General features: G+C 47.2%; 5 non-coding genes and 1 pseudogene across 5 annotated transcripts; all 6 read right to left on the reverse strand.

Moving 5' to 3' along the window:
* Positions 1 to 8019: 8019 nt before the first annotated feature.
* Positions 8020 to 8231, reverse strand: LOC136574086 (U2 spliceosomal RNA; annotated as a pseudogene).
* Positions 8232 to 22777: 14546 nt separating this feature from the next.
* LOC136573912 (U2 spliceosomal RNA) lies at positions 22778 to 22963 on the reverse strand. Its single transcript, XR_010786120.1, has one exon. It is a non-coding gene; the product is annotated as a U2 spliceosomal RNA (small nuclear RNA).
* Positions 22964 to 32140: 9177 nt separating this feature from the next.
* LOC136574159 (U2 spliceosomal RNA) lies at positions 32141 to 32327 on the reverse strand. Its single transcript, XR_010786269.1, has one exon. It is a non-coding gene; the product is annotated as a U2 spliceosomal RNA (small nuclear RNA).
* A 7892-nt stretch (positions 32328 to 40219) lies between these two features.
* On the reverse strand, positions 40220 to 40407 carry LOC136574140 (U2 spliceosomal RNA). The gene has a single exon (XR_010786257.1). It is a non-coding gene; the product is annotated as a U2 spliceosomal RNA (small nuclear RNA).
* Positions 40408 to 52633: 12226 nt separating this feature from the next.
* On the reverse strand, positions 52634 to 52821 carry LOC136574106 (U2 spliceosomal RNA). The gene has a single exon (XR_010786235.1). It is a non-coding gene; the product is annotated as a U2 spliceosomal RNA (small nuclear RNA).
* An 18879-nt stretch (positions 52822 to 71700) lies between these two features.
* Positions 71701 to 71888, reverse strand: LOC136574164 (U2 spliceosomal RNA). The gene has a single exon (XR_010786272.1). It is a non-coding gene; the product is annotated as a U2 spliceosomal RNA (small nuclear RNA).
* Between the last annotated feature and the right edge of the window lie 201 nt (positions 71889 to 72089).

The raw sequence follows: 72089 nt of genomic DNA on the forward strand, positions 1-72089 counted from the left end.
CTACCCCTACCCCTCAGCATGCTGTATTACCAGTGATTTGATTTCACAGGCAGGAAATAAATTGGCGCAAGCCTGCAGGCCAAATATAATTTTTTAACTTTTTTTAAAAAGGAAAGGCCCACTGCCTCTAGTGAATGAATAATAAGTTTAATAACTGTGTTGCGGCCCTGCAAAAGTGTCACAGAACTTTACTGTTGCAGAGTTATTAACTGTGGCAGAGCAGGTATTTCCCAGGCAGGAAAGAAATTGGCGCAAGGCTGCACTCAACCGTAGCTGGTTGCGTCTGATTTTTTTACTTTCTCCACGCAGCACACACGTACCCAGAGCCCTGACGGCTGTCAGAGGCAGGACAAATATACTTTTTTCCCTTTTGTTTAAAAGGAAAGGCCCACTGTGCCTATTCAATGACTAATATAACTGTGTTGCGGCCCTGCAAAAGTGTCACAGAACTTTACTGTTGCAGAGTTATTAACTGTGGCAGAGCAGGTATTTCCGAGGCAGGAAAGAAATTGGCGCAAGCCTGCACTCAACCGTAGCTGGTTGCGTCTGATTTTTTTACGTTCTCCACGCAGCACACACGTACCCAGAGCCCTGACGGCTGTCAGAGGCAGGGCAAATATACACTACCGTTCAAAAGTTTGGGGTCACCCAAACAATTTTGTGTTTTCCATGAAAACTCACACTTATTCACCACCATGCGTTGTGGAATGAATAGAAAATAGAGTCAAGACATTGACAAGGTTAGAAATAATGATTTGTATTTGAAATAACATTGTTTTTACATCAAACTTTGCTTTCGTCAAAGAATCCTCCTTTTGCAGCAATTACAGCATTGCACACCTTTGACATTCTAGCTGTTAATTTGTTGAGGTAAGCTTGAGAAATTGCACCCCACGCTTCTAGAAGCATCTCCCACAAGTTGGATTGGTTGGATGGGCACTTCTGGCGTACCATACGGTCAAGCTGCTCCCACAACAGCTCAATGGGGTTCAGATCTGGTGACTGCGCTGGCCACTCCATTACCGATAGAATACCAGCTGCCTGCTTCTGCTGTAAATACTTCTTGCACAATTTGGAGGTGTGTTTAGGGTCATTGTCCTGTTGTAGGATGAAATTGGTTCCAATCAAGCGCTGTCCACTGGGTATGGCATGGCGTTGCAAAATGGAGTGATAGCCTTCCTTATTCAGAATCCCTTTTACCCTGTACAAATCTCCTACCTTACCAGCACCAAAGCAACCCCAGACCATCACATTACCTCCACCATGCTTAACAGATGGCGTCAGGCATTCTTCCAGCGTCTTTTCATTTGTTCTGCGTCTCACAAACGTTCTTCTTTGTGATCCAAACACCTCAAACTTGGATTCATCCGTCCACAACACTTTTTTCCAGTCTTCCTCTGTCCAATGTCTGTGTTCTTTTGCCCATCTTAATCTTTTTCTTTTATTGGCCAGTCTCAGATATGGCTTTTTCTTTGCCACTCTGCCCTGAAGCCCAAAATCCCGCAGCCACCTCTTCACTGTAGATGTTGACACTGGTGTTTTGCGGGTACTATTTAATGAAGATGCCAGTTGGGTACCTGTGAGGCGTCTGTTTCTCAAACTAGAGACTCTAATGTGCTTATCTTCTTGCTTAGTTGTGCAACGCGGCCTCCCACTTCTTTTTCTACTCTGGTTAGAGCCTGTTTGTGCTGTCCTCTGAAGGGAGTAGTACACACCGTTGTAGGAAATCTTCAATTTCTTAGCAATTTCTCGCATGGAATAGCCTTCATTTCTAAGAACAAGAATAGACTGTCGAGTTTCAGATGAAAGTTCTCTTTTTCTGGCCATTTTGAGCGTTTAATTGACCCCACAAATGTGATGCTCCAGAAACTCAATCTGCTCACAGGAAGGTCAGTTTTGTAGCTTCTGTAACGAGCTAGACTGGTTTCAGATGTGTGAACATGATTGCACAAGGGTTTTCTAATCATCAATTAGCCTTCTGAGCCAATGAGCAAACACATTGTACCATTAGAACACTGGAGTGATAGTTGCTGGAAATGGGCCTCTATTCACCTTTGTAGATATTGCACAAAAAAACAGACATTTGCAGCTAGAATAGTCATTTACCACATTAGCAATGTATAGAGTGCATTTGTTTAAAGTTAGGACTAGTTTAAAGTTATCTTCATTGAAAAGTACAGTGCTTTTACTTCAAAAATAAGGACATTTCAATGTGACCCCAAACTTTTGAACGGTAGTGTACTTTTTTCCCTTTTGTTTAAAAGGAAAGGCCCACTGTGCCTATTCAATGACTAATATAACTGTGTTGCGGCCCTGCAAAAGTGTCACAGAACTTTACTGTTGCAGAGTTATTAACTGTGGCAGAGCAGGTATTTCCGAGGCAGGAAAGAAATTGGCGCAAGCCTGCACTCAACCGTAGCTGGTTGCGTCTGATTTTTTTACGCTCTCCACGCAGCACACACGTACCCAGAGCCCTGACGGCTGTCAGAGGCAGGGCAAATATACTTTTTTCCCTTTTGTTTAAAAGGAAAGGCCCACTGTGCCTATTCAATGACTAATAACTGTGTTGTGGCCCTGCCTACACAATTCTGTGCCTGTAGTATCAATGCAGGGTGCAATGCTCTGCACCGCCGATTTTGAGAAAAAAAAAAAAAAGCAACACAGCTAACAGCAGCCTGCACAGTACTCCACACTGTTAAATGTGGCCCTAGAAAGGACCATTGAGGTTCTTGAAGGCTACACTCACTCCTAACACTCTCCCTGCCTAAGCACCACTTCTGTCCCTAATGCCGGGTGCAATGCTCTGCACTGCCGATTTTGAGAAAAAAAAAAAATTCTCCACTGCTAACAGCAGCCTGCACACACGTAGATGTGGCCCTAAGAAGGACCGTTGGGGTTCTTGAAGCCTACACTCACTACAAACACTCTCCCTACAGCAACTCCAATAGAACAGCACTTTCCCTCAGCTAACTCACACGGCATCTGAGGCGAGCCGCGGGAGGGGCCGACTTTTATACTCGGGTGACATCTGATCGCCCCAGCCACTCACTGCAGGGGGGTGGTATAGGGCTTGAACGTCACAGGGGGAAGTTGTAATGCCTTCCCTGTCTTTCAATTGGCCAGAAAAGCGCGCTAACGTCTCAGAGATGAAACTGAAAGTAACACGAACACCGCGTGGTGCTCGTTACGAGTAACGAGCATTTCGAACACGCTAAAACTCGAACGAGCATCAAGCTCGGACGAGTACGTTCGCTCATCTCTAGTCAAGAGCTTTTTTCGAGATGTCACAATTCATGTCACCAATAAGAATGGTAGGTATTCTTCCCTGCATGAATAACTTGATCTTACTGAATAAGGCGCTCCTCTGTTGCTTTTCAGCAGGTGCATATACATTTATAATGCGGAATTGCGTACCTCTATGTGATAGCACTGCGGAAATGCATCTTCCCGCCTCAATGACTTCGCTACTTTGTAGCGCCAAATCCCTGGAATTAATCAGTATGCCGACTCCATCGTTTTTATTTTATGTACTCCCAGACCATACTGCAGCACCATAAGGCCATTCTGACGGGCTAATATCAGTGTTTATTCCACACTCTTGAAGGCAAATTAAGTCAGCTTTTTTCTGACGCAGGAAACTAAAAATTGCTGCCCTTCTGGCCTTTGATTTAAACACGCGTACGTTTTGGGAGCATATAAACAGAGCCATAATAGGTGTAAATTAACGGCAAGTTTCTTAATTCATGCAGGCGTCATAATAAATATCATGCACTATATACTTTTAACACTTAAAGTGGCTTAACCACAAAATACACATAATGCATAAATGCATGGTAGTTCATTTTATAACTCCTCACCGCTCTCACCGGGGCACTCGAGGTCCTGCGCCAAAGCCTCGAACGGATTGCTGACCTCCATAAGAGTCTCCTTACTTTTTATGCATTTCCTTTTTTTGGCTGCGTTTTTCTCAGCAACCTCTGCAAACTCCTCCTCACTGGAATCGCTGAGTCCACCTCCCCCCTCCCTCTTACACAACACTGCTTCAGGAGATGAAAACTCCTCAATGTTCCCTGAGGGGTTAATGGGGCTGTCCACCTCCTCAATAATCTCCTCCAGCTGTCTAATTACTCCAGCAACCTGATCTTCAGGAGTAGTACTCCCAACAGCCGGCTTCTGACGCCCAATCTTTCTTTTGATGTTCTCCTCTACTTCTTGGGCCCTCACCTCTGCAGCTTTTGTTTATTTTTGACTCGGCAGACTTCTTTTTGTCAGTAGTCTGGGGGGTGGGTTTGCACTCGTCTCCGCCGCCGCCACCACAGGCTTAGACACCTTAGTAACGTCACTTACAGCAGCAGGTGTGACGCCACTAGTGGAAGCCGCATTACCAGCAGCTGCGACACCGCTGGCAGCAGCCTCATGACCAGTAGCTGCCACATTGGTTTTGGCTTTCCAGGCGCTCCTGGACGGTCTATTCAGGGGGCAGTCCCTGCACACATGATCATCGTCCCCGCATAGGTCACAGCGCTTTGGTTTGGGGCAACTGCCGGCATGATGCCCGGTCTCTTGGCAGTTCCTACAAACTAGTCCACTAGAACAATCTTCTTTGGTGTGCCCGAATTGATTACAATTCCTACAGAAGGTAGGTTGCCCCGGGTAATACAAGTATCCCCGTTTTCCTGCGATAGTAAAGTTCGCCGGTGGGTGCATTACTCCCCCAATTTTACTGGCGTCCATCCTTAATCTGACCCAAAATTTGTATTTGGAATTAAAGATGCCGAGAATGTTTGTCATTTTTTCTCCTCCTCTTACTTGGTCACAATATCGTCTAAGGAAACTGACAATCATGTCCTTGTCCGTATACGGATTATAGATGTGCAATATTAGTGGCTTTTCCTGAATGCCAAATAAGGGAATTACCTTTATGCCTTGTAGAAGCGGGATGTCCTTGTGGCTCCTCAACCACTCAAATACGATTAAGCAGACTCCTTCCCCGCAAAAGCTGACGTCATATTGTCCAATTCTGGGGAAATCTTGGACGCAAAAAATTTCCTCCTTGGGCACTCCGATCTCCACCATAATGATGTCCCGGACGACATAAACAACGGTGTTCTTCGTTCCACTTTTCGGGTCCACCATAAAACGAACAGTATTCTGGATACCAGCCATTTTTCAGTACGCCTGTCGATTACTCGGAATCACAGCAAGAATACTGCCAAGCAGTGAAGCGATCACCTAAGCCCTCCAACTAGATCACTACACGTGATCGTAGCCAAAAGGCCGAGAAGCGATAACCCGAAATGGGTTTCACCTGTAGCCCGGCCCGCCCAACTCCACTTCCAAGGCTTGAGGCAACACACTCAGCCGGCACTCTGGGCGCACCCACAATGCACCCAGGCAGCCGGGAGAATTGGAAAACTTTGCATAGCCCCGCCCCACGCCTTCTCAACCGCGCCCTCCCTCCTCAGTCCTTCCTCTTGCACCGTGCTCACGCATCCTAGGCTTGCAGAGCCTGCTGCTGCTGCTGCAGGACTCGTCAGCTCCCTACAAAGGATGGTTAAGCCGGCGATGACACTAGAAGCAAGCACTAGTTTGTCTCTGAAGGTGCGTCGGCCGGTCGGTTGGACGGATCTCTTCGGCCGGCCGCATTTCAAGTGGGGACGGATGGAAACTTTTAACCTAAAATAAGGGAAATTGGCTTCGGCCCCATAGGGCTGTATTGCCTTCCCCTGGGCCAGCATTAGTAGACCCTAGTAAGGAGAATATTAGAGCGGCATGGTCATCCGAAGAACTTAAAAACATACAGCAGGCCTTTTTTTCCCGCCATACATACATAACTACAGATGTTATATTTTTTTTTACATATATACATTATATATATATACACATTATATATATACACACATTATATATATATACACACACATTATATATATATATATACACACACACATTATATATATATATATATACACACACACATTATATATATATATATATATATATATATACACATTATATATATACACACACACACACATACACACACACAAACAATCTTAAATCTATCTTTAATCTATATCTACAAAATCTGTAATTCAGAAATAATCTATATCTATATTCTACATAATTAATAAAGATAGATAGACTCACATACATACATACATACTGTATGCAAATGAGCCAGGTGTTTGGAAGGCTGATGATGTCACTCCTTTGTGATGTCATGAGCCAGGTGTATGGCAGGCTGATGTCCCTCCATTGTGATGTCATCAATTTAGAAGCATTAATACCGGGCTTGGCAGCCATTTTAGTCAGTCTCTGCTGCAGCTGGGAGACGGGAGATGGTCTTTATTTCCACCAAGAAGCTGCAGAAATACCGGTAACGGCATCATTTGTACTTTATTCAATATAGGTTTTATTGGTTTCATGGAGGGGGGGAAACTTTTGCCTTATCTCAAAGCAATGTAAAAATAACTTTGAAACTTAATAAATCAATTTCAAGTTGAACTATATCATGTTTGTCTGTGATATTTTATAAGGTCCACAAACAGAGGAATGAGGGGAGGGTAAGGGGGGGAGTGGTAAGGGAGGGTAGGTATCTATGACACGGTAGAAAGAGAAAATAAAACAAAAAGGGGGGGGGGCGGGCTCCGGGATTGTTGTTTCTCTTTACGATTGTGGTTTAAACGTGTTACTCACATGTCCCTGTCTGTAACCACCTAGTAAATAGGGGTGAGCTCCGGGCATCTATCCATATCGCCCAGGTGTGATACAATTTATCATAGCCTGATGGCTCATCTCGAAGCCTCATTCTCTCCATACGCTCTATTTCGTGGATCATTATTATTTTTAGCGGAGTGCATTTTTTATGCAGCACACAAGGGGGAGACAGCGGCCTACCAAAATCTAGTTGGCTGCTGCTGTGGCTTTCTTTTTTTAAAAAAAAAGGTAGGTTCCGGTCTTCCATGGTGAGGAATAGGCAGGGAGGTTCCGTTTTTGCCAGCTGGGGAATGCTTATAGGCAAGGCCTTATCCCTGGTGGTGCATGTAACGTCAGACCACGTTTCAGACATGCAGCAGCAGCGGTGGCAGCAGCAGCATTCAGTCAGTCAGTGGCTGACAAACGAGCTCCATGCAAGTTTACATTAAACAGACACATTTCTTTCTTTACTGTATTGACTGCGGTCTGTAATCGAGCGGTTGAACTGTTTGTGTCCATGCATTGAATAAAGGAATACATGCTTGTAAAGTAGACGTCCGTTCGTTGGAGTTCTTTGCTCCCCGAGTGTTGCTCCATCTCTAAACGTTGGCCTGGATCTTCATGGACGAATACTGCCCATCCCACGTGGAGCGTGTGTCTCAGCCCGCGTGGAGTGCTGCAGTCCAATGAGGTATTCCGTGCTACATAGCAAGCCTCGGGCCTGTGTGATTGGGGTACCGCTGCTGTCTGTCCACTCTGAAGCGCGCATCCGGGGCCGGCCGCTTTTCGACTACCAGCGAGTGCAGGTCACACACACTGGCTGGTTGGAATGGCCTAGCATTATCCTGATCCGGAGGTGTAACTTGAAGCTGCGGGGCCCCATTCCAAATCTGGAACTGGGCCCCTAAACTATAAAGCTTCATTGATAGCATTGGTTTACAATGTGGGGAAGAGAGACTTTATGGGCCCCCTGCACATACACCCATGACCCGAATACGTGGAGCATACAGACGCAGGCTGCCAGGATACGCTGTGCCTGCCCGATGTTTTCAACTTGGCTATTAGCGCAGCGGTAGGTACGAACTATAGAGTGCGGCTGCCATATGAACTGGTGTGTGTGTGTGTTGTTATGCTTCCAGTTGTACCTGTGCTGTGCACACTCTGACAGACGCAGCTGCTCAGTGGATACAATGTTGCGAGCTCCACGGCAGCAGACGGGCTGAGTGTCAATCAAAGTGCTTGGGTGGTAGCAGCAGCAGCCGCCACAGCTGCGCTGCACCTCTTGCTCGTCGTTTCTGTTTTTGAATACTGAAATAAGAAAGGGGGTGCACCGGTCCTGGAGGTACTGCAATACCAGGTCAATGCGTGGAGTGGACAGAGCAAGCTCTTTTTCCAGCTCCCTGTTCTAAAGATCCATTTAATATATGGTCCCCAGATAGGGGACGTATCAGATATTAAACTGATAAGAACAGATTTTTTTTTAAGTTTACATCCCCATTTAGTGGGGTGACTTTATTGGCACAAAAAGAGTTTTACAATTCGATTAACATATTAAGAACATTTTAAAACCTAAAATGTTCTAAAAACCAAAAACTCTTTAAAAATACACAATTTATACATATAAAATGGGCACGTGGTGGCATCACAATATGGAACTCCACTCACTTAAAAGCCATTTTCTGGATAAAATCGGAAAGTTCTTTTTATCTATTATAAAATAATCATACATCTCACTAAAACAAATAGATAAAACATCCTGCACAGATAAAATCTCGTGTTTTAAACAATAAAATGTTTCGGGCCTTCCATAGAGCTGCCTTCACGCAGTTGATGGTCTTCCATGCCATTATCCTCTCGGTCCATGTGGGGCACTCCAGACATCCATACAGCGCGGTCTCCATCTTTAGTTCTTTGATCCGGGTGATTTTTATCAGAAGAGGGCTTATCTTAGTCCATATGAATTTAGAAAAATAACAGGTCCACATCAGATGTTGTACGCTTTCATCCTCTCGACATCCAGGTCTTGGGCAGGCGGCAGAGTTGGTCAGCCCTCTTCGATGCTGGAATGCCCGGCATGGAAGACACTCGTGAACGCAGCTCCAGGCAAGGTCCTTCTGAGAATTAAAAAGAGAGTTGTCGTTAACCATCCTCCAGATTTGCTTGGTTCTCTCTTCGTTAAAATTCCCTGCAGGCGCCATAAAACCACTTTCCTTAATATCTTTATACGTTTTTTTTTACTGTTTAAAAGATATTGTACCGTCTTATCGCTAAAATCATATAAAATCACTACCTTTGCTAAAATCTTGTAGTCTTCTGCTAGGTTAAAAGAGTAGGGGGAATTTAAAACTGGAAAACCACCCATGTCTCCGCATAAAATAACCTGTGTTAAAACGTATGAAGTAAGACCAGTAGTGATTCTTAAAAACAGCGTTAAGACACATGCTAAAAAACTTAGTTAAAAGAAAAGCTCTAAAATCAGGGAAATCCTTCCCCCCCCCCCCATAGGTTTGGGTTTTAAAACGATCTCTCTTCTAAGTTTTTCCATTTTGCAGTTCCATAAGAAAGTGAAGCATGCATTTATGATCTTCTTTAGCAGCCGGTCTGGAGGGGGAAACACCAGACTAAGATATAATAAAATGGGTAAGATAATCATTAGAGATGAGCGAACGTACTCGTCCGAGCTTGATATTCGTGCGAATATTAGGGTGTTCGGGATGCTCGTTACTCTTAACGAGCACCACGCGGTGTTCCGGTTACTTTCAGTTTCCTCTCTGAGACGTTAGCGCGCTTTTCTGGCCAATTGAAAGACAGGGAAGGCATTACAACTTCCCCCTGTGACGTTCAAGCCCTATACCACCCCCCTGCTGTGAGTGGCTGGGGCGATCAGATGTCACCCGAGTATAAAAGTCGGCCCCTCCCGCGGCTCGCCTCAGATGCCTTGTGAGTTAGCTGAGGGAAAGTGCTGCTGGTGCCGGAGCTGCTGTAGGGAGAGTGTTAGGAGTTAGTGTAGGCTTCAAGAACCCCAACGGTCCTTCTCAGGGCCACATCTATCCGTGTGCAGTACTGTGGAGGGTGCTGTTAGCAGTTTTGCACAAATTCTTTTTTTTTCAAAATCGGCAGTCTGCAGAGCATTGCGCCTTGCAGTAATACTACAGGGAGAGAATTGTGTAGGCAGGGCCAGAAGACATATATTATTGATTGAATATAGTCAGTGGGCCCTCCGTTTCCAAAAAAGGGAAAAATTGTATTTGTCCTGCAGTCTTGCGCCAATTTATTTCCTGCCTGGGAAAAGTAACCGCTGTGCTGCACTTCATATAACTGCATTTCTGTGCAACACATATCTTATCTGATTGAATATAGTCAGTGGGCCCTCCGTTTCCTAAAAAGGGAAACATTCTATTTGTCCTGCAGGCTTGCGCCAATTTATTTGCTGCCTGTGAAAATTCTCCGCTCTGCTGCACTTCATATAACTGCATTTCTGTGCAACACATCTTATCTGATTGAATATAGTCAGTGGGCCCTCCGTTTCCCAAAAAGGGAAACATTCTATTTGTCCTGCAGGCTTGCGCCAATTTATTTGCTGCCTGTGAAAAGTAACCGCTCTGCTGCACTTCATATAACTGCATTTCTGTGCAACACATATCTTATCTGATTGAATATAGTCAGTGGGCCCTCCGTTTCCCAAAAAGGGAAACATTCTATTTGTCCTGCAGGCTTGCGCCAATTTATTTGCTGCCTGTGAAAAGTCTCCGCTCTGCTGCACTTCATATAACTGCATTTCTGTGCAACACATATCTTATCTGATTGAATATAGTCAGTGGGCCCTCCGTTTCCCAAAAAGGGAAACATTCTATTTGTCCTGCAGGCTTGCGCCAATTTATTTGCTGCCTGTGAAAAGTCTCCGCTCTGCTGCACTTCATATAACTGCATTTCTGTGCAACACATATCTTATCTGATTGAATATAGTCAGTGGGCCCTCCGTTTCCCAAAAAGGGAAACATTCAATTTGTCCTGCAGGCTTGCGCCAATTTATTTGCTGCCTGTGAAAAGTCTCCGCTCTGCTGCACTTCATATAACTGCATTTCTGTGCAACACATATCTTATCTGATTGAATATAGTCAGTGGGCCCTCCGTATCCCAAAAAGGGAAACATTCTATTTGTCCTGCAGGCTTGCGCCAATTTATTTGCTGCCTGGGAAATCACTGGTAATACAGCATGCTGAGGGGTAGGGGTAAGCCTAGAGGACGTGGACGTGGCCGAGGACGCGTAGGCCCAAGTGAGGGTGTGGGCACAGGGCGAGCTCCTGATCAAGGCGTATCGCAGCCGACTGCTGCGCGATTAGGAGAGAGGCACGTTTCTGGCGTCCCCACATTCATTGCCCAATTAATGGGTCCACGCGGGAGACCTTTATTAGAAAATGAGCAGTGTGAGCAGGTCCTGTCGTGGATGGCAGAAAGTGCTTCGAGCAAGCTATCATCCACCCACAGTTCTGCGCCGTCCAGTGCTGCAAATCCAAATCCTCTGGCTGCTACTCCTCCTTCCTCCCAGCCTCCTCACTCCACTACAATGACACATGCTCAGGAGCGGGCAGACTCCCAGGAACTGTTCTCGGGCCCCTGCTCAGATTGGGCAGCAGTGGTTCCTCTCCAAGCAGAGGAGTTTATCGTCACTGATGCCCAACCATTCGAAAGTTCCCGGGGTCCGGGGGATGAGGCTGGGGACTTCCGGCAACTGTCTCAAGACCTTTCAGTGGGTGAGGAGGACGATGACGATGAGACACAGTTGTCTTGCAGTGAGGTAGTAGTAAGGGCAGTAAGTCCGAGGGAGGAGCGCACAGAGGATTCGGAGGAAGAGCAGCAGGACGATGAGGTGACTGACCCCACCTGGTGTGCAACGCCTACACAGGACAGGTCTTCAGAGGGGGAGGCACGGGCAGCAGCAGGGCAGGTTGCAGGAGGCAGTGCGGTGTCCAGGGGTAGAGGCAGGGCCAGACCAAATAATCCACCAACTGTTTCCCAAAGCACACCCTCGCGCCATGCCACCCTGCAGAGGCCGAGGTGCTCTAAGGTCTGGCAGTTTTTCACAGAGACGCCTGACGACCGACGAACAGTGGTGTGCAACCTTTGTCGCGCCAAGATCAGCCGGGGAGCCACCACCAACAGCCTCACCACCACCAGCATGCGCAGACATATGATGGCCAAGCACCCCACAAGGAGGGACGAAGGCCGTTCACCGCCTCCGGTTTGCACCGCTGCCTCTCCCCCTGTGCCCCAACCTGCCACTGAGATCCAACCCCGCTCTGAGGACACAGGCACTACCGTCTCCTGGCCTGCACCCACACCCTCACCTCCGCTGTCCTCGGCCCCATCCACCAATGTCTCGCACCGCACCGTCCAGCCGTCGCTAGCGCAAGTGTTTGAGCGCAAGCGCAAGTACGCCGCCACGCACCCGCACGCTCAAGCGTTAACCGTCCACATAGCCAAATTTATCAGCCTTGAGATGCTGCCGTATAGGGTTGTGGAAACGGAGTCCTTCAAAAGTATGATGGAGGCGGCGGCCCCACGCTACTCAGTTACCAGTCGCCACTACTTTTCCCGATGTGCCGTCCCAGCCCTGCACGACCACGTCTCCCGCAACATTGTACGCGCCCTCACCAACGCGGTTACTGCCAAGGTCCACTTAACAACGGACACGTGGACAAGCACAGGCGGCCAGGGCCACTACATCTCCCTGACTGCACATTGGGTGAATTTAGTGGAGGCTGGGACAGAGTCAGAGCCTGGGACCGCTCACGTCCTACCCACCCCCAGAATTGCGGGCCCCAGCTCGGTGCTGGTGTCTGCGGCGGTGTATGCTTCCTCCACTAAAGCACCCTCCTCCTCCTCCTCCGCAACCTCTGTCTCGCAATCAAGATGTGTCAGCAGCAGCAGCACGTCGCCAGCAGTCGGTGTCGCGCGGCGTGGCAGCACAGCGGTGGGCAAGCGTCAGCAGGCCGTGCTGAAACTACTCAGCTTAGGAGATAAGAGGCACACGGCCCACGAACTGCTGCAGGGTCTGACAGAGCAGACCGACCGCTGGCTTGCGCCGCTGAGCCTCCAACCGGGCATGGTCGTGTGTGACAACGGCCGTAACCTGGTGGCGGCTCTGCAGCTCGGCAGCCTCACGCACGTGCCATGCCTGGCCCACGTCTTTAATTTGGTGGTTCAGCGCTTTCTGAAAAGCTACCCACGCCTGTCAGACCTGCTCGTAAAGGTGCGCCGGCTCTGCGCACATTTCCGCAAGTCCCACACGGACGCTGCCACCCTGCGGACACTGCAACATCGGTTTAATCTGCCAGTGCACCGACTGCTGTGCGACGTGCCCACATGGTGGAACTCTACGCTCCACATGTTGGCCAGGCTCTATGAGCAGCGTAGAGCTATAGCCGAATACCAACTCCAACATGGGCGGCGCAGTGGGAGTCAGCCTCCTCAATTCTTTTCAGAAGAGTGGGCCTGGTTGGCAGACATCTGCCAGGTCCTTGGAAACTTTGAGCAGTCTACCCAGGTGGTGAGCGGCGATGCTGCAATCATTAGCGTAACCATTCCTCTGCTATGCATCTTGAGAAGTTCCCTGCAAACCATAAAGGCAGCCGCTTTGCGCTCGGAAACAGAGCCGGGGGAAGACAGTATGTCGCTGGATAGTCAGAGCACCCTCCTGTCTATATCTCAGCGCGTTCAGGAGTAGGAGGAGGAGCATGAGGAGGAGGGGGAAGAGACAGCTTGGCCCACTGCTGACGGTACCCATGCTGCTTGCCTGTCATCATTTCAGCGTGTATGGCCTGAGGAGGAGGAGGAGGAGGATCCTGAAAGTGATCTTCCTAGTGCGGACAGCCATGTGTTGCGTACAGGTACCCTGGCACACATGGCTGACTTCATGTTAGGATGCCTTTCTCGTGACCCTCGCGTTACACGCATTCTGGCCACTACGGATTACTGGGTGTACACACTGCTCGACCCACGCTATAAGGAGAACCTTCCCACTCTCATTCCCGAAGAGGAAAGGGGTTCGAGAGTGTTGCTATACCACAGGACCCTGGCGGACAAGCTGATGGTAAAATTCCCATCCGACAGCGCTAGTGGCAGAAGGCGCAGTTCCGAGGGCCAGGTAGCAAGGGAGGTGCGGAGATCGAGCAGCATGTACAGCCCAGGCAGTGCAACAGTCTTTAAGGGCCTGGACAGCTTTATGGCTCCCCAGCAAGACTGTGTCACCGCTCCCCAGTCAAGGCTGAGTCGGCGAGAGCACTGTAAAAGGATGGTGAGGGAGTACGTAGCCGATCGCACGACCGTCCTCCGTGACGCCTCTGCCACCTACAACTACTGGGTGTCGAAGCTGGACACGTGGCCTGAACTAGCGCTGTATGCCCTGAAGGTGCTTGCTTGTCCTGCGGCTAGCATCTTGTCGGAGAGGGTGTTTAGTGTGGCTGGGGGAATCATCACAGATAAGCGTACCCGCCTGTCAACCGACAGTGCCGACAGGCTAACACTCATCAAGATGAACAAAGCCTGGATTTCCCCAGACTTCTCTTCTCCACCAGCGGACAGCAGCGATACCTAATCAATACGTAGGCTGCACCCGCGGATGGAAGCATCGTTCTCTCTCACCATCCAAAACGGGGACATTTCTGCTTCATCAATCTGTGTATAATATTCCTCCTCCTCCTCCTCCTCCTCCTCCTCCTCCTGAAACCTCACGTAATCACGCTGAACGGGCAATTTTTCTTAGGGCCACAAGGCTCACTCATATAATTTTTCTAAAAATTTTTTATACGTTTCAATGCTCTTAAAAGCGTTGGAACTTTAACTTGAAACAATTTTTCGTTAAACTGGGCTGCCTCCAGGCCTAGTTACCACTTAAGCCACATTAACCAAAGCGATTAATGGGTTTCACCTGCCATCTTGGTTGGGCATGGCCAATTTTTACTGAGGTACATTAGTACAGTTGGTACACCAATTTTTTTGGGCCCTCACCTACAGTGTAATCATAGCAATTTGTATGTTCTTCGCCTGCACTCATGGTACAGAAAGGTGTGTGGGGTTGGCCTACACTTTAGCTACATAAATGTAACTTGGGCCTTGGCTATACTGCAGCTACTGAAATGGAACTAAGACTGCACTCCCACTATACTGCTGCTTCGGAATTGTTCCTGGGGCCTGTGTAGGCTGCTACTATTACTTAAATGGAACTTAGACTATGCTCCTCCTATACTGCTGCTTCAGAATTGTTACGGGGGCCTGCCTTGAGTGCTACTATTACTGAAATGGAACAAAGACTGCGCTCCCACTATATTGCTGCTTCGGAATTGTTACTGGGCCTGTCTTGAGTGCTACTATTACTGAAATGGAACTAATACTGTGCTCCCCCTATAATGCTGCTAGTGATATGTTAGTGGGGCCTGTCCTAATGCTACGGCTGAAATGTTACGAATTATGGGCTCTGCCTATACCGCTGCTAATGGTATGTCTCTGGGGTGTGGAAACAGAGGCTTTCCAAAGACATGATGGCGGCGAGGCCATTTCCCACCAACGCGGTTACTGTTAAGGTGCATATAACCACGGACACGTGGAGAGGACACGTAGTGCCTCAAAAACATCCCCCTCCTCCTCCAACAATGAGAACATTCTTGGCAAATGCCTTTGCATTGGTTCGTCTGGTGGCAGTCCAAGAATTTCACCTTTACCGACACAACAAGAGAGCCCCCCCACCATCCCCCCGCCACGGCCCACTTAATCCTGGCCACATTCCGAAAACCAACAAAATAAAACCGCGCTACTTGGTCCGCAGTCACCACCACATTACCACCAACGCGGTTACTGTTAAGGTGCATATAACCACGGACAGGTGGAGAGGACACGTAGTGCCTCAAAAACATCCCCCGCCACGGCCAACTTAATCCTGGCCACATTCCGAAAACCAACAAAATACAACCGCGCTACTAGGTCCGCAGTCACCACCACATTACCACCAACGCGGTTACTGTTAAGGTACATATTACCAGTCTGACTGGGGCATGCAGACACCTTGACAGAATGAATAGTGTGTGGCACATAGGTTCCCCATTGCTATGCCCACGTGTGCAGCTCCTGATGGCGGTGGCACAGGATTATATTTCTCATTGCTTCTGTACAGCATTGTGGGCTATCGCCCCACCACTTTTAAAGAGGGTCGCTGCCTAGCCGTGCCAACCCTCTGCAGTGTGTGCCTGCAGTTCCTCCTCATGGCAGACGCACTTATAAATAGACATGAGGGTGGTGTGGCATGAGGGCAGCTGAAGGCTGCGCAGGGACAGTTTGGTGTGCGCTGTGGACACTGCGTCGTGCAGGGGGGAGGGGGGTTGGGCAGCATGTAACCCAGGAGAAGTGGCAGCAGAGTGTCATGCAGGTAGTGATTGTGCTTTGTTGTAGGTAGTGTGGTGCTTAGCTAAGGTATGCCATGCTAATGAGGGCTTTTCAGAAGTAAAAGTTGTTGGGAGGGGGGGGGGCCCACTCTTGCCGGTATTGTGGCTTAATAGTGGGACCTGGGAACTTGAGATGCAGCCCAACATGTAGCCCCTCGCCTGCCCTATCCGTTGCTGTGTTGTTCCCATCACTTTCTTGAATTGCCCAGATTTTCACACATGGAAACCTTAGCGAGCATCGGCGAAATACAAAAATGCTCGGGTCGCCCATTGACTTTAATGGGGTTCGTTACTCGAAACGAACCCTCGAGCATTGCGAAAATTTCGTCCCGAGTAACGAGCACCCGAGCATTTTGGTGCTCGCTCATCTCTATTTATTTTTTGTGCCACCAAGTCCCAACTGGTAAAACCATTGTTGGACTCATTAAAGGAGACCTCTAAAATCTGCACGGAATCAGAAACAGGTACAGGAATGTCCGATAAAAGCATGTCTCCAATATTTAAAATGTTGCTTTTATTAAAATTCACTTTAAAACCAGAGGAGCAGCAAAAATACTGAATTTGTTTTAGAGTCTTTTGAATTGAGAGGGTATCCCTGCAGAGCACCGCGACATCATCCATGTACCCCACTACTTTAGCCTCGATACCCCCCCCACCCCCACCCGGAAGGGGGGTTCCTCTGATCTGCTTGTCCTTCCGTAATGCGCATAAAAGAGGCTCCAGTGCACATATAAAAAGTAGTGGGGACAAGGGACACCCCTGTTTCACCCCGGATTTTAAAAGGACATCCTGTGTCTTAAAACCGTTTACTAAAATCTTACTCGTGCAGTTTTCATAAAAGGCTCTTAGGGACAATAAAAAGCCTTCTGGTATACCCATCTTCTCTAAAACCTTAAAAAGATAAAAGTGCGACACTCTGTCAAAGGCCTTCTCAAAATCTATAGATAAAATGGCAATTTTACCATGCCTTGACTTGGTGTCGCTGATGCAGTCTTTTAAAAGGTTGAGATTGTCGTGAATCGCCCTCCCAGGGATGCCACAGACTTGATTTTGATGTATTATTTTGTGAATTATCTGTTTCAGTCTGTTAGCGCAGATTTTGGCCATGATTTTGTAGTCGGAGTTTAGAAGGGTGATGGGTCTCCAGTTTTTTATATCAGTCTTGTCTCCTTTCTTGTACAACAGAGACACCTCACCCTTCCTCCACGACCCTGGGAGGCTTTTGGAATTAAAAATTTCACTAAAAAGAATAAAAATCCTCTTTTAAAATCCCATAAAATGTAACATAAAACTCAATGGGTATACCGTCCGGACCAGGCACCTTGCCTGGTTTAAAACTACGGATGGTATCTAAAATCTCCTGCTCCGAGATATCACGCAATAAAAAACTCTGTGAGGCAGGATCTAAAACATCCGTGATCTCCTCTGAGTCCTTCATAAAACTTACATCCACACTCTTAGTGCTAAAAAGATCCGCATAAAAACCATGTACCTTTCCTAAAAGACCCTGTACATCTGTGACTCCGTCCAGTTCATTTAAAACATTTTTTATCTGTGATTTTCTTAAAAAAATACCTGGAGCAGGTCTCGTTTTCTTCGAGGTGTTTCACTCTAGAACGGTATATTATTTCTTTACCCTTCTGCTCCAGGCATTTGGCAATATCCTTTTTCACATCTAAAATCTCTTTTGTCACATCAATATCATGCTCTCTCATCTTGTACAGGGTCTGCAGACGGGTGTTTAGATTGGAATAAAAGGCCCGTTTCTCTTTGGCTTTAGAGATCCCAACCCTGATAAAATAGTCCTTAATCTTACTCTTCATCTTTTCCCACCACTGGCTGGTGGGAATGTTGGGATCTCTTACCCGTCTGCACTCTTTAAAAAAGGTAATAAAATCCGATAAAACCTGCGGATCTTGTAGAAGGGACACGTTCATCTTCCAGGCATTCTTACTGGTTCTCCTTCGTTCTTCAAGGTTTGCTTTAAAAAATAAAACCTTGTGGTCAGAGAATGTATTGGTAAAAACATCAGATCTAAAAGGTTGTACCTGGTGAGAGCAGAAGATAAAATCAATCCTGGAGCTGCAGGTGGTGTTGCTCCAGGTCACGCCGGCCTCTTCAGGTAAAAGTGGATTACATTTCTTAAAAACATCCGTAAGCAGGTGATCTGTTACGATGTTCTTCAGCATGTTGGCAGTTTTGTCATAGTTCCTGCTTACGGAGTTAGAGAACCGGCGTCCCCCCCTTAAAACACAATTAAAATCACCAGCTAAAACAAGGGGATAAGAACTGTTAATAAAAAGGGGTAAAATCTCCAACATTTCTGCTCTCACCTTCTTTTCTGGAGAACCATAAAAGTTTAGAAACTGCCATCTAATACCATTTAATAAAACTCTGACCAATAAAATTCTGCCTGGTAAAATTTCATAAAAATTTTCAATAAAAACGTTCCCTTTAAAAAGAATGGCGACCCCTGCTGATCTGGACTCGTTAGATCCAGACCAGACCGATGGACCGTGCACCCAATCTTTTTCATACTTCTTATATTGGGATTTGTGCGGGATGCCGCATTCCTGCAGGAAGAACACGGAAGCAGCAAAAATGGTAAGGTAGGTAAACAGGGCAGCCCGTCTCACTTTACTCTCGAGGCTTCTTACGTTGAAAGTGAGACAGGAAAGATCTGCCATCATTGAGTGGGTAGAAGGACGGTATCGTATATGCCCACGGTGCTCAACTTAAAAACCACACTCTCCGGCAATGCCAGAGACCCCGCTGGAGCTCTCATACCCCCCCCCCCGCATCCGAATCCACTGTGAACAGGGATGATGCTGGAGAGGAACTGCCATCACTCAGCTGGCCCCCCAGGACACCCGAGGCAGGAATGTCTGATAGGTCCCAGATGGACGACATAGGAAGTGTGCCCACCCCAGGGGTCGGCAAGTCGGCTTCATGGTGTTCGGTTTTCCCCTCTGCAGGGGTGGGTACTTCGCCCTTGGCCACCGCCTCGGAGGTTGCCCCCGCGTCCCCCGCCTGGCAGGCAGGGGCACTGGTGGCTGGCACCTTAGGGGGACCGTCCGGTTTCGCTGCGTCTGCAGGTACTTCCTTAGGTCCCCCCCGTGCCACCTCCGAGTACAAGGTGGCCTTCGAGCTTTTCCGCCTTTTCGTGGCTGCTGTGCTTCCCCCGGGGTCTTCTGCCTCGGGTACCTTCGCAGCCGGCGTCTCCTGCGGGCTGGGACCGGCTTCATTTGGACTCCCCTCTGTCCCAGGGACCTGGGGGTTGGAGTCCATCGGCCTATCCGCAGCCCTCCTCTTGCTACGCCGCTGCTCTTTTGCTGTACCTTCCTCATTTTGGGGGGGTCTGCTGGTGGTATCCATGTCCTCCGGTTCCTCTCCTTGGGGGGGTGCGGTTTGGTCTGCTGGCTTCCTTGGCTGCCCTCGCTGCTCCGTATTTCGTGCCCTATGACGACATTCAAAAAAAAGATGACCAACTCTGCCGCGTGTATCGCATTTTTTCGCCATAGGACACTGGTTGGTCTCGTGCTCTGAGCCACCACAATTCCTGCAGTTGACGCCGCAACTGTCTTTCTCATGGCCATATTTTCTACAGTTGCGGCAGTAGGCTGGCATTCCCGCAAAATAGAGGTCGCCACTCACGTTACCCAGTTTAAAACGAGCAGGCGGTAGTTTTAGACCCCCTGGGCACCCAGGGTCTTTAATACACATGACCTGAAATCTCCATTTAGATGTCCAAATACCAAGCTTATTCATAATCTTTCCCGTACACTTTACTGATTTGAAGTATCCACTTAGGAAGGCTTCTACTTCCTTCAGGTCAGCGTAGGGAGAATACATTTTAATCACCACAAGCTTGGTCACATCTAGGACGTGCTCAACCAGCTGGACACCCTCAAGCCGTGCATCTTGTTTTGTAGGAATCACATTAATCAAATCACTGAAAATAGCTTTCTGGGTAAAGGTAACGTTATAGGTCCTACGCTTGGGGTAGTCCTGTATCCCCAGTATCTCTCGTTTTTGTATGTTGAATACACCCATGAGCACGTCCTCCACCACATAACGCAGGCCACGTGTACCCGCCGCTTCATCGGTAAGAATAATTCTTATGGTATTTTGAATCCGGGCATAGGCCGGTATGGAGTCTGGGTCCGTACCCATGACTCCTTTTTTTTTTTTCTCTCTCTTTACAACACCGCTGTTGTAAGTTTCCTCAACTTGACCCAAGGGCCAAGCGGGCAAGGGGGATCGCGACTCGTTATCTCTAGGACTAGGCCCTCTCCCCAATAGCAGCAGGCGGGTTTAGCCCACCGAAGTGGGTGATCCCGCCAGGCCAAGGAGGGGGGTACCTGAGATACCCTCTGGCTAAGCTCTCCTGCACAAGTGCACTTGAACTTAGCCAAAAGGCCGAGAAGCGATAACCCGAAATGGGTTTCACCTGTAGCCCGGCCCGCCCAACTCCACTTCCAAGGCTTGAGGCAACACACTCAGCCGACACTCTGGGCGCACCCACAATGCACCCAGGCAGCCGGGAGAATTGGAAAACTTTGCATAGCCCCGCCCCACGCCTTCTCAACCGCGCCCTCCCTCCTCAGTCCTTCCTCTTGCACCGTGCTCACGCATCCTAGGCTTGCAGAGCCTGCTGCTGCTGCTGCAGGACTCGTCAGCTCCCTACAAAGGATGGTTAAGCCGGCGATGACACTAGAAGCAAGCACTAGTTTGTCTCTGAAGGTGCGTCGGCCGGTCGGTTGGAGGGATCTCTTCGGCCGGCCGCATTTCGAGTGGGGACGGATGGAAACTTTTAACCTAAAATAAGGGAAATTGGCTTCGGCCCCATAGGGCTGTATTGCCTTCCCCTGGGCCGTCATTAGTAGACCCTAGTAAGGAGAATATTAGAGCGGCATGGTCATCCGAAGAACTTAAAAACATACAGCAGGCCTTTTTTTCCCGCCATACATACATAACTACAGATTTTATATTTTTTTTACATATATATATATATATATATATATATATATATATATACACACACACACAAACAATCTTCAATCTATCTTTAATCTATATCTACAAAATCTGTAATTCAGAAATAAACCATATCTATATTCTACATAATTAATAAAGATAGATAGACTCACTCACATACATACATACTGTATGCAAATGAGCCAGGTGTTTGGAAGGCTGATGATGTCACTCCTTTGTGATGTCATGAGCCAGGTGTATGGCAGGCTGATGTCACTCCATTGTGATGTCATCAATTTAGAAGCATTAATACCGGGCTTGGCAGCCATTTTAGTCAGTCTCAGCTTCAGCTGGGAGACGGGAGATGGTCTTTATTTCCACCAAGAAACTGCAGAACTACCGGTAACTGCATCATTTTTATTTTATTCAATATAGGTTTTATTGGTTTCATGGAGGGGGGGAAACTTTTGCCTTATCTCAAAGCAATGTAAAAATAACTTTGACAATGAAACTTAATAAATCAATTTCGAGTTGAACTATATCATGTTTGTCTGTGATATTTTATAAGGTCTACAAACAGGGGAATGAGGGGAGGGTAAGGGGGGGGGGGGGCAAGGCCTTATCCCTGGTGGTGCATGTAACGTCAGACCACGTTTCAGACATGCAGCAGCAGCGGCGGTGGCAGCAGCACCAATCAGTCCGTCAGTGGCTGACAAACGAGCTCCATGCAAGTTTACATTAAACAGACACATTTCTTTCTTTACTGTATTGACTGCGGTCTGTAATCGAGCGGTTGAACTGTTTGTGTGTGCATGCATTGAATAAAGCAATACATCCTTGTAAAGTAGACGTCCGTTCGTTGGAGTTCTTTGCTCCCCGAGTGTTGCTCCATCTCTAAACGTTGGCCTGGATCTTCATGGACGAATACTGCCCATCCCACGTGGAGCGTGTATCTCAGCCCGCGTGGAGTGCTGCAGTCCAATGAGGTATTCCGTGCTGCATAGCAAGCCTCGGGCCTGTGTGATTGGGGGTCCGCTGCTGTCTGTCCACTCTGAAGCGCGCATCCAGGGCCGGCCGGGCGGCCGCTTTTCGACTACCAGCGACTGCAGGTCACTCACACAGGCTGGTTGGAATGGCCTAGCATTATCCTGATCCGGAGGTGTAACTTGAAGCTGCGGGGCCCCAGTACAAAGTCTGGAACTGGGCCCCCAAACTATAAAGCTTCATTGATAGCATTGGTTTACAATGTGGGGGAAGAGAGACTTTATGGGCCCCCTAGGGCTCCGGGCCCCAGGTGCGACCGCACCCCCTGCACATACACCCATGACCCGAATACGTGGAGCATACAGATGCAGGCTGCCAGGATACGCTTTGCCTGCCCGATGTTTCCAACTTGGCTATTAGCGCAGCGGTAGGTACGAACTATAGAGTGCCGCTGGCATATGAACTGCTGTGTGTGTGTGTTGTTTTGCTTCCAGTTGTACCTGTGCTGTGCACACTCTGGCAGACGCAGCTGCTCAGTGGATACAATGTTGCGAGCTCCACGGCAGCAGACGGGCTGAGTGTCAATCAAAGTGCTTGGGTGGTAGCAGCAGCCGCCACAGCTGCGCTGCACCTCTTGCACGTCAGTTTTGTTTTTCTGCTTTTGTTAACTGTTGTAGGAAAGGGGGTGCACCGGTCCTGGAGGTACTGCAATACCAGGTCAATGCGTGGAGTGGACAGAGCAAGCTCTTTTTCCAGCTCCCTGTTCTAAAAATCCATTTAATATATGGTCCCCAGATAGGGGACGTATCAGATATTAAACTGATAAGAACAGATTTTTTTTTTTTTTTTTTTAAACCAAAGGTTTTTATTTAATTTTTACACAATACATTCATCACATAAACACAACATAATTACATTACACTCATGATAAATCAACTAACTCAATCCATTTTTTAACTTTCCATAAACCCTCCGCATCCACCCCCCTCTTGCTTTTATCCCACGAATAAATAAAGTACAATTTCCCCAGCACCATTCTCACACTGTCCCTCACACTTAGTTCCTTCCGCTTAAACACATACACATTCCTTACATCCCACAACACTTCCTTCACACACGCCATAAACAGCCACCACTATCTCTGTCTCACACAATCACTCACACCAAACCCGAACATAACTAAACTATAATTAATAAACGTGGCTCCTGTGATCTCCTTACACAAGGGGCCTAACCTCCGCAGTACGTTCTGCGCGTAACTACAATTCCAGAAGATATGTATCACATTCTCACATCCACCGCACCTCTCTCTCGGACACCTTTCACTCCTCACCAAACCTCTCACACGCTGGAACTCTCTCACCGGTAACACTCCATGCAAACTCTGCATTACAATCTCCCTCTGCCTATTACTCATCCCATCCATCCGCACTTTCTTCCACACACTCTCCACATCCGCTCCCCTCACAGAACTGATATCACACACCACATCCTTACTCTCAATCATTCTCTGGACCATCCGCTTATTCCTCAGCACGCTCGCCTCACACTCACTCAACTCATACTTCGCTACAAAACTGACAACCCATTCATACCACTTTGGACTTTCAAACGACACAGGCTTACGTAAATCATACTCACACCACTTCATCCGCACACACAGTCTCCCAGCCAAGTATCTCATCATGCACACACCTTTCAAATCCTTCTGGAGTGATGTTAGTAAAAAAAACTATAATATTACAACCAAAATAAATTTCAAGGTTGGGGAACCCCGCTCCCCCCTTTCTCCAATTTCTCATGACTACTTCTCTCCTCAGCCGTTCCATCCGCGACCTCCAGAAAAAGGTGAAAAGGATCCTATTTAGACCCCTGAGGGTCATGTAATCTGGCGGAAAGACCATCGCTACATATAAGAAGATTGGTAAGACCACACTTTTTATTACCAGGGTCTTACCTATGTAGGTAAGGCTCCGCAGCCTCCAAAACTTTAAAAGACTCTCCACCTTCTGCCTCACATCCTTCCAACTCTCTCTCCCGTCCAGGCTGTCATTAAAATTGATCCCCAGGATTTTAATAGGGCCTCTCACTCTATTCAATCCCACATCCGCACTCAACACAGCCTCACCAAACACCTTACACTCACTCTTCTCCCAATTCACACGAAAAGCAGACGCACCACAAAACACGGACACCAACAGTTTCACCCTCCTCACAGCACACTCAGACTCACACACACATCATCCATATATGCACTCACCTTCCATTCTCGCCCATTACTACCGGGGATATGAATGCCCCGCACCACTTTATCTTTTCTAAGCATACAGAGTAGTGGCTCCATGGCACAAATAAACACAATCGGAGACAACGGACATCCCTGACGCACACCAGACATCACATTCACTCTCCTTCCAACCTTCCCATTCACCAACATTCTACTGAAGATATTTTCATACAAACTCCTCACTCTACACACAAACTCGGCCGGAAATCCCATACGTAACAATACACTAAACAGAAACCCATGCGACAACCTATCATACGCTTTCTCAAAGTCCACACTCACCACATACACACTCTTCTTCCTCTTCTTGCAATCCCACAACACATCCCTCATCAGACACAAGCTCTCATGCACACGTCTCCCAGGCACCGCACAATACTGATCTTCATTCACAACACACTCAATCACATCACGCATACGGTTGGCGATCAACTTAGCGTAGATTTTATAATCACAATTTAGTAACGTGATGGGACGCCAGTTCTTTAACCTCTTCAGGTCTCCTTTCTTTGGGATCAGCACAACCACACCCTCACGCATACTATCAGCCATCTCCGTATTCACCCACATATACTTACATACCTCACACACATCCCTCCCCACCACATTCCACAACATCCGATAAAATTCTGCAGGCAGCCCATCCGCGCCCGGTGTCTTGTTCAGAGCCAAGCTCTGTATCACATAAAAGACTTCTGTTGTAGACACCTCTCTCATAATAGACACTCGCTCCACATCCCCAAGCTTACTCTCAACCTCACTCAAAACCTCATGCTCCAAACATTCATCCCTCCATTTATCCACATACAGCTCCTCATAGAACCCCACAATCACCTCATGCACCCCCTCCCCCCTCACCTCACACTCATCCTCATTCACCACACACTCAAAAGTAGGTCTCTTAGCGAAGGCTTTTTTGAAAAAGAAACGTGTACACTTTTCATCCTGCTCCAGCTTTTCTACCTTCGCTCTATACACAATACTCTTGCCTTTCTGTATTAGATAGTTGTTAATCTCTCTTTTGATTTGTATTATGTCCTGCTGGACCTCCATGCCGCTTTCACGCAGCTTTGCGAGGAAGCATAACCGAGTATTAAGTCTTGCATACTCCTTTCTTCTTTCGCTTGCTTTTTTAAATCCTGCGGACTTGAAAAAGGATTTTGTTTTTTTCTTTACCCACTCCCACCAGGCCAAGATGTTATCAAACTCCGCCTTCCTCCTACTCCATCTTATACTCACATTCATACTGCACTCTCACATCCTCACACTCCAGATGGCTCACGTTCAGCTTCCATACACCCCTCCCACACACTGCACTCTCCCTAACAGCAATCTCACACAACACGTCCTCATGATCAGAAAATAAAAACTAATAGCAGAAAACTCATATGAAATAAAACAATAGTCCAGACAGGAGTGAACCCCTCCCCTGTCTGCGTGGTAGGTATTCAAACGAGGGGATATGCCACATGGTTGCTGCATATCCGTCAAATGAAAGTCAATAACCATTTCGTATAACAGTTTAGCGGACACGTCAAATGCTCTCTTTGACATATCACAATTCATGTCACCCACCAGAATAGTAGGTGACCTGCCCTGTAAAAAAAACATTATTTTTTCAAACAAAGCGCACCTTTGTTTCTCCACTGGTGCATATATGTTAATAACCCGGAGCGGTATATCTTTATATAACACTACTGCGGAGATACATCTCCCCGCTTCTATAACTTCACTACTATGTAGTGTTACCTCTTTGGAGTTCGTTAAAATACCGACCCCATCATTTTTGTTTTGCGTACTCCCAGACCATACCGCGTCACCGTAAGGCCATTCAGAAGAATTAATGTCAGCGTCTGTGCCGCACTCCTGCAAACAAAATATGTCGGCCTTTTCTTGCCGTAGTAAACTAAAAATCGCTGTTCTCCTGGCCTTCGATTTAAAAACACGTACGTTCTGGGAACATACCGAAATCATAATATAAATGGAAGCCTATAGCAACATTATCATGATACTATGCAACAGGACGTAAAATGAAACATTATGCATTATATACCTCTCCACTTAAGGTGGCTAAACCACATGATATTTCAGGAAAGATGCCATCTCCTGGTGGCTCACTCTCAGTCCACGCCACTTTCCGCAGAACACTCCAAGTCCTGTGCCAGGATCTCAAAAGGATTACTTACATCCATAGGAGTCTCTTCACTTTTTATACATTTTCTTCTCTTTGCAACATTTTTTTCTGCAACAGTCACAAAGTCCTCCTCGCTGGAGTCAATAATATCACTGCCCCCCTCCCTCTTACCTGGGGCTGTGTCTGGGGAGGAAAACTCTTCAATGTTCCCTGAGGGATTAATGGGACTGTCCACCTCCCCAATAATTTCCTCCATTTGTCTAATCACCCCACACACCTGCTCCTCGGGCGTGCCACTCCCAATCTGTGGCTTCTGGCTTCCAATCCTTCTCCTGATGCCATCCTCCACCTCTTTGGTTTCCACCTCTGCTGTCTTGGACTTTTTAAGCACATCAGACTTATCCTTCTCAGAAGTCTGAGAAGGTTTTCCAGAGTTCTCTGCTGCAGTCACCACAGGTTTGGTGGCGGTAGTAACCTCACTCGCAGCACCAGATGTACCACCACTGGTAGAGGCTGCACTATCCATAGGAGTCGCACGGTTAACAACAGTCTCACCCGCAGCAACAGATGTAATGCCGCTAGTAGAGGCCATATTGTCAGCAGACGCCACACGACTGACTATAGTCTCACGGCCGGTAGGAGCCGCACCAACCTTGGTTCTCCAGGCACCTCTGGATGGTAAGTTTAACGGGCAATCCTTACACATGTGGTCGGTCTCTCCACAGAGGTCACAACTTTTTGGTCTGGGGCAACTGCCAGTGTGGTGTCCCGACTCCTGGCAGTTCCTGCACACCAGGCCACTAGCACAGTCCTCTCTGGTGTGCCCAAAACGATTACAATTCCGGCAGAATGTGGGTTGCCCCGGATAGTACAGGTATCCCCTGTTCCCTGCAATTGTAAAGTTTGCAGGGGGGTGTGTCACGCCGCCCAGCTTAGTTGCGTCCATTCTGAGTCGAACACAAAATTTGTATTTAGAATTGAATATACCCAGAATATTTGTCATTCTTTCTCCGCCTTTTACGACGTCGCAATAGCGCTTGAGAAAATTTACGATCATGTCTCTGTCCGTATATGGGTTATAAACATGCAGTATGAGTGGTTTTTCTTGAATGCCGAAAAGAGGTATTACCTTGATTCCATCTAGTAGTGGGGTATCTTTATGGCTCCTCAACCACTCGTAGACTTTCAAGCAGACGCCTTCTCCGCAGAATGTGACATCATATTGACCGAGTCTTGGGAAGTCTTGGACGCAGAAGATCTCGTCTTTTGGTACACCGATCTCCACCATAATCAGATCCCGAACAACGTGCACAATGGTGTTCTTAGCTCCCATCTTCGTATCCACCATAAAACGAATTGTGTTTTATAAGCCAGTCATCTTCAATAAACCTGTCGATCTCTCGAATCACAGGAACGTATACTGCCAAGCAGTAGGGTGATCACTAAGCCCGTCGACCAGACCAGAGTCACTTGGTCTTAGCCAAAAGGCCGAGAAGCGATAACCCGAAACGGGTTTCACCTGTAGCCCGGCCCGCCCAACTCCACTTCCAAGGCTTGAGGCAACACGCTCAGCCGGCACTCTGGGCGCACCCACAATGCACCCAGGCAGCTGGGAGAGTTTTAAAACTTTGCATAGCCCCGCCCCACGCCTTCTCAACCGCGCCCAGCCTCACACCCTCAGTCCTTCCTCTTGCACCGTGCTCACGCATCCTAGGCTTGCAGAGCCTGCTGCTGCTGCAGGACTCGTCAGCTCCCTACAAAGGATGGTTAAGCCGGCGATGACACTAGAAGCAAGCACTAGTTTGTCTCTGAAGGTGCGTCGGCCGGTCGGTTGGAGGGATCTCTTCGGCCGGCCGCATTTCGAGTGGGGACGGATGGAAACTTTTTACCTAAAATGAGGGAAATTGGCTTCGGCCCCATAGGGCTTTATTGCCTTCCCCTGGGCCAGCATTAGTAGACCCTAGTAAGGAGAATAATAGAGCGGCATGGTCATCCGAAGAACTTAAAAACATACAGCAGGCCTTTTTTTTCCCGCCATACATACATAACTACAGATTTTATTTTTTTTTTATATATACATATATACATACACATACACACACACACACACACAATCTTAAATCTATCTTTAATCTATATCTACAAAATCTATAATTCAGAAATAATCCATATCTATATTCTACATAATTAATAAAGATAGATAGATAGATAGACTCACATACATACATACATACATACATATGTAGGGGGTCAAAACACAGACCGTTGAGCTAATGCTGTCTGCCTCCAAATTGGTTTCAGGGTTGAGTACTCAGATGACACAAATGGTCAGCCACATGCACGATGAGAATGCCATGAGTGAGTTTATTCAAAGAATTTACAGATGATGTAGGAAAGGTTTGCTGACGTATTGATTTGATTACTGCGCATGCCCCAGGCATGCATAACATCTGCAGATTTTAATTAGCATTACACATCTTTCAAAGGAGTCTCCTACACGAACAATGTATCAATGTCCCGTGACACCAGTAATAAAAACAAAACATTCCTTGACGCTTCTGCTAGAAGGGAGTGAACTCTCTCAAGGGAAAGAATGCATGAGAAAGAGGGGAAGCTGATAAGGATTCGAAGTCATTATTATAATTGGGTCTAACATTTTCTAGGTATGAGAGGTGAAATTAATACAGATACATGATTGAAGCAATACAAGCAAAAAGATACAAAATGGAGTCACTGTAAGAAGACGCAACTTATAAACACATAAGTATTCTGTGAAATACACTTATCAATTTAAAAGGCATAAACGTGAATTAACCCCTCACACATACTGTATGCAAATGAGCCAGGTGTTTGGAAGGTTGATGATGTCACTCCTTTGTGATGTCATGAGCCAGGTGTATGGCAGGCTGATGTCACTCCATTGTGATGTCATCAATTTAGAAGCATTAATACCAGGCTTGGCAGCCATTTTAGTCAGTCTCTGCTGCAGCTGGGAGACGGGAGATGGTCTTTATTTCCACCAAGAAGCTGCAGAACTACCGGTAACGGCATCATTTTTATTTTATTCAATATAGGTTTTCTTGGTTTCATGGAGGGGGGGAAACTTTTGCCTTATCTCAAAGCAATGTAAAAATAACTTTGACAATGAAACTTAATAAATCAATTTCGAGTTGAACTATATCATGTTTGTCTGTGATATTTTATAAGGTCTACAAACAGGGGAATGAGGGGAGGGTAAGGGGGGGGAGTGGTAAGAGAGGGTAGGTATCTATGACACGGGAGAAAGAGAAAATAAAACAAAAAGGGGGGGGGGGGCGGGCTCCAGGATTGTTGTTTCTCTTTACGATTGTGGTTTAACCCCTTGAGTGGCGGGTTTCCTACCACCCTGTCGTGCCCACCAGGGCAGGTTTTTTAAAATGGTCTAATCATTGAATTTCAACTAATTTTGCAGTTGCGTCTCAAGAGCCATAACTTTTTCATTTTTCCATTGACATGGCCATATAAGGGCTTGTTTTTTGCGGGACAAGTTGTGATTTTTTTTAAACAGGGGGGAGGAAAAAAAGAAATGGGGAAAAAAGAAAAAAAGGGGCCATGTCATTAAGGGGTTAAATAATGTATTAACTTCCTTCTCTGGGTCATTACGACGCATGGATACCACATGTGTGATTGTATTTTTGGATTTTTTTACAAAGTAAAGGGAGACAAGTGTTTTTATTTTTTTTTTTATAATTTTTGACCTTTTTTTTTTTTTTTTAAATTTTTTTTTTTGTCCCTTTAGGGGACTTCCACAGGGACCCATCAGGACCCCTGATCACATTCCAGGGGGCCGATGGTGACAGCCCTTTACATGCTGCAGTCACATAGACTGCAGCATGTAAAGGGTTAACACAGCAGAGATTGGAGGTTTTCTCTGATCTCTGCTGTAAGAGCTGGTACCTAGCTGTCCTTTCACAGCCAAGCACCAAGCTCTCCCTGCCACAGAGACCATCGGCTTGCTTCTGACAAGCCGATGGTCTCTATGGCAACCTGTAAACAAAGCAGGAGGTTGCCGACATATCGGCAATATCTTCTGCTGGTTTTTCAAAGCCCTTGCACTGCTCTGTGTGGGTCTGTGCAGGCAGAGCACACTGACACAGCTTGTGGCATTGTGCTCTGCAGCTCCCATAGTGATATATAGCCCGGAAATCGTCCGGGCTATGTCACTATGAGCAGTGGAGCTCGTCCCGGAAAATTTCCGGGCGTGCCACTCAAGGGGTTAAACGTGTTACTCACATGTCCCTGTCTGTAACCACTTGGTAAATAGGGGTGAGCTCCGGGCATCTATCCATATCGCCCAGGTGTGATACAATTTATCACAGCCTGACGGCTCATCTAGAAGCCTCATTCTCTCCATACGCTCTATTTCGTGGATCATTGTTATTTTTAGCGGAGTGCATTTTTTATGCAGCAAACAAGGGGGAGACAGCGGCCTACCAAAATCTAGTTGGCTGCTGCTGTGGCTTTCTTTTTTTAAAAGAAAAGGTAGGTTCCGTTCTTCCATGGTGAGGAATAGGCAGGGAGGTTCCGTTTTTGCCAGCTGGGGAATGCTTATAGGCAAGGCCTTATCCCTGGTGGTGCGTGTAACGTCAGACCACGTTTTAGACATGCAGCAGCAGCATTCAGTCAGTGGCTGACAAACGAGCTCCATGCAAGTTTACATTAAACAGACACATTTCTTTCTTTACTGTATTGACTGCGGTCTGTAATCGAGCGGTTGAACTGTTTCTGTGTCCATGCATTGAATAAAGCAATACATCCTTGTAAAGTAGACGTCCGTTCGTTGGAGTTCTTTGCTCCCCGAGTGTTGCTCCATCTCTAAGCGTTGGCCTGGATCTTCATGGACGAATACTGCCCATCCCACGTGGAGCGTGTATCTCAGCCCGCGTGGAGTGCTGCAGTCCAATGAGGTATTCCGTGCTGCATAGCAAGCCTCGGGCCTGTGTGATTGGGGGTCCGCTGCTGTCTGTCCCCTCTGAAGCGCGCATCCGGGGCCGGCCGGGCGGCCGCTTTTCGACTACCAGCGACTGCAGGGCACTCACACAGGCTGGTTGGAATGGCCTAGCATTATCCAGATCCGGAGGTGTAACTAGAAGCTGCGGGGCCCCAGTACAAAGTCTGGAACTGGGCCCCCAAACTATAAAGCTTCATTGATAACATTGGTTTACAATGTGGGGGAAGAGAGACTTTATGGGCCCCCTAGGGCTCCGGGCCCCAGGTGCGACCGCACCCCCTGCACATACACCCATGACCCGAATACGTGGAGCATACAGACGCAGGCTGCCAGGATACGCTGTGCCTGCCCGATGTTTCCAACTTGGCTATTAGCGCAGCAGTAGGTACGAACTATAGAGTGCCGCTGGCATATGAACTGGTGTGTGTGTGTGTGTGTGTGTGTGTTGTTTTGCTTCCAGTTGTACCTGTGCTGTGCACACTCTGGCAGACACAGCTGCTCAGTGGATACAATGTTGCGAGCTCCACGGCAGCAGACGGGCTGAGTGTCAATCAAAGTGCTTGGTTGTTAGCCGCCACAGCTGCGCTGCACCTCTTGCTCGTCGTTTCTGTTTTTGAATACTGAAATAAGAAAGGGGGTGCACCGGTCCTGGAGGTACTGCAATACCAGGTCAATGCGTGGAGTGGACAGAGCAAGCTCTTTTTCCAGCTCCCTGTTCTAAAAATCCATTTAATATATGGTCCCCAGATAGGGGACGTATCAGATATTAAACTGATAACAGATTTTTTAGTTAACATCCCCAACTAGTGGGGTGACTTTATTTTAACAAGAGTTTACATTCTATCAAAAAAACCATTAAGAACATTTTAAAACATAAAAATGTTCTAAAACGAAACTCTTATAAAAATACATGTTACGTAAACATAAAATGGGCACTTGGTGGCATCACAATATGGAACTCCACTCACTTAAAAGCCATTTTCTGGATAAAATAGGAAAGTTTTTCTTATCTATTAAAAAGTAGTCAAACATTTCGCTAAAACAAATAGATAAAACGTCCTGCACTGATAAAATCTCATGCTTAAACAATAAAATGTTTCGGGCCTTCCATAGAGCTGCCTTCACGCAGTTGATGATCTTCCATGCCATTATCTTCTCGGTCCGCGTGGGGCACTCCAGACATCCATATAGCACGGTCTCTATCTTTATTCCTTTGATCCGGGTGATTTTCTTTACCAGAGGGCTTATTTCAGTCCATATGATTTTTGTAAAAAAACAAGTCCACATAAGATGTTGTACGGTCTCCTCTTCTTGACATCCTGGTCTTGGGCAGGCGGCAGAGTTGGTCAGCCCTCTTCGATGCTGGAATGCTCGGCATGGAAGACACTCGTGAACGCAGCTCCAGGCAAGGTCCTTCTGTGCATTAAAAAGAGAAATATGATTAACAGCTCTCCATATTTCTTATGTTTTCTCTTCATTAAAATTGCTTGCATGCGCCATAAAACCACTTTCCTTAATATCTTTATAAGTTCTTTTACTATTTAAAAGGTATTGCACCGTCTTACCACTAAAATTATATAAAATCACTATCTTGGCTAAAATCGTGTACTCACTCGTCAGGTTAAAAGAGTAGGGGGAATTTAAAACCGTAGAGAACCACCCGTGTCTTCTCATAAAATAACCTGTGTTAAAACGAATAAAATACGACCAATAGTGATTCTTAAAAACAGCGCTAAGACACATGCTAAAATATTTCGTTAAAAGAAAAGCTCTAAAATCAGGGAAATCCTTCCCCCCCATAGGTTTGGGTTTTAAAACTATTTCTCTTCTGAGCTTTTCCATTTTGGAGTTCCATAAAAATGTGAAGCATGCCTTTGTGATTTTCTTTAGCAGCCGGTCTGGATGGGGAAACACCATACTTAAATACAATAAAATGGGTAAAATAATCATTTTCGTGATTAAAACCTTCCCCTCCAGCGTCAGCTGCCGCATGCTCCACATACACAGTTTTTTGTTTATTTTTTGTGCCACTAAGTCCCAACTGGTAAAACTGTTGTTGGACTCATTAAAGGAGACCCCTAAAATCTGCACGGAATCAGAAACCGGTACAGGAATGTCCGATAAAAGCATGTCTCCAATGTTTAAAATGTTGCTTTTATTAAAATTCACTTTAAAACCGGAGGAGCAGCAAAAATACTGAATTTGTTTCATGGTTTTTTGAATTGAGAGAGGGTGTCCCTGCAGAGCACCGCGACATCATCCATGTACCCCACTACTTTAGCCTCAATACCCCCCACCCCCACCCGGAAGGGGGGTTCCTCTGATCTGCTTATCAGCTCGTAATGCGCATAAAAGAGGCTCCAATGCACAGATAAAAAGTAGTGGGGACAAGGGACACCCCTGCTTCACCCCGGATTTTAAAAGGACATCCTGCGTCTTAAAACCGTTCACTAAAATCTTGCTCGTGCAGTCATCATAAAAGGCTCTTAGGGACAATAAAAAGCCTTCTGGTATACCCATCTTCTCTAAAACCTTAAAAAGATAAAAATGCGACACTCTGTCAAAGGCCTTCTCAAAGTCTATAGATAAAATGGCAATTTTGCCATGCCTTGACTTCGTGTCGCTAATGCAGTCCTTTAAAAGGTTTAAATTATCATGTATGGCCCTCCCAGGGACGCCACAGACTTGGTTTTGATGTATGATTTTATGTATGATTTCTTTAAGTCTGTTGGCGCATATTTTAGCCATGATCTTGTAATCGGGGTTTAGAAGGGTGATGGGTCTCCAGTTCTTTATGTCTGTCTTATCCCCTTTCTTGTATAGTAGAGACACCTCACCCTTCCGCCATGACCCTGGGAGGCTCTTGGAATTAAAAACTTCTGTAAAAAGAGAATAAAAATCCTCTTTTAAAATTCCATAAAACGTGACATAAAACTCGATGGGTATACCGTCCGGACCAGGCACCTTGCCTGGTTTAAAACTACGTATGGTGTCTAAAATCTCCTGCTCCGAAATATTACGTACTAAAAGGCTCTGGGAGGCAGGGTCTAAAACATCCGTGATCTCCTTTAATGAGTCTTCCATAAAATTTATATCCACACTTTTAGTGTTAAAAAGATCCGCATAAAAACCATGTACCTTTCCTAAAAGACCCTGTACGTCTGTGACTCCATCCAGTTCATTTAAAACACATTTTTTATCTGTGATTTTCTTAAAAAAATACCTAGAGCAGGTCTCATTTTCTTCAAGGTGCTTGACTCTAGAGCGAAATATAATTTCCTTACCTCTCTGCTCCAGGCATTTGGCAATCTCCTTTTTTACGTCTAAAATCTCTCTAGTCACATCAATATCATGCTCTCTCATCTTGTACAGGGTCTGCAGACGGGTGTTTAAATTAGAATAAAAAGCCCGTTTTTCTTTGGCTTTAGAGATCCCAACCCTGATAAAATAGTCCTTAATCTTAGTTTTCATCTTTTCCCACCACTGGCTGGTGGGAATGTTGGGATCTCTTACCCGTCTGCACTCTTTAAAAAAGGTAATAAAACCCGATAAAACCTGCGGATCTGGTAGAAGGGACACGTTCATCTTCCAGGCATTCTTACTGGTTCTCCTTCTTTCGCCAAGGTTCGCTTTAAAAAATAAAACCTTGTGGTCAGAGAAAGTGTTATTAAAAACATCAGATCTAAAAGGTTGTACCTGGTGAGAGCAGAAGATAAAATCAATCCTGGAGCTGCAGGTGGTGTTGCTCCAGGTCACGCCGGCCTCTTCGGGTAAAAGCGGGTTGCATGTTTTAAAAACATCCGTAAGCAGGTGATCTGTTATAATATTTTTTAACATGTTAGCCGTTTTATCGTAGTTCCTGCTTACGGAGTTAGAGAACCGGCGTTCCCCCCTTAAAACACCATTAAAATCTCCAGCTAAAATAAGGGGATAAGAATCGTTGATAAAAAGGGGTAAAATCTCCAACATTTCTGCTCTCACCTTTTTTTCCGGAGAACCATAAAAATTTAAAAACTGACATTTCATACCGTTGATAAAAGCTCTGACCAATAAAATTCTGCCTGGTAAAATTTCATAAAAATTTTCAATAAAAACGTTCCTTTTAAAAAGAATGGCGACCCCTGCTGATCTGGACTCGTTAGATCCAGACCAGACCGATGGACCGTGCACCCAATCTTTTTCATACTTCTTATATTGGGATTTGTGCAGGATGCCGCATTCCTGCAGGAAGAACACGGAAGCAGCAAAAATGGTTAAGTAGTTAAACAGGGCAGCCCATCTCACTTTGCTCTCGAGACTTCTTACATTAAAAGTGAGACATGAAAGGTCCGCCATCATTGAGTGTGTGCGTAGGTGTCTTGGAGTACGCTCACGATGTTCAACTTAAAAACCACACTCTCCGGCTACACCAGAGACCCCGCTGGAGCTCTCATACCCCCCCCCCCCCCGCATCCGAATCCACGGTGAATAATGATGATGCTGGAGAGGAACTCCCATCACTCAGCTGACCCCCCAGGACACCCGAGGCAGGTATGTTTGACAGGTCCCAGATGGACGCCATAGGAAGTGTGTCCACCCCAGGGGTCGGCAGATCGCCTTCATGTTGCTCGGTTTTCCCCTCTACAGGGGTGGGTACTTCGCTCCTGGCCACTTCCTCGGAGGTTGCCCCCGTGTCCCCCACCTGGCTGGAGGAGGCACTGGTGGCTGGCACCTTAGGGGGACCGCCCGGTTTCGCTGCGTCAGCAGGTACTTCCGGAGGTCCCCCCCGTACCACCTCCGAGTACAGGGTGGCCTTTGAGCTTTTCCGCCTTTTCATAGCTGCCGTGCTTCCCCCGGGGTCTTCTGCCTCAGGTACCCTCGCAGCCGGCGTCTCCTGCGGGCTGGGACGGGCTTCATTTGGACTCCCCCCTGACCCAGGGTCTTGGGGATGTGAGTCCATCGGCCGATCTGCAGCCCTCCTCTTGCTGCGCCGCTGCTCTTTGGCTTTACCTTCCTCGCTTTGGGGGGGGTCTGCTGGTGGTATCCATGTCCTCCGGTTCCTCTCCTTGGGGGGGTGCGGTTTGGTCTGCTGGCTTCCTTGGCTGCCCTCGCTGCTCCGTATTTCATGCCCTATGACGACATTCAAAAGAAAGATGACCAACTCTGCCGCATGTATCGCATTTTTTCGCCATAGGGCACTGGTTGGTCTCATGCTCTGAGCCACCACAATTCCTGCAGGTGACGCCGCAACTGTCTTTCTCATGGCCATATTTCCTACAGTTGCGGCAGTAGGCTGGCATTCCCGCGAAATAGAGGTCGCCACTCACGTTACCCAGTTTAAAACGAGCAGGCGGTAGTTTTAGACCTCCTGGGCACCCAGGGTCTTTTATACACGTGACCTGAAATCTCCATTTGGATGTCCAAATACCAAGCTCATTCATAATCTTTCCCATACACTTTACTGATTTGAAGTATCCACTTAGGAAGGCTTCTACTTCCTTCAGGTCAGCGTAGGGAGAATACATTTTAATCACCACAAGCTTGGTCACATCTAGGACGTGCTCAACCAGCTGGACACCCTCAAGCCGTGCATCTTGTTTTGTAGGAATCGCATTAATCAAATCACTGAAAATACCTTTCTGGGTAAAGGTAACGTCATAGGTCCTACGCTTGGGGTAGTCCTGTATCGCCAGTATCTCTCGTTTTTGAATGTTGAATACTCCCATGAGCACGTCCTCCACCACATAACGCAGGCCACGTGTACCCGCCGCTTCATCGGTAAAAATAACTCGTATGGTATTTAGTATCCGGGCGTATGCCGGTATTGAGTCTGGGTCCGCACCCATGACTCGTGTTATAACGCCTTACAACAACGCTGTTGTAATTTTTACTCCTCAACTTGACACAAGGCCAAGCGGGCAAGGGGGATCGCAACTCGTTATCTCTAGGACTAGGCCCTCTCCCCAATAGCAGCAGGCGGGTTTAGCCCACCGAAGTGGGCGATCCCGCAGGCCGAGGAGAGGGGTACCTGAGATACCCTCTGGCAAAGGTCTCCTGCACAAGTGCACTTGATCTTAGCCAAAAGGCCGAGAAGCGATAACCCGAAACGGGTTTCACCTGTAGCCCGGTCCGCCCAACTCCACTTCCAAGGCTTGAGGCAACACGCTTAGCCGGCACTCTGGGCGCACTCACAATGCACCCAGGCCGCTGGGAGAGTTTTAAAACTTTGCATAGCCCCGCCCCACGCCTTCTCAATCGCGCCCAGCCTCACACCCTCAGTCCTTCCTCCTGCACCGTGCTCACGCATCCTAGGCTTGCAGAGCCTGCTGCTGCTGCTGCAGGACTCGTCAGCTCCCTACAAAGGATGGTTAAGCTGGTGATGACACTAGAAGCAAGCACTAGTTTGTCTCTGAAGGTGCGTCGGCCGGTCGGTTGGAGGGATCTCTTCGGCCGGCCGCATTTCCAGTGGGGACGGATGGAAACTTTTTACCTAAAATAAGGGAAATTGGCTTCGGCCCCATAGGGCTTTATTGCCTTCCCCTGGGCCAGCATTAGTAGACCCTAGTAAGGAGAATATTAGAGCGGCATGGTCATCCGAAGAACTTAAAAACATACAGCAGGCCTTTTTTTCCCGCCATACATACATAACTACAGATTTTATATTTTTTTTACATATATACTATATTATATATATATATACACACACACATACACACAATCTTAAATCTATCTTTAATCTATATCTACAAAATCTGTAATTCAGAAATAATCCATATCTATATTCTACATAATTAATAAAGATAGACTCACATACATACATACTGTATGCAAATGAGCCAGGTGTTTGGAAGGCTGATGATCTCACTCCTTTGTGATGTCATGAGCCAGGTGTATGGCAGGCTGATGTCACTCCATTGTGATGTCATCAATTTAGAAGCATTAATACCGGGCTTGGCAGCCATTTTAGTCAGTCTCTGCTGCAGCTGGGAGACGGGAGATGGTCTTTATTTCCACCAAGAAGCTGCAGAACTACCGGTAACTGCATCATTTTTATTTTATTCAATATAGGTTTTATTGGTTTCATGGAGGGGGGGAAACTTTTGCCTTATCTCAAAGCAATGTAAAAATAACTTTGACAATGAAACTTAATAAATCAATTTCGAGTTGAACTATATCATGTTTGTCTGTGATATTTTATAAGGTCTACAAACAGGGGAATGAGGGGAGGGTAAGGGGGGGAAATGGTAAGGGAGGGTAGGTATCTATGACACGGGAGAAAGAGGAAATAAAACAAAAGGGGGGGCGGGCTCCGGGATTGTTGTTTCTCTTTACGATTGTGGTTTAAACGTGTTACTCACATGTCCCTGTCTGTAACCACTTGGTAAATAGGGGTGAGCTCCGGGCATCTATCCATATCGCCCAGGTATGATACAATTTATCATAGCCTGACGGCTCATCTAGAAGCCTCATTCTTTCCATACGCTCTATTTCGTGGATCATTGTTATTTTTAGCTGAGTGCATTTTTTATGCAGCACACAAGGGGGAGACAGCGGCCTACCAAAATCTAGTTGGCTGCTGCTGTGGCTTTCTTTTTTTTTTCTTTTTAAAAAAGGTAGGTTCCGTTCTTCCATGGTGAGGAATAGGCAGGGAGGTTCCGTTTTTGCCAGCTGGGGAATGCTTATAGGCAAGGCCTTATCCCTGGTGGTGCATGTAACGTCAGATCACGTTTCAGACATGCAGCAGCAGCGGCGGTGGCAGCAGCAGCATTCAGTCCGTCAGTGGCTGACAAACGAGCTCCATGCAAGTTTACATTAAACAGACACATTTCTCTCTTTACTGTATTGACTGCGGTCTGTAATCGAGCGGTTGAACTGTTTCTGTGTCCATGCATTGAATAAAGCAATACATCCTTGGAAAGTAGACGTCCGTTCGTTGGAGTTCTTTGCTCCCCGAGTGTTGCTCCATCTCTAAACGTTGGTCTGGATCTTCATAGATGAATACTGCCCATCCCACGTGGAGCGTGTATCTCAGCCCGCGTGGAGTGCTGCAGTCCAATGAGGTATTCCGTGCTGCATGGCAAGCCTCGGGCCTGTGTGATTGGGGGTCCGCTGCGGTCTGTCCACTCTGAAGCGCGCATCCGGGGCCGGCCGGGCGGCCGCTTTTCGACTACCAGCGATTGCAGGGCACTCACACAGACTGGTTGGAATGGCCTAGCATTATCCTGATCCGGAGGTGTAACTTGAAGCTGCGGGGCCCCAGTACAAAGTCTGGAACTGGGCCCCCAAACTATAAAGCTTCATTGATAGCATTGGTTTACAATGTGGGGAAGAGAGATTTTATGGGCCCCCTAGGGCTCCGGGCCCCAGGTGCGACCGCACCCCCTGCACATACACCCATGACCCGAATACGTGGAGCATACAGACGCAGGCTGCCAGGATACGCTGTGTCGGCCCAATGTTTCCAACTTGGCTATTAGCGCAGCGGTAGGTACGAACTATAGAGTGCCGCTGGCATATGAACTGCTGTGTGTATGTGTTGTTTTGCTTCCAGTTGTACCTGTGCTGTGCACACTCTGGCAGACGCAGCTGCTCAGTGGATACAATGTTGCGAGCAGACGGGCTGAGTGTCAATCAAAGTGCTTGGGTGGTAGCAGCAGCCGCCACCGCCACAGCTGCGCTGCACCTCTTGCTCGTCGGTTTTGTTTTTCTGCTTTTGGAAATGGTTGTAGGAAAGGGGGTGCACCGGTCCTGGAGGTACTGCAATACCAGGTCAATGCGTGGAGTGGACAGAGCAAGCTCTTTTTCCAGCTCCCTGTTCTAAAAATCCATTTAATATATGGTCCCCAGATAGGGGACGTATCAGATATTAAACTGATAAGAACAGATTTTTTTTTTTTTTTTTTTTTTTTAACCCTCAGATTGGGTTGAAACTTACTTTACTTTACTTTCAAGTAAACTGCCATTGCATATTTACTGCAACGTTTATCCCTTTCATCATCAGGCTTTATTACTGTTCTTAATTTTCACAATAACAAAAACAAAATTACAAAGAAAAGCATTCTATTTACAATCTAACAAGTTGAATCCACTTCTTCACCTTCCAAACGCCCTCCGCATCCACCCCCCTCCTCCTCTTATCCCATAGGTAGCATATGAATAACTTTCCCAGTACCATTCTTACACTGGCATTCACACTCAGCTCTTCTCTTTTGTACACATACACATTCCTCACATCCCACAGCACTTCTTTCACACATGACAAAAACAACCACAACAGTCTTTCTTTCACTCCATCACTCGCACCTAGACCGAACATCAGTACCTCAAAGGATAGAAACTGAATACCTGTTAACTCTTTACATAGCGGTCCTAATTTTTTCACCACTTTCTGGGCATAGGCACAATTCCAGAATAAGTGGACTATGCTCTCGCTGCCTCCACACTGGACTCTAGGACAGGTCTCTCTCGCTATTAGACCTCTGCTCCTCTGAAATTCTCTTACAGGTAGTACTCCATGCAAGCTCTGCCATACGATTTCTTTCTGTCTGCCAGTCACTCTATCCATTCTCACTTTCGCCCATACTCTCTGCACATTTCTTCCACCAACCAGATTTATCTCACTCACCCTTTCCCTACTCTCAATCATTCTCACAAGCAGACGTTTATTTCGGAGCATACTCACTTCCACTTCACTCAACTCATACTTCTCTACAAACTTTACAATCCACTCATACCACTTTGGAACCACGAATGCAACAGGCTTACTCAAGTCATTCTTACACCACTTCAACCTTACAAACAGTCACCCGGCCAAATATCTCATCATACACGACACCTTTCTCTCTCTCTCAATCACAGCCAACAGAAAAACTAATCCATTCACTCCAAAATAAACTTCCAGGTTCGGGAAACTCATACCACCATTCCTCCAATTCTTCACCACAGTCTCTCTTTTCAAGCGCTCGATCTTAGATCCCCAGAAAAAAACAAATAGAATCCTATTTAAACTCCTGAGCCTCATATAGTCAGGCGGTAAGATCATTGCCACATACAAAAAGATAGGCAGGATAATACTCTTTATTACTACTATTTTTCCCAGGAGACTAAGATCTCTCATTCTCCAGAAGATCAACCGTTTCTCCACTCTTTCCTTTGCTGCCTCCCAACTCTCTTTACCATCCACAGAATCATTAAACATGATCCCCAAAATTTTGATTGGTCCAGACACTACATTCAAACCTAAATCTCTCACTCCGCCTACCTCCCCAAACACCTTACATTCACTCTTTGACCAATTCACTCTAAAAGCAGACGCACCACAAAAAATAGACGCTAACAACTTGACTCTACGCACAGCACTCTCTGACTCGCACACCACACACACATCATCCATATACGCACACACTTTTAACTCTTTCCCACCACTTCCTGGAATATGGATCCCTCTCACAACTTTATCTTTTCTCAACAGGCACAACAATGGCTCAATTGCACAAATAAATGCGACTGCGGGCAGCCCTGCCGCACCCCAGAACATCCACTCACCTTTCTCCCCACACACCCATTCACCAACACTCTGCTATACATTCCTTTATACAAACTCTGAACTCTCCACACAAAATCACTTGGGAAACCCATTCGCAACAACACTCTAAACAAAAAACTATGAGACAATCTATCATACGCCTTTTCAAAGTCTATAGACACAACATACACACTCTTCTCTCTACTCTTACAATCCCACAACACATCTCTCAACAACACCAGACTCTCTTGCACTCTTCTACCAGGCACCGCACAGAATTGCTCTTCACTCACCACACATTCAACCACATCTCTCATTCTGTTGGCCACTATCTTCGCATAAATCTTGTAATCACAATTAAGTAATGTGATAGGCCTCCAATTTTTCAGACTTTTCAAACTTCCTTTTTTTGGTATCAACACAATCAGTCCCCCACGCATGCTCTCAGCCACTTCCACATTCTCCCACATATACTTACACACCGCACACACATCCACTCCCACCACCTTCCACAACAGACGATAGAATTCCACAGGCAACCCATCCTCACCAGGCGTCTTATTCACAGCCATTCCTTGTACCACTCTCTCCACCTCATCCATAGATATGTCTCTCATCACAGATGCTCTCTCTCCCTCTCCAAGCTTACTCTCTAGCACACTCAGCACCTCACTCTCCAAACTCTCATCCCTCTCTTTCACCGCATACAGATCCTCATAGAACGCAGCCACTTCCTCACTCACACCATCCCCACTCACCTCACATCCATCCTCTTTCATCACCACCTCTATTGTTGGTTTCTTTGCAAAGACTTTTTTAAAGAAAAACCTAGAGCATTTCTCTCCATACTCCATCTTCTCCAGTTTGGCCCTGTATATGATACTTCTGCCTTTTTCTGTCATGCACCTGTTAATTTCTCTCCTCACACTCACCAACTCATCCTGCACATCCACACCATTCTCTCTCATTCTCTCCAAAGAACTTAGACGTGTGTTTAGTTTTGTGTACTCCTCCCGCCTTCTTGCTGCCAGTTTATATCCCAAAGACTTGAAATATGCTTTAGTCTTCTTTTTTACCCAATCCCACCACTGCAGAATATTAGCAAACTTGCTTTTCCTCTCACACCACCTGTTATACAGACACTCATACTCCTTTCTCACATCCTCACTCTCCAGATGACTTATATTAAGTTTCCACAGCCCCCTCCCATGTACCCCTCTCACATTCACATCCACACCACACAGCAAACACTCATGATCCGAAAAAATAACTGGTTTTTGTTGGTAACTTAACGGCGTAATATTTTCTGAAACAAAACAATAATCCAGTCGGGAATGAAGGCCCCCTCTATCAGCATGGTAAGTAAATAATTTAGGATTAACTTTACATAAAATCTGCATATCTTGCAACCTAAAATCAGAAATAATCTCGGACAAAACCTTCCCAGACAAATCAAACGCCTTCTTGTCCAGGTCGCAGTTCATATCACCCACTACGATTACTGGCATTCTGCCCTGAATAAACAATTTAATTTTTTCAAATAAAAGTTTTCTCTCATTCTTACTGCTGGGAGCATAAATATTAACTAACAAAAACTTAGTATTCTTATATATCAAAACTGCCGACAGACACCTCCCCACCTCGATTACTGTGTAGCTGTCTAGCTGCACCTCCCCCGACTTAAGCAATATGCCTACCCCATCATTTCTGTTTGCCTTACTACCAGACCATATACATGCCCCATAAGGCCATTCTTCAGGTTTTATGTCACCAGTAATCCCGCATTCTTGCAGGCAGAACACATCCGCATTCTCCTGTCTGAGGAATTTCAGTATGGCCGTTCTCCTGACCTTACTGGTAAACACACGCACATTTTGTGAACAAATGGAAAAACCCATATTTACATCCCCTTATACATGCTGATTAAATACATCAGGGTGAGTACCCTATGCAAGATTCATTTATAAGTCTTCACCACTGTCAGTAGTAAGGACAAGGTCCTGCGCCACTTTTTCCAGCGGGTCGCCGTTTTCCATTGGTTTCTCCTTACTCCTCTCACACTTCCGTTTTTTAGCAGAGTCCCCCACCACTTTTGCGAACTCTTCATCGCTTGAGCCTTCAGGATCCCCACCACCACCCTCCCTCTTACACAGGGAAGTCTCTGGTGAGGAGAAACTTCTAATGTTCTCAGGGTCTGAGGGATGTACCGGGCTCTCCACCCCTTCAATTACTTCCTCCAGGTGTCTTATTATCTTGGACACCTGGGCCTCAGACACCTCAGCCGTCTCAGACATTTCAACAGTCTCTGGTGTTTTAGAAGCTACAGGCGTTTTACCAACCACTGGCCTTTTAGCTGCTCCAGATATTTTAGACAACTTAAGAACCACTGGAGCTTTAGCGGTTCCAGACACTCCAGCCTCCTCCAACGCTTTGGTAGGCACCTTAGCAGCCACTGCAGCCCAAGACATTTTTGCAGCCTCAGTTTTTGTGGCCTCAGACACTTTTACAGTCTCAGATACCTTTGGGGCCTCCACAGCTCCAGACACCTCAGCGACCCCTGCAGCCGCGGCATGTGCACCTTTGAGGTTTTCAACCCTCCTTTGTATGCCGGGGGATTTACCAGCTCTCTCTTGCTCTGGCGCCTCCTCCCACTCTCCTCCTGTTCTGGGCCTTATACTCGCAGTGCAATCCTTGAATATGTGATCACTGGAACCACACAGGTCGCACCGCTTTGGTTGCGGGCAATTACCAGCGTGGTGACCAGTAGCTTGGCAGTTTCTACATACTTGCCCTTTCACGCATTCAGTTTTAACATGTCCGAACTCAAAACAATTGCGGCAGAAAGTGGGTTGCCCCGGATAGGTTAAATAGCCTCTGTTCCCTGCAATTGTGAAGTTGGCCGGTGGGTGCTTCACACCTCCAATGCTGTCGGCACTCTGTCTGAACCGGACATAAAACTTATACTTGCAGTTGAAAATGCCTAAGATATTTGTCTGCTTGTCTCCTCCTCTCACCTGGTCGCAATATCTCCTTAAGAAGCTCTTAATTAGTTCCACCTCAGTAAAAGGGTTGTAGACATGCACCAGGACTGGCTTTTCATGTATGCCAAACAAAGGAGAGATTTCAACTCCATCCAACAAGTCAATGTCCTTATGCTTTCTGAGCCATTCATATACATTAAAGCAGATGTATTCCTCCGTAAAAGTCACATCGTACATACCCTGCCGTGGGAAGTCCTGCACGCTGTAGATGGCTGCTTTAGGTACCTTCATCTTCTCCAAGAGAATATCCCGGACGATAAAGACGACCGTGTTCTTGTTGGAGTCTCCAGTCGGAACTTCAAAACGTATGGAATTCTTCATGCCGTACAGTTTCAGGGGTCAGCTATCGGTCCAAAAACCACAGGAAAAAGATGCTGCTCCAAGCAAAAAACTGGGTGCACCCAGATCGCTCCTCCGACACAGACCGAGCCTTACACTTGATCTGAGCCAAAAGGCCGAGAAGCGATAACCCGAAACGGGTTTCACCTGTAGCCCGGTCCGCCCAACTCCACTTCCAAGGCTTGAGGCAACACGCTCAGCCGGCACTCTGGGCGAACCCACAATGCACCCAGGCAGCTGGGAGAGTTTTAAAACTTTGCTTAGCCCCGCCCCATGCCTTCTCAACCACGCCCAGCCTCACAACCTCAGTCCTTCCTCTTGCACAGTGCTCACGCATCCTAGGCTTGCAGAGCCTGCTGCTGCTGCAGGACTCGTCAGCTCCCTACACAGGATGGTTAAGCCGGCGATGACACTAGAAGCAAGCACTAGTTTGTCTCTGAAGGTGCGTCGGCCGGTCGGTTGGAGGGATCTCTTCGGCCGGCCACATTTCGAGTAGGGACGGATGGAAACTTTTAACCTGAAATAAGGGAAATTGGCTTCGGCCCCATAGGGCTTTATTGCCTTCCCCTGGGCCGGCATTAGTAGACCCTAGTAAGGAGAATATTAGAGCGGCATGGTCATCCGAAGAACTTAAAAACATACAGCAGGCCTTTTTTTCCCGCCATACATACATAACTACAGATTTTATATATTTTTTACATATATACATTATATATATATATATATATATATATATATATATATACACACACACACACAAACAATCTTAAATCTATCTTTAATCTATATCTACAAAATCTGTAATTCAGAAATAATCCATATTCTACATCTATATATATAAAATTGAATGTATGTCTGTCTGCGTGCGTGCGTGTCTGCGTGCGTGTTTGTCCTTTATGCGCTACTACACCATTCATCCGATCGCCATGAAACTTTGGGAAGTTGTTAAGTACACTCCTAGGAAGATTATAGGCATAGTACAAATATCCTACGATAAATGGCGTGCGAGCGTCGTCGAAAGTTACGCCCCCCCCCCACGTAGATCGAATAAGTAAGCCACCTGCTATTGTGATGTCATCACTGATGTCATCAACATCGGACGCCCTTGAACATGCCCCAACATGTTCTATAAAGCTGCATTGTGATGTCATTAAGGCTCTATTATGACACGTACAGCTTGGAACCACTAGAGCACGCCAGCCAATTACCATTGGAGTTGGAAGTGGGTAAACAAGTACTAGGATATCTTCCTAAGAAGCCACAGCAGCCGGATAAATTATATGTTCCACCCAACGGCTATTTTATTCAGCCCGCAAGGGGGAAGCAGCGGCCTACAAAATCTAATTCTCTCATTTCCTGATGTCATAGATAGATAGACTGTATGCAATAACCCTGATAGATAGATAGATAGATAGATAGACTGTATGCAATGACACGTACAGCTTGAAACCATAAATACTAGAGCACGCCAGCCATTTACAGTCAGTCTCCATTGAAGTTGGAAGTGGGCAAACATGTACTAGGCCAGTGATGGCGAACCTTTTAGGGACCGAGTGCCCAAACTACAACCCAAAACCCACTTATGTATCGCAAAGTGCCAACACATCAGGGGGCGGGGCTTATCACAACGTATGATTTTACCCCCGTCGTTCTAAAAAGGACAAGGCTGTTTCAGAATAGACCGGGTGCAGATTCTGACTGCTTTTTGGACGCGGAAATACTGCAGAATGTGCTCAGCGGAGATTTCTGTGGAAAATTCTGCAGCATTTCCGCATCTAAAAAGCAGTCAAAATCTGCACCCGGTCTATTCTGAAAGAGCCCTGCCCATTTCTGCCACATGTACACATACCCCAGCGGTAATAGTGACACCTTCACCCCAGCGATAATAGTGACATCCCACAGCAGTAATAATAGTGACACTCCCCCCATTAGTAATAAGAGTGACATACCCCAGCGGTAAACCTCAGTGGTCGCTGCTGCCGTCATCTAGATATATAAAAACGTAGTATGTATGTATGTCTGTCTTCGCAGCAACGCGCGAACATGCCCCAACATGTTCTCATAAGCTGCATTGTGATGCCATTAAGGCTCTATTATGACACGTACAGCTTGGAACCACTAGAGCACGCCAGCCAATTACCATTGGAGTTGGAAGTGGGTAAACAAGTACTAGGATATCTTCCTAAGAAGCCACAGCAGCCGGATAAATTGTATGTTCCACCCAACGGCTATTTTATTCAGCCCGCAAGGGGGAAGCAGCGGCCTACAAAATCTCATTCAGGTAGGTAGGTTCAGTTCTTGGAGGTTGGGGAATGCTTATGGGCAAGGCCTTATGTCTCATCCCAACTCGATTATTCAATTCTAAGCGCAAAAGAATTAGCGTCCAAATTTTATGTACGGAATTTAATTCTCTCATTTCCCAATGTCATAGAAACTTGAAATTTGGCTCGAGCATTGATTATGTCATAAATAGGAAAAGTTAATGGGTCCCAACTCAATTATTCAATTCAAAGCGCCAAAGAATTAGCGTTCAAATTTTACGTACGGAATCTAATTCTCTCATTTCCTGATGTCATAGATAGATAGATAGATAGATAGACTGTATGCAATAACCCAGATAGATAGATAGATAGATAGACAGACTGTATGCAATGACACGTACAGCTTGGAACCATAAATACTAGAGCACGCCAGCCATTTACAGTCAGTCTCCATTGGAGTTGGAAGTGGGCAAACATGTACTAGGCTATCTTCCCAAGAAGCCACACCAGCCGGATAAATTGTATGTTCCACCCAACGGCTATTTTATTCAGCCTGCAAGGGGGAAGCAGCGGCCTACAAAATCTCAGTGGTCGCTGCTGCCGTCATCTATATATATAAAATTGAATGTATGTCTGTCTGTGTGTGTGTGTGCGTGTCTGCGTGTGTGTTTGTCCTTTATGCGCTACTACACCATTCATCCGATCGCCATGAAACTTTGGGAAGTTGTTAAGTACACTCCTGGGAAGATTATAGGCATAGTACAAATATCCTACGATAAATGGCGCGCGAGCGTCGTCGAAAGTTACGCCCCCCCCCCACGTAGATCGAATAAGTAAGCCACCTGCTATTGTGATGTCATCACTGATGTCATCAACATCGGACGCCCTTGAACATGCCCCAACATGTTCTATAAAGCTGCATTGTGATGTCATTAAGGCTCTATTATGACACGTCCAGCTTGGAACCACTAGAGCACGCCAGCCAATTACCATTGGAGTTGGAAGCGGGTAAACAAGTACTAGGATATCTTCCTAAGAAGCCACAGCAGCCGGATAAATTGTATGTTCCACCCAACGGCCATTTTATTCAGCCCGCAAGGGGGAAGCAGCGGCCTACAAAATCTAATTCTCTCATTTCCTGATGTCATAGATAGATAGATAGATAGATAGACAGACAGACAGACAGACAGACAGACAGACTGTATGCAATGACACGTACAGCTTGAAACCATAAATACTAGAGCACGCCAGCCATTTACAGTCAGTCTCCATTGGAGTTGGAAGTGGGCAAACATGTACTAGGCCAGTGATGGCGAACCTTTTAGGGACCGAGTGCCCAAACTACAAATGTATCGCAAAGTGCCAACACGTCAGGGGGCGGGGCTTATCACAACGTATGATTTTACCCCCGTCGTTCTAAAAAGGACAAGGCTGCTTCAGAATAGACCGGGTGCAGATTCTGACTGCTTTTTGGACGCGGAAATACTGCAGAATGTCCTCAGCGGAGATTTCTGTGGAAAATTCTGCAGCATTTCCGCATCTAAAAAGCAGTCAAAATCTGCACCCGGTCTATTCTGAAAGAGCCCTGCCCATTTCTGCCACATGTACACATACCCCAGCGGTAATAGTGACACCTTCACCCCAGCGATAATAGTGACATCCCACAGCAGTAATAATAGTGACACTCCCCCCATTAGTAATAAGAGTGACATACCCCAGCGGTCCCCCAGCAGTAATAATGCCCGCTCCCCCCCCCCCAGCGGTTCCCCCAGCAGTCATAATACCCCCCCCCCAGTGGTCCACCAGCAGTCACAATGCCACCCCCAGCTGTCCGCCAGCAATAATAATGCCCCCCTCCCCCCAAGCGGTTCCCCCAGCAGTCATAATGGCTCCCCCCCAGCGGTTCTCCTGGCAGTCATCATGCCCCCCTTCCCCCACAGAGATTTTCTTGGCAGTCACCATGCCCCCCCTCCCCCCAACGATTCTCCCAGCAGTCATGCCTCCGCTCCCCCGCCAGCGATTCCCCCAGCAGTCAGAATGTCTCCCATCCCCCCCCCAGCGATTCTCCCAGCAGTCAGAATGTCTCCGATCCCCCCCCAGCGATTCTCCCAGCAGTCAGAATGTCTCCCATCCCCCCCCAGCGATTCTCCCAGCAGTCAGAATGTCTCCCATCCCCCCCAGCGATTCTCCCAGCAGTCAGAATGTCTCCCATCCCCCCCCCAGCAATTCTCCCAGCAGTAAGAATGTCTCCCCCTCCCCCCCCAGCAATTCTCCCAGCAGTAAGAATGTCTCCCCCCCCAGCGATTCTCACACAACGGCTATTTTATTCAGCCTGCAAGGGGGAAGCAGCGGCCTCCAAAAAAAACTCAGTGGTCGCTGCTGCCGTCATCTAGATATATAAAAACGAATGTATGTATGTATGTATGTATGTCTGTCTTCGCAGCAACGCGCGACGGGTACGCTAGTTAGTAATAAGAGTGACATACCCCAGCGGTCCCCCAGCAGTAATAATGCCCGCTCCCCCCCCCCAGCGGTTCCCCCAGCAGTCATAATACCCCCCCCCCCCCCCCCCAGTGGTCCACCAGCAGTCACAATGCCACCCCCAGCTGTCCGCCAGCAATAATAATGCCCCCCTCCCCCCAAGCGGTTCCCCCAGCAGTCATGCCTCCGCTCCCCCGCCAGCGATTCCCCCAGCAGTCAGAATGTCTCCCATCCCCCCCCCCCCCAGCGATTCTCCCAGCAGTCAGAATGTCTCCGATCCCCCCCCCCAGCGATTCTCCCAGCAGTCAGAATGTCTCCCATCCCCCCCCAGCGATTCTCCCAGCAGTCAGAATGTCTCCCATCCCCCCCAGCGATTATCCCAGCAGTCAGAATGTCTCCCATCCCCCCCCCCCAGCAATTCTCCCAGCAGTAAGAATGTCTCCCCCTCCCCCCCCGGCAATTCTCCCAGCAGTAAGAATGTCTCCCCCCCCAGCGATTCTCACACAACGGCTATTTTATTCAGCCTGCAAGGGGGAAGCAGCGGCCTCCAAAAAAAACTCAGTGGTCGCTGCTGCCGTCATCTAGATATATAAAAACGAATGTATGTATGTATGTCTGTCTTCGCAGCAACGCGCGACGGGTACGCTAGTAATTAATAAAGATAGATAGACTCACATACATACATACTGTATGCAAATGAGCCAGGTGTTTGGAAGGCTAATGATGTCACTCCATTGTGATGTCATCAATTTAGAAGCATTAATACCGGGCTTGGCAGCCATTTTAGTCAGTCTCTGCTGCAGCTGGGAGACGGGAGATGGTCTTTATTTCCACCAAGAAGCTGCAGAACTACCGGTAACTGCATCATTTTTATTTTATTCAATATAGGTTTTATTGGTTTCATGGAGGGGGGGAAACTTTTGCCTTATCTCAAAGCAATGTAAAAATAACTTTGACAATGAAACTTAATAAATCAATTTCGAGTTGAACTATATCATGTTTGTCTGTGATATTTTATAAGGTCTACAAACAGGGGAATGGGGGGAGGGTAAGGGGGGGGGGAGTGGTAAGGGAGGGTAGGTATCTATGACACGGGAGAAAGAGAAAATAAAACAAAAGGGGGGGGGGGGGGCGGGCTCCGGGATTGTTGTTGCTCTTTACGATTGTGGTTTAAACGTGTTACTCACATGTCCCTGTCTGTAACCACCTAGTAAATAGGGGTGAGCTCCGGGCATCTATCCATATCGCCCAGGTGTGATACAATTTATCATAGCCTGACGGCTCATCTGGAAGCCTCATTCTCTCCATACGCTCTATTTCGTGGATCATTGTTATTTTTAGTGGAGTGCATTTTTTATGCAGCACACAAGGGGGAGACAGCGGCCTACCAAAATCTAGTTGGCTGCTGCTGTGGCTTTCTTTTTTTTTTTTAAAAAAAGGTAGGTTCCGTTCTTCCATGGTGAGGAATAGGCAGGGAGGTTCCGTTTTTGCCAGCTGGGGAATGCTTATAGGCAAGGCCTTATCCCTGGTGGTGCGTGTAACGTCAGACCACGTTTCAGACATGCAGCAGCAGCATTCAGTGGCTGACAAACGAGCTCCATGCAAGTTTACATTAAACAGACACATTTCTTTCTTTACTGTATTGACTGCGGTCTGTAATCGAGCCGTTGAACTGTTTCTGTGTCCATGCATTGAATAAAGCAATACATCCTTGTAAAGTAGACGTCCGTTCGTTGGAGTTCTTTGCTCCCCGAGTGTTGCTCCATCTCTAAACGTTGGCCTGGATCTTCATGGACGAATACTGCCCATCCCACGTGGAGCATGTATCTCAGCCCACGTGGAGTGCTGCAGTCCAATGAGGTATTCCGTGCTACATAGCAAGCCTTGGGCCTGTGTGAATGGGGGTCCGCTGCTGTCTGTCCACTCTGAAGCGTGCATCCGGGGCCGGCCGCTTTTCGACTACCAGCGACTGCAGGTCACTCACACAGGCTGGTTGGAATGGCCTAGCATTATCCTGATCCGGAGGTGTAACTTGAAGCTGTGGGGCCCAAAGTACAAAGTCTGGGACTGGGCCCCCAAACTATAAAGCTTCATTGATAGCATTGGTTTACAATGTGAGGAAGAGAGATGGGGAAGAGAGACTTTATGGGGCCCCTGCACATACACACATGACCCGAATACGTGGAGCATACAGACGCAGGCTGCCAGGATACGCTGTGCCTGCCCGATGTTTCCAACTTGGCTATTAGCGCAGTGGTAGGTACGAACTATAGAGTGCGGCTGCCATATGAACTGGTGTGTGTTTTGCTTCCAGTTGTACCTGTGCTGTGCACACTCTGGCAGACGCAACTGCTCAGTGGATACAATGTTGCGAGCTCCACGGCAGCAGACGGGCTGAGTGTCAAAGTGCTCGTTTGTTAGCAGCAGAAGCACCCACAGCTGCGCTGCACCTCTTGCTCGTCGGTTTTGTTTTTCTGCTTTTGGAAACTGCTGTAGGAAAGGGGGTGCACCGGTCCTGGAGGTACTGCAATACCAGGTCAATGCGTGGAGTGGACAGAGCAAGCTCTTTTTCCAGCTCCCTGTTCTAAAAATCCATTTAATATATGGTCCCCAGATAGGGGACGTATCAGATATTAAACGGATAAGAACAGATTTTTTTTTTTAAGTTGACAAACCCCGAGGGGTATTTTTATTTTAACAACAAATTTCCAGACATAGTAAAAATGCTCATATAGTACATTAAAACACATTGTACAACATATTAAAACATACCATATAAAACATTTCAAAACTTGTCTACATATATTTACATGTTGTTAAAATCCACATTAAAATCACATAAAAGGGCGCTTGGTGGCACTATATGATGGAGCTCCATTCCCCGATAAGCCATTTTCTGGATAAAATAGGAATGTTTTTCCTGTCCACAATATAATATTCGTACAAATCATTAAGAGCAATGGATAAAATATCTTTAACCGATAAAACCTCATGCTTAAAAACTAAAATATTTCTGGATTTCCACAGAGCTGCCTTCACTGAGTTGACCATCTTCCATGCCATAATTCTCTGAGTCCGTGTAGGGCATTCCAGACATCCATATAGTATTCCTTCCAGTGTTCGTTTTTTTAGTCTTGTTATTTTCTTAAGCAACGGTAAAAACTGAGTCCACATCCTCTTTGTTAAAAAGCAAGTCCATATCAAATGCTGTGTTGACTCTTCCTCTGTGCATCTGGGTCTTGGGCATGCGGCGGTGTTGGTCAGTCCTCTACGATGCTGGAATGCCCGGCATGGAAGACAGTCGTGTATGCAGCTCCAGGCCAGCTCCTTCTGTGGGTTAAAAATATGATTATTAACCAATCTCCACGTATCTTTTGTTTTGAGCTCATTAAAATTACTGACTTGAACATAAAAACCACTTTCCTTAAAACTCTTTATCATTAATTTAGAATTCATTAAAACCTGTGCACTTTTTCCAGTAAAATCGTATAAAACCACAATTTTCTCTAAAATCGCATAGTCTTTGGATAGATTAAAAGAATAAGGGGAGTTTAAAACTGTTTTGAACCATCCGTTCCGCCTCATAAAATAACCTATATTATAACTAGAGATGAGCGAACGTGCTCGGCCCCGCCCCTTTTTCGCCCGAATACCGCGATTTTCGAGTACTTCCGTACTCGGGCGAAAAAATTCGGGGGTCGCCGTGGCGGCACGGGGGGGGGGTTGCAGCTGGGAGTGGGAGTGTCCTCGTTGAAGGAGACACCTAAAATCTGCACCGAGTCGGACACAGGAATGGGGACATCTGACAATGGCAGGTCCCTGATGTTTAAAATACTGCTTTTGTTAAAATTTACCTTAAAACCCGAGGCGCAGCAATAAAACTCTATTTGTCTGGTTGCTCTCTGGATCGACAGGGTGTCCCTTCCAAGAATTGCCACATCGTCCATGTACCCCACTACTTTGGCCTCGATTCCCCCCCCCCCCCCCCCACCGGGCAGGGGGATCCCACGGATCAGCTTGTCCCGACGTATTGTGCATAGGAGAGGCTCTAGTGTGCAGATAAAAAGTAGTGGGGACAAGGGACACTCCTGCTTTACCCCGGACTTTAAAAGTACTTCCTGTGTCCTAAAACCATTGACTAAAATTCTACTCGTGCAGTTGTTGTAAAACGCTTTTAAAGACAATAAAAAACCTCCCGGTATACCCATTCTCTCTAAAACCTTAAAAAGATAAAAATGTGACACACGGTCAAAGGCTTTTTCAAAGTCTATAGTTAAAACCGCCATTTTCCCGTTTCTTGTCTTTGTGTCACTAATACAATCTTTTAAGAGGTTAAGATTCTCCCATATGCTCCTCCCGGGCACCCCACAGACCTGGTTGGGGTGTACAACTTTGCTTATTACGGTCTTGAGTCTATTTGCGCATATTTTGGCCATTATCTTGTAGTCACTGTTTAGAAGGGTGATCGGTCTCCAGTTTTTGATATCAGTTTTGTCTCCTTTCTTGTATAAAAGAGACACGTCACCCTTCTTCCAGGACCCCGGGAGGGCTTTCGACATAAAAACCTCAGTAAAAAGGGAGAAAAGGTCATCCTTAAAAATACCAAAAAAGGTGACATAAAACTCTATGGGTATACCATCGGGCCCAGGCACCTTACCTGGTTTAAAACTTTTAATAGTGTCTAAAATCTCCTGTTCTGTGATGTCCCGTGATAAAATCTCATGAGAACCAGGATCTAAAACGTCAGTGATCTCCTTCAACGAGTCATTCATAAAATCAATGTCAACAGTTTTTGTATTAAAAAGATCCGCATAAAACTCATACACTTTCTTTAAAATACCCTGTATGTCCTTGGTGCCACCGAGATCATCGAGGGCTGTACGCTTGTCATGGATTTTCTTAAAGAAGTACCTGGAGCAGGTCTCGTTCTCCTCCAGATGTTTCACTTTCGAACGGAATATGATCTCTTTTCCTCTCTGCTCCAGGCACCGGGCGATCTCTTTCTTCACCTCGATGATCTCGTGGTCCACCTCTATATCATGTTCACGGAACTTATACAGGGTCTGCAGGCGAGTGTTCAAATTGGCATAAAATGTACGTTTTTCTCTAGCTTTGGTGATCCCAACCTTGATAAAAAATGATTTGATTTTTTGTTTCATCTTCTCCCACCATTGGCTGGTGGGAGTGTTGGGATCTTTTACTCGCCTGCAGTTTCTATAAAAAGTGATAAAATCAGATAAAATCTGCGGATCTTCTAAAAGGGACACGTTAAATTTCCAGGCATTCTTACCGGCTTTTCTCTTAAAAACGGTATCAACTTTAAAATATAAAAGCTTATGATCCGAGAAAACATTGGTAAAAAGGTCACATCTAAAAGGCAGTATTTGATAAGAACAAAACATAAAATCTATCCTGGAGCTGCAGATCTTATTGCTCCAGGTGATGCCGGCTTCCTCTGATGCATTGGGGTTGCATGTTTTAAAAGCATCAGTAAGTTTGGCGTCTAAAATCACGTTGTTTAATATAGCAGAGGTCTTGTCATAATTTCTACTTACTGATCTGGAAAGCCGGCGTTCCCCCTTTAAAATGCAATTAAAATCCCCCGCTAAAATAAGAGGATCAGAATCGCTAATAAAAAGGGGTAAAATCTCTAGCATTTCTGCACGTTCGTTCTTATCTGCTGATCCGTAAAAGTTTAAAAACTGCCATTTTATACCATTAATAAAAGCTTTGACCAATAAAATTCTGCCTGGTAAAATTTCGTTAATAGTATCAATTAAAACGTTCCCTTTAAAAAGAATGGCGACCCCCGCCGATCTGGTCTCGTTAGAGCCGGACCAGACCGACGGTCCATGTACCCAGTCATCTTGGTATTTTTTGTACTGGGCTCTATGCGGGATCCCGCACTCCTGCAGGAAGAAAACGGAGGCAGCAAAAATTGTCAGATAGCTGAAGAGGGCGACCCTCCTCACGTGGCTCTCGATGCTTCTGACGTTAAAAGTGAGTCCCGATAGAGCAGCCATTGGAGACTAGGTGATACGAGGGTCTTCTTCTTAGAAGTCTCTGGGCAAGCCAAAGACCTCGCTGGCACTCTCGCACCCCCCCGCATCCGAATCTATCGTAAGCGGGGATGCTGGAGAGGAACCTACCTCACTAAGTGGACCCCCTACGGTGCCCGAGAGAGGGATCTGCGTGAGATCCCATATTGACTGTATTCCCTCCGGAATCTCCAAGGGGGCTAGCAGGCCAGCTCCCGTCTCCATCTCTTCCCCTTCTGTCGGGGTGGGTACTCGGCTCGATCCTGATCCACCGCTCTCGGAGGTGGCTCCCCCGCCCCCTCCTGTCAGAGAGAGGGAGGGGCCTTCTGCGATGACACCGCAGGGGGTACTTTCTCTGGGTCCTCCGGCTCCGCCGGGATCTCCGGAGTTCCCCCCTGCACCACCTCCGAGTATGACCTTCCGCCCGAGCCTTTCCTCCTTTTATTTGCTGCTGCTGCCGCCGTGCCCCCCGGGTCCTCCGCCTCAGGCACCGCTTGAGCGGGCATCTTGGGAGGTTCCGGACCGGCTTCCTTGGCCCTACTACCTCCACCGGTTTCCCGGGAGGGAGAGCCTGTCCGCCGGTCACTCACCCTCCGCTTGATTTTCCGCTGCTCTAAACCGTCCTTCTTGGGGGGTCCACTGGAGACCTCCATCTCCTCAGGTTCCTCTCCCTGGGGGGGTGTTGTTCGGTTCTCTGGCAGCCCTGGCCACTCCTCGGGTCCGGGTCGCCTTTGCTGCTCCGCTTTTTGTGCTCTGTGGGGACAAGACGAGTGGAGGTGACCAACACCGCCGCAAAAAAACACCCTTTTCCTTTCTTACATTGACTAGTTTCATGGTCTGTGCCCCCACATTTCTTGCATGTACTTGTGCAATTTTCTTTTTGGTGACCGTATTGTGAGCAGATCCTGCAGAAGTCAGGCATTCCCGCAAAGTACAGGTCGCCATTCACTTTCCCCAATTTAAAACGCGCAGGCGTTAAGATCACTCCCCCGGGCCAACTGGGGCACTTACACACGTGGCCTGGAATCGCCACTTCGAGGTCCAAATACCAAACTCGTTCATAATCTTTCCCATACATCTGACCGATTTAAAATAACGTAAAAGGAAGTCCTCGACCTCTTTTACATCAGTGTAGGGAGAATACATTTTAATCACCACAAGTTTGGTTATGTCGAGGACGTGCTCGACCAGCAAGACACCCTCAAGCTTCGGATCTTTTCTGATTGGAATGGCGGAGACCAAGTCTCTAAAGATGCCCGCCTCGGTCAGGGTCACGTCATTAATCCGTCGCTTGGGGTAATCTTGGATCGCAAGGATCTCTCGCTTTTGTACCTTGAATATGCCTTGTAGCACGTCCTCGACCACATACTTCAGACCACGTGAGTCCGCACTATCTGTAAAAGAAACACGTACAGTGTTCTTGATCCGCGCATATGCCGGTATATCGTGTGGGCCCTCGCCCATTTTTGGTGGGTATCACAAAAACCGCTTTTGTGATGATAGTTGGTGAGCGCCCTCCTCTGGCCCGGAGACCAGAAGAGGCAGGGGGATCGCAACCCGTTTACCCTGGGACTAATCCCTCTCCCTGATGGCAGCAGGCGGGTGAAGCCCACCGAAGTGGCAAAGGAGAGGGGTACCCGAGTTACCTCCTGACTAATACCACCTGTACCAGGTACACTTCATCTTAGCCAAAAGGCCGAGAAGCGATAACCCAAAACGGGTTTCACCTGTAGCCCGGTCCGCCCAACTCCACTTCCAAGGCTTGAGGCAACACGCTCAGCCGGCACTCTGGGCGCACCCACAATGCACCCAGGCAGCTGGGAGAGAGTTTTAAAACTTTGCATAGCCCCGCCCCACGCCTTCTCAACCGCGCCCAGCCTCACACCCTCAGTCCTTCCTCTTGCACCGTGCTCACGCATCCTAGGCTTGCAGAGCCTGCTGCTGCTGCAGGACTCGTCAGCTCCCTACAAAGGATGGTTAAGCCGGCGATGACACTAGAAGCAAGCACTAGTTTGTCTCTGAAGGTGCGTCGGCCGGTCGGTTGGTTGGAGGGATCTCTTCGGCCGGCCGCATTTCAAGTGGGGACGGATGGAAACTTTTTTTTTTTTTTTCAAATCAATTTTTATTGGAGTTTTAATGTTTAAAACACGACAAACAGAAAAAGTCAAAAGATTAGCAAGTTGTCAGCCTTATTACAATCTTATGAAACATTATAAACAAGGGTGCTCGACTCGTGAGGGCCCGGGGGGGCCACACCGCCACTCCTGGGAAAGCACCACTCCAAGGCCCCCACAGGGCGCTAAGCTATTGGTCTACGACAGAGTGACAGACCGACAACAAAGACAAGACAATGGGGGGGGAGGGGGAAGGGGGTGGGCTAGGGAAACTAGGAAGGGAGACAGGTAGGCTACCGTGGTAGTAGGTAAGTACTCTCTAAGTCTAGGAGGCCTTACTTGAACTCGGAAGCTCCAGGGAGTCAGGATTGGGGCTGACGCCACCGTCCCCGTCCGACAGACCACGCCCAACCGAACCAGGCCCTTCAGGACCGGTGAGTTCACATTTATTTCTCAGTACCCGCCATGGGGACCAAATTTTCTGATATTTATGGTGGGTTCCGTTTGACCAACTCACCAATTCCTCTAGGCTAGCAATCAGGTCCACCCTGTCTCTCCACTGCCGCAACGAGGGGGAGGTTTGTTGGCGCCAAAGGAATGGGATAAGCGCTTTGGCTGCATCAATGAGGAAGGCCAGGAGTTGATGTTTGAGGGGATGGAAGGCTGGGGAAGGCTTCCACAGGAGAACCAATTCAGGGGATCGTTTCAGGGATGGGAATAGCTTTTTCAAGATTACCTCAACGTCATTCCAAAATGGGGCGACCAGCGGGCAATTCCACCACAAGTGTAAGAAGGAGCCAGTGTCAGCGTCACATCTCCAGCACCTTCCGTGTGGGGCCAGTGCATGGTCATACAACCATTGAGGGGTCCTGTACCACCTCACCAAGAGCTTATAGTGACCCTCCTGGGAGGTGACACAGGAGGAGAGGCCAAAGGCCGTCCGCAGAATCAACTTAGTGTCACTCTGGGAGAGGGAGATACGGAGTTGAATTTCGAGATGAAATCTCGGAGTACTTTGGTTATATGGAGGGTCTGTAATGGGTGGGGAGTCCTGCCAGGAAGAAGCTCACGGACAATTTCACTAGGAGGTCTATGTGCCCGAACCTGAATATCACAGATTTTCTTATCCTTGAAAATACTCCAGACGTCGGCCGAGCACGGATCAAGAGGGAGGTCCATTCTATATAAGGCGCTCATAGGGGCGCAGGGGGATGGAGAGGGAGCCAAGCTCTCTCTCAAGCCGTTCCAGGTCTCAAATGGTCCTCTGAGTAAGGGGTCCCCCTTTGCCCTCCTCAAGCCTCCCCTGTCCGGGTACCACAGGTCCTCTCTGAGGGTCGGGCCGTAGGTCTTTTCAGCTAGAGAGAAAATTATGCCATCTCCCCTGGGGAGAGCCATCTCCATCCAGTATTGGAGCTGGGATGCTAAATAGAAGTCTCGGACGCATGGCATACCGACACCCCCCTCGTCGACCCTCCTGACTAGGAGGCAGTTTGCCAGTCTGGGTCTTTTTCTTTTCCAGACGTAGTCTGAAAAGATTTTACGGATGGCTTTAAAGAATCTGCTAGGGAGAGGAATTGGGAGAAGGTGGATCTGGTAAAGGATCACCGGCAGCACATAGGATTTTAGAACATTTTTCCTGCCCAGCCAGGAGATTAAGGGCTGGTCGTAAGCATTCAGCAGGTTTTTTACTTTGGTCAGGAGCTGGTCAAAGTTGGCAGAAACAGGTCCTCCGACCTTTTGGTAATTTTTACGCCTAAAAAGTCAATCAGTGATTCGGACCACGCAAAGGGAGTTGAGGTTCTAATGACTCTGCTCTGGGGTAAGGGGATAGATACGTTGAGGACAATGGATTTTGTTTTGAAATTTGAGAAAGAGCCAAACTCCTCCAGGCGCTTGACCAAGGTGGGAAGGCCCGAGACCGGGTTGGTAATCAAAAACACGATGTCGTCGGCAAAGGCAGCCAGCGACATCGCTGCCCTATTGATTTTCAGGCCCTGGATCCCTGGGTCTTCTCTAATTTCTTGTAGGAAGGGTTCTAATGTTAGGATGAAGAGGGAAGGAGAGAGGGGACAACCCTGGCGAGTACTGTTTTGAATGTTAAAGGGAGGGGACAGGGAGTCATTAATTTTCAGTCTGGCGAAGGGCATAGCGTATAGGGAGAATATTGCAGAGACGAACCCCGGAGGAATGCCATAGTGCAGCAGAACCTCTTCCATGTACCCCCAATCCACCCTATCAAATGCTTTATCCTCATCCGTACTTACTAAAGCAAGGGGGATATTGTGGGTCTGGGCATACCTCGAAGCATGTAGCAATTTTAGACAATTGCCCTTACCCTCCCTCCCCCTTATGAAGCCGGTTTGTTCTACATTAATAAGGACTGGAAGGTAAGGTTCAAGTCTTTTGGCTAAGAGCTTTGCCCAGAGCTTTATGTCCAGATTAATCAATGAAATTGGCTTGTAACTACTGCACTCCTCCGGGTCCTCTTTTTCTTTTAATACTAGGGTTACGTGGGCCTTTTGCGCCTGCCTCGGGAGAGGGCCGCCCTGAAGGAGGGAGTTGAAAAGCTCCGTAAGCTGGGGAATAAGAATATGTTTGAATGCCTTGTAGTAGGTGAGAGAGAAGCCGTCAGGGCCAGGGCTCTTCCCAGGAGGGCAGGAGGACAGCAAGTCCTCTGTCTCGCGTGTAGTGATTGGGGTTAATAGTTCTACAGCCTCTGCTTCTCCAATTTTTGGGAGCTTCAGCTTGTTAAGGAATGTCTTAATCCTGTCCCTGGAGGAGTCCGCAGCCCCAGGAGAATTAGTATCCTTTAGATTGTATAGTTGCGAGTAAAAAGACTGGAATTCTTTTGCGATTTCTAGTGTCGAGGTGATCTTGGAACCTGAGGGGGAGGTGATAGAAATAAAGTTTCTAGAGCGGGCCTTCTTGATCATGGAGGACATAAATTTACTGCCTTTGTTTCCCTGGGCATAGATTGTATGTTTAAAGTGGAGATGCTTCTTGTTGAACTTAGAATCTAGGCATATTTTGAGATCTTTTCTGAGGGCAATGAGTTCGTCCAGATTTTTTTCCTTTAGGGAGGACTTAGTGGATTGCTCGAGTTTAGAGATTCGTTGGAGTATTACGTCAATCTCCTTCTGTTGCTTTTTCTTGGCACGTGAGCCAAGGGCGATTAGTAGGCCTCTGGCAAAAGCCTTATGGGCCTCCCACACAATCGGGACTGAGAGATCCGGAGTTTTGTTAAGTTGGAAATATTCTGATAATTGGGCGCTAATTTATTCCCTATCACTCTCTAGATCTAGAAGCGAGGGGTTTAGTCTCCACCTCCACTCCCGGGGGGCAGATAGAGAGGGGCCAAGATCTACATGTACTGGGGCGTGGTCAGATATGGTTATGGGGTCGATGCTAGCTTTTTGGACTGAGGGCAAAAGGGTGGAAGACACAGATATAGTCTAGGCGTTGATACGAAGCGTGGACCGAGGAGTAATATGTGTAATCCTTTGTGGAGGGGTATCGGTATCGCCACGCGTCCAAGACCCCCAAATCCGCAAGACTGCGAGCCAATCTCCTCAGCCTGACCTGAGAGACCTGTGATCTACCGACTGACGAGTCCAACAAGGGGCAAAGAGTAATGTTAAAATCTCCCCCAAGGAGGATAGGGCTAGTAGCGAAATGTCCGAGGGTCTCAAGTTGTTTAGACAGCCACGGCACTTGGTCTTTATTAGGGGCATATAGATTAGCTATAGTCAATTTGGTATTGTTTAATGTGCCCCTCAAAAATAGGACCCTGCCTTCTTCATCGGAGTACTGGGCCTCACAGGAGAAGGTGACGGACTTATGGAAAAAGATGGAAACCCCCTTAGAGGATGACGTTGGGTGAGAGCTATGGAACCCTACAGGGAATTGCTTCCCAGGCAGGGAAAGGCATTTACCCCCCTTAAAGTGGGTCTCCTGTAAAAAAACCACCCCAGAGCCATACCTTTTCAGTAGGAGACTAAGATGGTGTCTCTTGGCGGGCGAATTCAGGCCCCGGACGTTGAACGTAGTGAGCCGAAGCGGGACGGGCATGGGGCCCCGGCAGACTTGGTGAGAGGAACCTGCTAGCGGAGTTGAGAGAAACTTTTGTTAGCTGATCACGTGGATATTAGAGGCTCTGAAAAAACACGGCAGCCTAGCAATTTAAGGTTAGAGGAAAAGGAGGGGGGAGAGGGAAAAACACTAGGAAGGAGGGGGCACAGTTGGGGGGGGGGGGAAGACAAATGTACTTTCTGAGAACAGAAAAAGAAAACCTTAATCAACCGGTACTGTTTTAGGCAATCCTGGAAAGGACTGGGTTGCCTTTGAGTGGAGGCGGGTCACCAGCGCTGCCGAAAGCAGAGGGCAAAACTGGTCACACAACCTGGCAGGTGGGCACCCAGAGGAGCCTTAACATTAAAAGGACGGCAAATAACAAAGTTGAAAAACCAAAAGAGAAGAGCAGGTTAATTAACCTTTAGCAGAGACAGGGAAGAAATGCAGGCAGATACATAACAAGTGAAAAATTGGAGTCGGGGGGGGGGGGGGGAAGAGATCTTGCGGGAGATCTCCATTTGCTGTGGTGGCTATCACAGCTTGTCTCATCCTCGAGAGAATTTAAGCAAGGGTCTAACCAACCGCAGAAATCAAGTGTCCAAATTCGGGGTGTCCTTGTTCCTTTTTTTTCTTGCTTTTGGGCGATTTGGTGGAACTTGCTTGTTGCCAAGTCTCAGGAGGCGTCAGCCTGGGAAGCTGGGGAAAATCCGGGAGAGGGAGCCATGAAGGAATATCCATTGGGTCCAGCTCCAGAAAGGCCCAAGAGTCCCTGAGATCCTCTGGGGATCTGATAGCAAGCCTGCGGCCCTTGTGGGTGATATCCAGGCCGAAAGGGAAGAGCCAGGCGTATCTTATATTCTTGGCTCTGAGGGCTTCCAGCAGCGGGCGGAGGATGCGACGCTTTGACAACGTAGATGGAGCCAAATCTTGGAAAATCTGGAGGGAGGCATCCCCGTATTTTAAATCCTTCCGGGCTCTTGCGGCCTTCAGAATGGCAAAGGCGTCTTGGAAGGACAATACTTTGCAGATAATGTCCCTGGGAATGTCTGTGGGCGAGGAGGGGGGGGGGGGGGTCTGAGGGCCCTATGTATACGCTCGATCTGGACCGAGTTGGCTCTTTCCGCACCCAATAAAAGTTGGAAGATCTCACCGGCAACTTTGGGGAGGATATCCGAAGCCCAGGACTCGGGGAGGCCTTTAATGCGGATGTTGGAGCGCCTGTTACGGTTTTCCAAGTCCTCCTGCATTAGCAATGCCCGGTTGAGGTGATCGTGCTGTTCCTCCAGGGCTTTGGATAGGGCAATCGAGTGGTTAATAACTGAAGCTGTAGATGCTTCTAAATCCTCCACTCTACGCCCCATGTGTTTGAGATCATCCTTAACCCCTTAGTGACAAAGCCTGTTTGCGCCTTAGTGACGGAGCCAAATTTTGGAAATCTGACATGCGTCGTTCAACGTGGCATAACTCCGTAAAGGCTTTACATATCCCAGTGATTCTGACATTGTTTTTTTGCCACATGTTGTACTTCATTTAGATTGTAAAAAGAGACCGATATAATTTGTGTATATTTATTAAAAGTACCAATATTGGAAAAATTTTGAAAAAATTGTCATTTTTTCACATTTTCAACCGTAATATCTCAAATATGTCCAAACATACTGTACAAATTTTTGATAAGATATGTATTTCCATCTGTTTACTTTATTCTGAATGCACACTTGAAAAACTTTTGTGTTTTTTTTAACCATTTAGAGGACGTACAAATTTAACATTACTTTTCAGCATTTTGAGGAGCACTTTGTTTTCCTGCACCAAGCCAAGTTTGCAGAGGCTCATAAGTGTCAGAATAATAGATACACCCACAAATGACCCCATTTTAAAAACTACACCCCTTAGTGTATTCACTGAGGGGTGTCATGAGTATTTTGACCCCACCAGTTCTTTTCAGGAATTAGTTCAATTTAGGGGCCAAAAAATAAAATTTCATATTTTTGCAAATATGTCATTTTAAAGACATATTTTTTTCCTATAGAGCCCATGAAAATGAGGATTTACGCACCAAAATGGATACCCCCGTTTCTCCCGTGTTCAGAAACATACCCATTATGGCCCTAATCTTATGTCTGGATGCATAACGGGAGTCAAAATGAAAGGAGTAGTCGGTGTCTTTCAGAACATAAATTTTGCTTGAAGGCGTTTTAGGCCCCATAGCACTTTTGTAGAGCTCTTGAGTGGCCAAAACCAAAGAGAACCCCCACAAGTGACCCCATTTTGAAAACTAGACCCCTTAACGAATTTATCTAGGGGTGTACTGACCATTTTGACCCCACAGTTTTTGAATGAATTCAAGCCAAGCAAAAGGAAAAAATTGTGATTTTCATTTTTTTGTCAATTCTGTCATTTTAAAAACAGCTTTTTTTGTACAGCACACGCATGAATGAAGCCTTTCATCCCAAAATGGATACCCCTCTTTCTCCCGTGTTCAGAGACATACCCATTGTGGCCCTAATCTTATGTCTGGATGCACAATGGGGCCCAAAACGAAAGGAGTAGTCGGTGGCTTTAAGAACATAGATTTTCCTTGAAGGAGTTTTAGGCCCATAGCACTTTTGTAGAGCTCTTGAGCGGCCAAAATCAAAGAGAACCCTCACAAATGACCCCATTTTGAAAACTAGACCCCTTAATGAATTTATCTAGGGGTGTACTGCCCATTTTGAGCCCACAGTTTTTGAATGAATTGAAGCAAAGCAAAAGGAAAAAATTGTGATTTTCGTTTTTTTGGCAATTCTGTCGTTTTAAAAACTGCTTTTTTGGTACAGCACACACATGAATGAAGACTTGCACCCCAAAGTGGATACCCCTGTTTCTCCCGTGTTCAGAGACATACCCATTGTGGCCCTAATCTTTTGTCTGGATGCACAACGGGGCCCAAAATGAAAGGAGTAGTCGGTGGCTTTCAGAACAGAAATTTAGCATGAAGGTGATTTAGACCCCATTGCACACTTGTAGAGCCCTTGAGCGGCCAAAACGACAGAGAACCCCCACAAATGATCCCATTTTGAAAACTAGACCCCCTAACGAATTTATCTAGGGGTGTACTGTGTATTTTTACCCTACAATTTTTGAATAAATCTAAGCAAAGCAGTAGGAAAAAAATTACAATTTTCATTTTTTTGGCAGTTGTATCAATTTAAAAACTGGTTTTTTTTGTACAGCACACATAGGAATGAAGACTTTCACCCCAAAATGGATACCCCTGTTTGTCCCGTGTTCAGAGCCATACCCCTTGTGGCCCTAATCTACTTAAAGGACGCATGGCTAGGCCTATAATGGAAGGAGCACCCGTTGGATTTTAGGGTACAACGGAATAAATTCCAGGCCCTATTGCCCACTTATAGAGTCATTGAGCGTCCAAAACTATAAAGACCCCCACAAATATCCCCATTTTAAAAACTAGACCCCTTAACGAATTCATCTAGGGGTGTACTGCGTATTTTGACCACACAGTATTTGAATAAATTTCAGCAAAGCAGAAGAAAAAAATTACAATTTTCATTTTTTTGGCAATTTTGTCAATTTAAAAACTTTTTTTTTTGTACAGTTTACATAGGAATGAAGACCTTCACCCCCAAATGGATACCCCCGTTTGTCCCGTGTTCAAAAACATACCCATTGTGGCCCTAATCTACTTACAGGAAACATGGCAAGGCCTGTAATGGAGGGAACACCGGTTGGATTGCAGGGCGCAACTGAATAAATTCCAGGCCCCATTGCTCATTTGTACGGAATAAAAATTGACTCCCTAAAATCCCCCCCCTCCACGCCCTTTTCGGCGTTCCCCAAATCTTAGATAAAAGTAATAATGTGAACTGTGTAGTATTTCCAAAGACGGGTAATTATGGAGGCTGGTTGGGATGGGCACATGGGGCAATAAAACCGGTATCCCCCCTCCTCTCATGCTTTTTGGGAGTCATTTTTTGACCTCAGTAGCGGGTATGGGGTGTAAAAAGTGGCGCTCCGTGAGTCTTCGTAAGCTTGATGAGGTGCGGCGGTCTCACACAGAAGGCGCTCAACAAGCTGCTCCTGGAACTGCAGGAAGGCAAGCGTTCCCGGGGCTTCTTGTAAAATACGTATTACAGGTAGCGGTCTGAATAACGCCGGGCTCACGCAGCCGTAGGTGGATCCCGGCTGTGAGCCCGGCTGTGACCCTGCGTACGGCCATGTAATGTACTGCGCATAACTGCGTACTTACACGGGCGGTCATGTGCAGTACACTTTTTTTTTGTTGTTTGTATTTCCCGCACCGTCGCTTAGCGATGACGCGGGTACCCGCAGCCCGTATACAACGTAGTTGCGTATGGGCTGCGGGTATATCTGCGACCATGGAGCACAATGGGCTCTATGTTGCGGATATCCGCGGTAAAATAGAACCTGCTGCGTTCTCTTTTCTGCGAGTGGATTACGCAATTCCAACCTGCTAATGTGAGCGGAATTGTGTAATCCAATGCGATTGATCTGCGTATTACCGCTAATCAAACGCATGCGGAATCCGTAATTCCTATCCGGTCATGTGAGACCGGCCAAAGGTAGATCGCTACCATTTTTTCACGTGATCAGGGACCGCTCAACGAGGCCACCCGTCACTGCTCCAGGCTCTCGGTGACCGTTGGTCGCCGAGAGCAAGGAGATATTAAGTTTCCTGGGCTCCCCGACTCCTGCGCATGTGTCCGATGTTTTGCCGGCGGTCGCATGCGCAGAATACGGGAAAGTTCACGGAAGAAGATTGCGTCAGGGTGCAAATATGGAGGCCTCCGGTAAAAAATTTTATCTCCTCTCACCGATCGCATCAGTGAGGGGAGATGAAGCTTCACCTTTTTTTAACTTTTACGTGATCGCCATTATTCTTTGGATAACGGCGAACACGTGACCAGGAACCGCTCACCGCGGCCCTCCGTGAAATCTCCAGGCTCTCGGCTAAGTTTTGTAGCCAGGAGCAGGGAGATTTTAAAAAACCACGGCTTTTGCGCATGCGCCTGCCACATTGGTGACGGGCGCGTGCGCAGAAGCTGGGGTGAGGTCCGCGGATAAATCCGCAGGCCTTAGGTACGTCATTTCATCCTCCCTCACGGATATGATCCGTGGGGGGAGATGAAACGCAAGCTTTTTTTAACTTTTTAAAACTTTTTTTTTACTTTTTGCACTTTTTTTTTTTTACCTTTTACCCCTTTTTTTTTTTTTTTTTTTTTTTACTTTTTGCACTTTTTTTTTTACTTTACATGATCACTGTCATCCATTGGATGACAGTGATCATGTCCCTGGTGACATCCCTCAGCTCTTGGCTACACATGGCAGCCAGGAGCAGAGCAATTTTGAATTTCCCGGGGCTCGAGCCCCTCTGTGCACGCGCCCGATGTCAATCATCGGGCGCGCATGCGCAGACGGGGATTTCGGGTCCCGGGACATCGGGACATCGCAGAGGACCGGGGGTGAGTATCTTCACCTCCCCTCATGGATCCGATCCATGAGGGGAGGTGAAACTTTACTTTTGTTTTACTTTTTAAACTTTTTCGCGATCACCGCTATCGCAATGGATAGCGGTGATCGCGGGCCCGGGGACCGCTCGCAGTGGTCCCCGGTAACACCTCCTGGTTCCCGGCTACCTTCAGGAGCCGGGAGCCAGGAGATTTTAAATTTGCCGGGGACACCCGGGCTTCTGCGCGTGCGCGTGACGTCATCGTCAGGCGCGCATGCGCAGAAGGCCGCCGGCGGGTCCGGGAGGACCAGATCTCCGGGGGACACCGCCGACAAGCCGTGTGAGTATTTTCAGCTGCCGTGATGGATCCGATCCATCATAGCAGCTGAATTACTACTTTTTTACACCGTTTTATTTACTTTTTTGCGATCGGCGCTATTCATTTTATAGCGCCGATCGCAATGCCGGGGGGGACTGCCCGCATCCTGGGATGACAGCTCCATACTGTCGGCTACCTGCGGGCACCGACAGCATGGAGCTGTCACGTCCTCAGGCCAGTGGGCATCAATCCAAAGAGGATGCATAAAACTACGTCCTCTAGGATTTAGGCCCACTTTCTGAGGACGTAGTTTCCCGATGGGGCGGTCGTTAAGGGGTTAATCTCGGCCAGATCCGATATAAGAGGGTGCAGAGCATTATTAATCAGCTCCCTCATAAAGCTTTTAGTGATTTCCTCACTGCCCTCCCCGGAGAAATGATCCCCCTTTCCCTTCTTACTGTTTGAAGCTGCAGCCTCGCTGGCCGGCGCCATCTTGGTGAGCGGGTGGGGAGAGCGGGCTCCGCGTTCTCTGAAGAAGCGCTGCATCTCCGTCTGGCTTTTTTGTGGACGAGGGGTTCCCTGCTGGTCTCCGGTCTTATCTCTGCTGCCCTTCGGCATGTCCGCTCTTTATAGCCGCTGTCGGGTCCGCTAAGGGTGCCGCGCCGAACGGAGCTCTCTGCTCAAGCGGCCATCATGTTCAGCGGCCAGGCTCCCGGATGGAAACTTTTTACCTAAAATGAGGGAAATTGGCTTCGGCCCCATAGGACTTTATTGCCTTCCCCTGGGCCAGCATTAGTAGACCCTAGTAAGGAGAATAATAGAGCGGCATGGTTATCCGAAGAACTTAAAAACATACAGCAGGCCTTTTTTTTCCCGCCATACATACATAACTACAGATTTTATATTTTTTTTACATATACACACACACACACACACACACACACACACACACACACACACACACACACACACACACACACACACACACAATCTTAAATCTATCTTTAATCTATATCTACAAAATCTATAATTCAGAAATAATCCATATCTATATTCTACATAATTAATAAAGATAGATAGATAGACTCACTCACATACATACATACTGTATGCAAATGAGCCAGGTGTTTGGAAGGCTGATGATGTCACTCCTTTGTGATGTCATGAGCCAGGTGTATGGCAGGCTGATGTCACTCCATTGTGATGTCATCAATTTAGAAGCATTAATACCAGGCTTGGCAGCCATTTTAGTCAGTCTCTGCTGCAGCTGGGAGACGGGAGATGGTCTTTATTTCCACCAAGAAGCTGCAGAACTACCGGTAACTGCATCATTTTTATTTTATTCAATATAGGTTTTATTGGTTTCATGGAGGGGGGGAAACTTTTGCATTATCTCAAAGCAATGTAAAAATAACTTTGACAATGAAACTTAATAAATCAATTTCGAGTTGAACTATATCATGTTTGTCTGTGATATTTTATAAGGTCTACAAACAGGGGAATGAGGGGAGGGTAAGGGGGGGGAGTGGTAAGGGATGGTAGGTATCTATGACACGGGAGAAAGAGAAAATAAAACAAATAGGGGGGGGGGGGGCGCGGGCTCCGGGATTGTTGTTTCTCTTTACGATTGTGGTTTAAACGTGTTACTTACATGTCCCTGTCTGTAACCACCTAGTAAATATGGATAGATGCCCGGAGCTCACCCCTATCGCCCAGGTGTGATACAATTTATCATAGCCTGACGGCTCATCTAGAAGCCTCATTCTCTCCATACGCTCTATTTCGTGGATCATTGTTATTTTTAGCGGAGTGCATTTTTTATGTAGCACACAAGGGGGAGACAGCGGCCTACCAAAATCTAGTTGGCTGCTGCTGTGGCTTTCTTTTTTTTTTTTTAAAAAAAAGGTAGGTTCCGTTCTTCCATGGTGAGGAATAGGCAGAGAGGTTCCGTTTTTGCCAGCTGGGGAATGCTTATAGGCAAGGCCTTATCCCTGGTGGTGCATGTAACGTCAGACCACGTTTCAGACATGCAGCAGCAGCGGTGGCAGCAGCAGCATTCAGTCAGTCAGTGGCTGACAAACGAGCTCCATGCAAGTTTACATTAAAGGGGTTGTCCCGCGCCGAAACGGGTTTATTTTTTTTTCAACCCCCCCCCCCCCCCCGTTCGGCGCGAGACAACCCCGATGCAGGGACGTACAGAAAGCTTACCGGAGCGCTTACCTTAATCCCCGCGCTCCGGTGACTTCTCTACTTACCTGTGAAGATGGCCGCCGGAATCCTCTTCCTCCGTGGACCGCAGCTCTTCTGTGCGGTCCATTGCCGATTCCAGCCTCCTGATTGGCTGGAATCGGCACGTGACGGGGCGGAGCTACATGGAGCCTGCATTCTGCACGAGCGGCTCCATTGAAGAGAGCAGAAGACCAGGACTGCACAAGCGCGGCTAATTTGGCCATCGGAGGGCGAAAATTAGTCGGCACCATGGAGACGAGGACGCCAGCAACGGAGCAGGTAAGTAAAAAACTTTTGATAACTTCTGTATGGCTCATAATTAATGCACAATGTACATTACAAAGTGCATTAATATGGCCATACAGAAGTGTATAGACCCACTTGCTGCCGCGGGACAACCTCTTTAAACAGACACATTTCTTTCTTTACTGTATTGACTGCGGTCTGTAATCGAGCGGTTGAACTGTTTCTGTGTCCATGCATTGAATAAAGCAATACATCCTTGTAAAGTAGACGTCCGTTCGTTGGAGTTCTTTGCTCCCCGAGTGTTGCTTCATCTCTAAACGTTGGCCTGGATCTTCATGGACGAATACTGCCCATCCCACGTGGAGCATGTATCTCAGCCCACGTGGAGTGCTGCAGTCCAATGAGGTATTCCGTGCTGCATAGCAAGCCTCGGGCCTGTATGATTGGGGGTCCGCTGCTGTCTGTCCACTCTGAAGCGCGCATCCGGGGCCGGCCGGGCGGCCGCTTTTCGACTACCAGCGACTGCATGCAGGTCACTCACACAGGCTGGGTGAAATGGCCTAGCATTATCCTGATCCGGAGGTGTAACTTGAAGCTGCGGGGCCCCAGTACAAAGTCTGGAACTGGGCCCCCAAACTATAAAGCTTCATTGATAGCATTGGTTTACAATGTGGGGAAGAGAGACTTTATGGGCCCCCTGGGGCTCCGGGCCCCCTGCACATACACCCATGACCCGAATACGTGGAGCATACAGACGCAGGCTGCCAGGATACGCTGTGCCTGCCCGATGTTTCCAACTTGGCTATTAGCGCAGCGGTAGGTACGAACTATAGAGTGCGGCTGCCATATGAACTGGTGTGTGTGTGTGTGTGTTGTTTTGCTTCCAGTTGTACCTGTGCTGTGCACACTCTGGCAGACGCAACTGCTCAGTGGATACAATGTTGCGAGCTCCACGGCAGCAGACGGGCTGAGTGTCAATCAAAGTGCTCGTTTGTTAGCAGCAGAAGCACCCACAGCTGCGCTGCACCTCTTGCTCGTCAGTTTTGTTTTTCTGCTTTTGGAAACTGCTGTAGGAAAGGGGGTGCACCGGTCCTGGAGGTACTGCAATACCAGGTCAATGTGCGGAGTGGACAGAGCAAGCTCTTTTTCCAGCTCCCTGTTCTAAAAATCCATTTAATATATGGTCCCCAGATAGGGGACGTATCAGATATTAAACTGATAACAGATTTTTTTTTTTTTTTTTTTTTTATAAACCAAAGGTTTTTATTTATTCACAACATAATAAATCCATCACATTAAAACAACAGAAATACATTTCCAATCATGACAAATCAACTAATTGTATCCATTTTTTAACCTTCCATATGCCTTCTGCATCGACTCCATCCTTTCTTTTGTCCCATAAATAAATGAAGTATAATTTCCCCAATACCATTCGCACGCTGTCCCTCTCACTTACATCCTT

Source organism: Eleutherodactylus coqui, chromosome 7 (genome assembly GCF_035609145.1).
Source record: "Eleutherodactylus coqui strain aEleCoq1 chromosome 7, aEleCoq1.hap1, whole genome shotgun sequence".
NCBI classification, from domain to species: Eukaryota; Metazoa; Chordata; class Amphibia; order Anura; family Eleutherodactylidae; genus Eleutherodactylus; species Eleutherodactylus coqui.